This window comes from Cryptomeria japonica, chromosome 5, assembly GCF_030272615.1.
Source record: "Cryptomeria japonica chromosome 5, Sugi_1.0, whole genome shotgun sequence".
NCBI lineage: Eukaryota > Viridiplantae > Streptophyta > Pinopsida > Cupressales > Cupressaceae > Cryptomeria > Cryptomeria japonica.
In genome coordinates, this window is record NC_081409.1 from 813733009 (window position 1) to 813805097 (window position 72089).

Genomic DNA, 72089 nt, shown 5'->3' on the forward strand with positions numbered 1-72089 from the left:
AGTGACCCAATATGGTGTCATTAGGGGTCATTTGGTGTCCTAAGAGGTCGTAAGGGTTCATGGGATACCATATTACACCTTAGGACATGATATGACCCCTAACGAAATGATTTGGTGTATTAAGGGGTCCTATGGTGTCCATAGGTGTCATATGGTGTCGTAAGGGGTCATATGGTGTCCTACGACCCCTTAGGACACCATATGACCCCTTAAGACACCATATTTGGTTGTTATGGGTCATATTGTGTCCTAGTGGGTCATATTATGTCATATGACCCCTTTAAGGCATCATATGACCCCTTAGGACACCATTAAACCCCTAACGACACCATATTGGGTCACTTTGGGTCATATGGTGTCTTACGACCCCTTAGGACAACATATGACCCATAACACACAATTTGGTGTCTTAAGGGGTCATATGGTGTCCTAGGACACCATATGACGCCTATGGACACCATATGACCCCTAACTACACCATAGGACCCCTTAAGATACCAAATCATATCGCTAGAGGTCATATGGTGTCCTAAGGGGTCATAGGCCACAATACGACCCCTTAGGACATAATATGTCCCAAAGCAACCCAATATGGTGTCATTAGGGGTCATATGGTGTCCTAAGAGGTCATAAGGGTTCATGATGTCTTATGATGTCTTAATCTCTCTCTCTCCCCCTCTCCCCTAATCTCTCTCTCACCCCTAATCTCTCTCTCCCTCTCCTTCTCTCTCTTTCTCTCCCCTAATCTCTCTCTATCCCTCTCCCATAATCTCTCCATCTATCTCTCTCTCCCCTAATCTCTCTCTATCTTTCTCTCCCTTCCCCATCCCCATCTCTCTCCCTCTGTCTCTCTGTCTCTGTCTCTCTCTCCCCTAATCTCTCCACTAATCTCTGTCTGTCTCTCTCTCTCTCTCCCTCTCCGCTAATCTCTTTATCTCTCTCTACCTTCCCTCCCCTCCCTCCCTCCCTCTCTCTCTCCCTTCCCCCTCCACCTCCCCATCTCTCTCTCTCTCTCTCTCTCTCTCTCTCTCTCTCTCTCTCTCTCTTTCTCTCTCTCTCTCCCCCTGCTACGCATCTCTAAGGGGTCATATTGTGTCTTATGACCTCTTAGGACAACATATGACCCATAACGACACAATTTCTCTCTCTCTCTCTCTCTCTCTCTCTCTCTCACACACACACACACACACACACACACACACACACACACACACACACACACCCTCTCCTCCTCTCTCTCTCTCTCTCTAAAATATGACTAATTAAATTCGATATCGGATTTCTGGCATTGCCATTAATGTGGCAGTTCAGTAAATAAAAGGCGGCAACGGAAATTTTTTTGGGGACCACTGTTGGTGTAAATAAATATTCATTTTGGATATTATTACACTTAAGTTAACTTAGGATAATGCATCTCTTCGTAGTTTGGATTTGAGACACTTAGGGATAGAGCTTGCAGGAGAAATTCCACCTTTTGTGGTTTTATTTTGCTGTTACACTCCACATTCGGTGGGTCATCCACCTCTTGTGGAATATTATATTATTTCTCCTACCTACCCTTCTTTGTCATTGAGCCACATGTCATATTTGTGTGCTCATACATCCATATGGCCTTGCCTATATAAGCAGGCCTCTATTCATTGTATTGGTTAATCCAGTTGATCATTTGTATAATGATGAGAATACAGTTTGTTCTTGTCATTCAATTGTCTCTTTTATGCTTTTCATTGTGCCCTTGATCTTGGAAAAATCCTACATGGTATCAGAGCTATTGGGGCTTCATTGATCGGTTTTTGGAGACATCGTGGAAGGCTTCTATTTTCGGATTTGGGGATCTACATTTTTTGGGGCCATCATACAGCTATTTGGACATCACCATTGAATCCGGGAGGCCGTTTCCATAAATTTGGACTATAAAGTCGACCTATTTTGGTGAGAAATTTTTTTTGCCCATTTTGGCTAATGTCGTACGGATTTTGAAATTCTTTTTTTAAAAGAAAAAAATTATTTAAAAAAAAAAAAAGATTTCGAAAAATTTCAAAAAAAAAATAAAAAATAAAAAATAAAAAAAAAGGGTTTTTGAGGGGTCCGCAGACCCCCCGTACTCGGCCGTACCCACTATGCGCAGGTTGCAGGTACCTGCCGCTGCAGCACCGCTCCGATCGCCCCGCCACCGCCGTGCAGGTTCTCTCGCCGTCGCTTGCACCGAGATCTGCCACCGCTGGCCCTCGCAAGTTCCCGGTGCCTCCCTCGCCCATCGGCTGGCAGCTCCCGTCCTCCCAGCTCCCGGCCGCCGCCGGTCCACGGCTCCGGCCATCTCCATCACCGGCGACCACCTAACCGAGGCGGCAACCACACCCGCCACGTGGCAGGTGGCCACTGGCCTGCGAATAAACAACTCTTCGTACGCCACGTCATTGCGCCACGTAGACCTTACAGTCTGCACAGTCACAGAGTCACGCAGTCATATGTACAGTACCACGTCATCCGTATGGACTGCACAGTCACAGAGCCACGTGGTCATCCGTACAGTGCCACATCATCCGTACGGCCTGCACAGTCACCTGCCCAGTCAGCAGTCCGTACAGTACAGAGGCCCAGTCAGCAGGGAGGCAAAGTTTTTGTGATGGTCATACGGTCGTCAAATTTAATGTAGTGAATTTCTGATGTCAGCACCACATCAGCACTTTTTGAAATTTTTTTGACCCCTCTCCATTGTGCTTTTTAGTTTTGCAGTCCAACTTTGGAAGGCCATATCTTGCTCATTTTTGCTCCTTTTTTGGTGCAATTTTTTTTGAAATGGGCTAAAATTTCGTGATCTTCATAGTGGTGTGGTTATTTTTTGATTTTGGTGCATAGTTTGTTCGGAATTTTCAGATTCTCTCAGTTGTACCTATCCAATCCTCAATTCCGCAACTTCACAGGCCTCGTTTGAGCTCATACGACCTCCTTTTCAGGTGGTTTTTTTTTTTAAAGTGCTTATTTTTTTGTCTACTTTCAGAATATATGATCAGATTTCAAATATTTTGAGGGAAAATTGTACTTTCAGATATTGGTCTTATTTGGCCTATTAGGTACTTGTAAATTGCTTGGATCTTAGTTAGATCTCTTGCATTATCAGTTTGAGACTCTTTTGGCCTTATTGAGGTAGTTGTAAAATTGTAAATCAGAAATCTACTTTGCCATTTTTTGCAAGTGGCCCATTGTATACGCACTACTTATAAAGTGCCAAATCCTCACATTTGGGGGGGTGTCTTGTGTGATTGTGCCTCTCTTTATGCTCTTTCCATTCTTGTTGCAATGAGTCCTAATAAGTTTCCACCATTAACTCCACATAATTATGCATCATGGAAAATTAAAGTATGGAGTAAACTAATGGAAAAGGGTCTCACACACTACATAGATGGAACAATAACAACACCACCTGATCCTAAGGCTGATCCAATTTCTCAATTAGAATGGCTCACAAAGAATTGCATGGCTCTTGGAACCTTATGCAAGTATGTATCAGATGACCTCATTTTTCACATTAAGAAGTGTAAAACAATTAAAGAGGCTTGGGATATGTTTCAGAAATTGTATGGACAAGTTGATGAAATCAGAGGCTATCAGATTGACAATGAGCTCACCAACTTAGATCCCAAGAGTTGTCATACAATCCAAGATTATGTAACCAAAGCAAATGAGCTAAGAGCAAAGCTTAAGGATTGTGGAATTGACAAAAAGGATGCTCAGTTGATCTTCAACTTGTTGGATAAGCTTGCACCAGAATATGCAGCATTTGTGTCTAGCTTCCAAACTCATCGTTTGACAGTGGGGAGTTCTTATGTTATGCCTTCATTTGATGCTTTCACAGAAATGTTAATATTGGAACAAACTAAGTTGTTGAACATGGGGTTTCTCTAGTCTTCAAAGTCTAAGGCTTTGGTAGCAAATCAAGGAAGTCAAGGTAGAGATTCCAACAAGAAGAAGAAGCAATCCAAGTCTAAGCCACACCAGGAAAAAGGACAATCATCCTCTCCATCACAAGGCGATTTTTCATCCTCTTCCAAGAAGGGGACACCACATAAGAAGGATAAACCAACTTGTGCATATTGCAAAAAGTATGGTCATGATGAGCATCGATGCCACGCAAAGCAAGTTGATGAGTTAACCAATCTTCTCAAGAAAAACAACATCAACTTGCCATCCGCCTACACAAAGAAGGATTCAACTCCTTCCTCTTCCTCACAGTCTAAGTGAAAAGGGCAAGCATTTGTGGCTACAACAGGTTCTTCACAGCAATGGATACTTGACTCGGGTGCCTCATATCACATGGGTTCTACAAAGGAGTAGTTTTCTTCATTAGAGCCATCTAAGGTACCTCACATTTACATAGGTGATGACACACAAGTAGAGGTTGAAGGGAAAGGTTCAATTGACATGGATGATGGAACATTTGAGAATGTTCTCTATGTTCCTAACTTGTTTACCAACCTTCTCTCCATCTACCAAATCACTCACTATGGGAATGGAAAAAAGGTTGAGTTTACACCAGATTCAGTTGTGGTAAAGGAACTTGATGATGATGCCTTGGTAGTAGTGGGACAGGTCAATGACAACTCAAGACTTTATTCATTTTCCCACTTTGTGCCAAGTTCACCTTCTAGGGCCTTGCTTACTCATTCAAATTTAGAAAGTAAGCTATGGCATGAGCGGTTTGGTCACCTCAACTACCGCTATCTTCAGCAGCTAAGCACTAAAGACATGGTCATAGGTCTACCTCAAATCAGTTTTTCAAAGGGTGTATGTTCAGGTTGTTCCATGGGCAAGCATCCCGAAGAGAAGTTTGATAAAGGAAAACTTGGAGAGCTTTGGAAGTTCTTCAACTTGTTCACAGTGATGTAGTAGGTCCATTTCCAACACCTTCATTCAGTAAGGCCTCGTATGTTCTTACCTTCATTGATGACTACTCCCGCTTCACTTGGGTCTACTTTCTCATTCATAAGAGTGAAGTATTTGAAAAATTTCAGGACTTCAAGACTCGTGTGGAGAAGCAATCAGGGAAAGTGGTCAAGATTCTTCGCACAGATAATGGTAGGGAATATGTGAACAAGAGACTTGAGGATTTTTGTACATTAGAGGGGATTGATCTTCAGCATTCTGTAGCATACACTCCACAACAGAACGGGGTTGCTGAACGCAAGAATAGAACTCTCAAAGAAATGGCTAGCTGTATGATACATGCACGTTCTCTTGATCCCGCCTTTTGGGCAAAAGCTATCAGTTGTGCCACACACATCCAAAATCGGGTTCCTCACAAAGCTTTGCAAGGTATTACTCCTTTTGAAGCTTGGGCTAGTAGGAAACTGATTGTGAGACATTTCAGAGTCTTTGGGTGTCTAGCATGGGCTCGCATACCTCCATAGAAACGCAAGGCATTGGAACCTCAGAGTCGACTTTGCATATTTGTTGGATATCCCGAGGGTGTTAAGGCATACAGATTGATGGATCCGGAGACACATGAGGTATTCATTGAGAGGAGTGTTCACTTTGAGGAAAGCTCTCCTAGCTTAGCCTCTCTACCTCCTCCACCTTCCTCCATTGTGGATAGTGATGTTAGTGATTCAGATGATGAGACTCCCTCAACTTTGACTCGTAGGGTTACACCTCCACAGGGTCCACTTGCAGTTGAGGAGCCTCATTCTCCACCTCCACCTAGGCCTCGTTGGGCTCAACATACACTTGAGTCCGCGGGTTCTCTTGTTGGGGATCCTTTAGATACATGGAGAACTCGATCACAATGTTAGGATCTTCCACATGCATTTATTGCTACCGCTTCCGATCCACAGACATTTAGGGAAGCATCAGGGGTTCCTGAATGGGACCAAGCTATGGAGGAAGAGTATAGTTCCTTGATGAGGAACAACACATGGGATTTAGTACATCTCCCTAAGGGGAGAAAGATGGTTCGATGTAAATGGATCTATCGGACCAAGTTTGTAGCGGATGGTAGTGTGGATAAGTATAAGGCTCGGCTTGTTGCAAAAGGTTTTTCTCAGGTTGCAGGTGTTGACTATACTGAGACCTTTGCCCCTGTAGCCAAGATGAACTCCATTCGTTTGACACTTGCTATTACTACAGCTCATGGTTGGGCTATACATCAGATGGATGTGAAGAGTGCTTTTCTTCATGGTGATCTTGATGAGGAGATTTATATGGAGCAGCCACAGGGTTTCATCCAGGATACTTCCTTGGTTTGCAGGCTAAGGAAATCTCTTTATGGCCTTAAGTAGGCCCCCAAGGCTTGGTACGCCAAGATGGATTCCTTTCTTCTCTCTGCAGGCTTCACCAGATGTCATTCTGATCCGAATGTCTACATTTTGCGATAGTATGACTCTCACTTGATACTTGTGCTCTATGTTGATGACTTGATCATTATAGGGAGTACTTCATCCATCATTAGTAGGGTCAAATCTACTTTGCATGACAGATTTGCTATGACTGATTTGGGTCTTTTGCACTACTTTCTTGGGATAGAGATTTCACAGTCACCTTCTGGGATCACACTCTCGCAGCCCAAGTATGCTTTTGATCTACTTGCACGCTTTCATATGGCTAATTGTAAGCCTTCCCCGACTCCCTTTCTTTCAGGAGTCAAGCTTGAGGCTCAGTGTTCTTCTCCACTAGTTGATGCCACTTTGTATCGTCAGCTTGTGGGTAGTCTCATCTACTTGACTCATACAAGCCCTGATATTTCATTTGCAGTTGGCATGGTTTCCCGCTTCATGCAGGATCCACATGAGCTTCATTGGAAAGCTGCCAAACGCATCCTTCATTACATCCAGGGTACACATCACTATGGGATTCACTATGCAGCAGGCACAGGACTTCAGTTGGTTGGTTACATAGACTCTGATTGGGCTGGCGATCTAGTTGATTGTAAGTCTACTTCTAGTTATAGTTTTCACCTTGGTTCAGGCCCCATTTGTTGGCAGAACAAGAAGAAACATGCTATTGCTCTCTCTTCGACTGAGGTTGAGTATCGAGGCACTCTTAACGCAGCGACTGAGACCATTTGGCTCAGATTCTCACAGAGTTTGGATTCACCACTCTATGGCCGACAGTTCTACATTATGACAATCAGAGTGCCATTGCGATCTCGAAGAACCCAGTCCAGCACCAGCGGACCAAACACATCGAGATTCATATGCACTATATCCGAGAGCTCATCTAGGAGCAAGTCATTGATTTGCAGTATTGTCCTATACCAGAGCAGGTTGCTAACATATTCACCAAACCTTTCACCGAGAGTAAGTTCCAGCAGTTGTGAGCTCTCTTGGGGGTACGGGATGTGTCATTAGGGGGGGTCAGCTGACTTCTCCTTCCTCTCTTATGGGGGGGACTTTTTCCTCTTTGAGGTTTTGTCCTTCTTCTTTGAGAGTCTTTTGTACATTCATCTCTCTTTTAGGGGGGAGTTTTTTCCCACTGGGTTTTCTCCCTTTCTCCGTTTGTGAGAGATTGCATTGCATATTTTTGCTTGCATTTGCATATTGTACATGGGTAACTATCATGGCCTAGTGGCCGGGACCCATCTTGCATTGTTGACTTGAGTCTTCATTCCCCTAAGTTGCACTTAAGGAGGGGTGTTGGTGTAAATAAATATTCATTTTGGATATTATTACACTTACTTAAGTTAACTTAGGATAATGCATCTCTTCGTAGTTTGGATTTGAGACACTTAGGGAAGTGTGCACTTAGGGATACAGCTTGTAGGAGAAATTCCACCTTTTGTGGTTTTATTTTGCTGTTACACTCCACATTTGGTGGGTCATCCACCTCTTGTGGAATATTATATTATTTCTCCTACCTACCCTTAGTATTTCTTACCTGCCCTTATTTCTCATTGAGCCACATGTCATATTTGTGTGCTCATACATCCATATGGCCTTGCCTATATAAGCAGGCCTCTATTCATTGTATTGGTTAATCCAGTTGATCATTTGTATATTGATGAGAATACAGTTTGTTCTTGTCATTCTATTGTCTCTTTTATGCTTTTCATTGTGCCCTTGATCTTGGCAAAATCCTACAACCACAAATTTATATATTAAAATCGGATATCCGATATTATCGAATATCCGATTTTTGTAGTCAAATTTTCAAATTTCAAATTTCGGCTCGGGAATGCTTTGGTATTTGGCTTGGAAGTGACAAGCCTAGAAAGTCTACAGAAAAAATGTGTTTTTCAGTATTCCTTGATTTTCCAGACTTTACACTGGTGGCTGACGACTTTTTTGGTAGCCAAAATTGATAAAACGAAAAGGGTTTTTTAAGGACGTTCTCAACTTTTCAACAATATAAGGCTTGTCTTATTTCAACTTTAATAAATTATTATTATTTATTTTCTAATTTAATTCTGACAATAGTCCTGATTGGTATACTGATTGAAAAAAACTCATAACTTTCAAAGGGTATAACATTTTTTGAATCCGAAACATGTGTCACATCCTATGCTTCGTCTAATATAGAGAAAATTAAAAAAAAAAAAAAAAAATTCATAAGGTTTTGACCAAGTTAAGGTGGTCAGATGTAGGAGTTTCTAAATTTCTAAAAAGCTGTAGTAAAAAAATCATAAATAATTATTTACTTTATAAAAAATTTAAAAAAATATGTGTCACATCTGGACATGATTCTAATACTTATATTATAAATATTATAAAAAAATATTATGATTTGATTTTGATTAGGTTGGTCAGACATACATCTACTTCTTATTTTTTTCCGGAAAATTTAGTACCACTGCATTGAAATTTGAAATTTTCATCAAATAGGATTTTTTTTTTCTAAAAAACAACTAGTAGCTTAGAAACTACATTCAATTTTCTATATATTCTCTTCTTACATATTTTAAAAATAATGTTCATAGCTTATTCAAATTTTCATGTCAAGTTGCATAACTTTAATTTTCTGAAATTTCATTGCCACTTAAGGGCCTGTTTTGGCACACCATGATCCTGCACTTACCCAACACTTTGAATCAGTCACTACTTTGTCATAGTCACCAATCTTCCTCCCTCCTTGGCTAAAACTTCGCTTGCATCAGGCCTGTAATTTTGAGATATAGCTGCAACCAAATAAACATTCACATTGTCATTTAGAACTACCAACCTTGAAAATTATAATTCCATATATTTGATACTGGCACCCTCTATTTCATCATATTTTAGCCCCTCTTCTAGTGACTAAATTCTCATGGCTGAATCAAGGGATCCTTACATCCACTAACATGGTCAATTATGAGTTCATCTAGTCTAGGACCTACCTTAGACCTTTGTTGTGTCTCAGTTGAACCTAGAAGCTATGCAATTATCTCCTTGGAAAATGTCCTCTTGCCTAGGTTGGAAGATTCAACCATTTCTCAAAATTAGGGTTTGTATAAACAGTTACAAACATTGGTTAGGGTATCAAAATAGAATTTGGAATGAACCTCTCTATAGCTATTGATGACTCAATAACTTATGAAACTAGAGCCTTTACAGAGAGAAAAATAAATGATACAATAAATCTCACTGTAACTTATGTAGAAAACCTTGAGCAAAAACCCTAAAAATGATAGGATTGAATTACGAATCATGCATAGAGAATTACATAACATAGAAAATACAAAATCAGATCAGAGTAAAGCAAATATATATAAAAAATGAAGTTATAATAGGAAATTGGGCACATTAACTGCAGGCATGTATGCAGGTTTGATGGTGTGAGCTAGTCGTTGAATTTTGTACTTGAAAATTGTGGCCCCAATAACAAAATCCTTGTTAGGCAGCGACGAATAGGGAGTGAGAACATAACCATCTTAATCATTTTTTAATCACCACTATTTAGTAAGCCTAATCAAAGTTGCAGAATTAGGTGTCACGAGAATCTTCATTTAACTACACAATCAGACAAAGATCTGGGTTGTAGATCTTATGAAAGGCAATTTCCCATTATCATGACTAGGAGGCGAGGAAGTTGGACTCATGTTTTCATTTTTCTACATGGCCTCCTTTATGTCACGCATTTAATGATCTAGGTGTGCACTGTCATCCTTGGTGGGGCCAATATGCCATGTTTGTGGACGGGGTTACAAAGTTAGGATAGAAAAGTACTTTGGGTTAACTGCACAATTGTGTGATAATCACAAGTGTTGATCTCAAGGAGGATGCATGACAAGAGAAAAAAGGCTCACAACCACAAAAATTGGTAGGCTAACGTGTGGGGTTGGTCACAACAATGACTTAAATGACATGTCATAACTTAAATAATTGAGAACTAGTTGAAGCAAGTCAACGGGTGATTATAACAAAAGGGAAAAGAATTCATAATGAGCCCTAGGGTTTAAGGTTCAAGGATTTGGGTTTAAGCCTTGAAACTATAAAGGCATAAGAACTAGACATTTTTAGTACATAGGATAAATTGTTTGGCACATCCCAATAGGATCCTTGGGCCACTACTAAACTATTTAGGGTTACAAAGATTCTAACTACCCTTCTCAACTTTTTCTCTATTCAATCATCCTTCCAATTCATATGAACATGTTTCCTTTATTGTCCTTGTAATGTTCCTAGCTTTTAGAGCTCTTAAGCTACAACATACTCCAAAAAAGACATGATTAGAGGAGTAGAGTGTGGAAATTCATATTAATTCTAAAAATACTTAAACTAATACACAATAAAATATGACCATAATTCATGGGCATCCATCCTCCATGAATTGCACATAAAAGTATTTAGGATATCTTATAAACCCACAAATTATGGAGTATTTCTCCTCTATGATCTTTAAATATCTTCCACATTGATGATGAATTGGCTTGTGGTGTGCTTGTGCATAGGGAAATCCCTTATAAAATGTAGAGTTATACCTAGAGGTATCATTCACTCTAATAGATGGATCATTTTGGAGTGGGAAAAAGCTAGGTGAAATGGTGCTTTGAGGAAGTCTTTATAATTGACATGATCCTTTGCTAGGATTTTAGATCTAAGAGAGACCAAGGAATAAGGGGCATGCTAATCGTTAGTGACATTTTGTAAGTTTGTTAAGATGTGAGGATAAAATGGGAATGAAAATCAAGATCGAAGAGGATGGGTGAAGAGAGTTAGGAAAAGGAAGTTAGGGGTTACAAGGAGAAGGGAGAGTGATATGATTAGGCACCTTAGGACCTACTTCCTATGTCCCAAGTCTTTCTAACATTCTACAATCTAGGGAGGGACATGGAGAATTAGAGACAAGGGAGAGTGGAAAGGGAGAAGTAAAGTCCTTAAGAATTAGGGTAGCGAGAGAAATAAGGACATTGAGACATCATCCCAAGGGTCTACAACCTACCACTACAACATATGAAACTAATCCATACCTTCTTCTTGAAGATCTATGAAAAACATAAATTTGTTAGAGGTTTAGTAGGTTTAAGAAATTTTTTAACGTCATAGCATTTTCAATTCCTTCCTTTCTACATTATCACTTTACACGCCAGTTAAACAATGAAATATGTAAAATTTATTGAACACATTGACATTGTGGACTCTCCTCTTCTTGTTTTATAATTTCAAGAAGTTTGAGAATATTTTAATTCCCCTAAAAAAATATACTTGTTCAAATTTCTTAATTCGGTAAAATAAGTTGGCCTCTTTATAATTCTATTGGACCTTTATCAAGCTCATAAACATGAAACTCACCTACATTTCAAATTTTCTTACTATACCTCACCTCATGCTGATTTTTCAAAGATTTTTATAAATTTGAACCTTATTGAGGTTTTGTGGGGTTCAAGAAATTAAAAACCCCTTAACAACATATCACCTTTATATTTGTTAGAGATTTTGATCCCTACTTGCAATCTATTTTGAAGGTTTTGGGAGCTTAGGAAAATTTGAGCTTTTTGAAACCTCATCCAAGTTTCTTCCTTCTTTCCTCAACTCCTCAACATTTTAGCCACCTTTTCTTGTCAAGGACTTGGAGAGTTATTGAGCCATTGAACTCTCGTACACCATATTTCCACTTCCTTATCTACCAGGATTTTCCAAACTTCAAGAATTAAACAAAGATCTTAAGCTTAGACATTTCCTTACCTTTTTTGAGAGGAATGAAAAACTTAGGAAATTTGTTACATGTTCCTAAATTTCACAAGCCATGAAAATTGCCAAATTGTTTACATAGACAATTTGAAACCCCTTTATTTTTTATCGTTTCAACAAGGAAGTATATGTGGAGAAAGTAATGTAGATGAGACATAGGAGAAGGAAGGAAAAAGTGAACACATGAAGTAAAGAGACATGTGAAATAGGGAGCTTGGGACTATGTTCCAATGTCTCAATTCCACTTAAGTGGTTGCACCAAATTAGAAAAGATATCTAGCTTATAGTGAAGAGAGGATGTGAGGGATAAAGTGTCAAGTGGAGTTGATACTAAGAGACTAGGTGATAAGGTACAAGGTACATTCATGGGCTCAAGGCCTAGTGAGGAAAATGGGGAAGAATGAGTGTGACATCTTGATAGGGAACAAGAAATATAATATATTCAAGAAATGAACAAGATGTATATTCTTGTGAAGAATAGTTTATTAAAAAAGAATATCAAAAAATATTGCAATAAGTATAACAAGTGGGAAAAGGACATTTGGTTAATGACAAAGTCCATGTTGTAGGCATCTAGATTGTGTTGAGTTCAAATCTTTATCAGTCCATTAAAAAAATGTTTATAAAGAGTATGGTTGAAGATAAGTGCACAAAGATGGAGATAGAAAGGAGGTCAAACAATGAAGCTTTAACTTTAACAAATTATTGAAAATAACTACACTTATAATTTAAAAAATTTTAAGAACAAGAATTATAACAATTTGATTCTAATTTCAAATGAAATTTAAAAAATAAAAAAAAGGAACAAACTAAGATAATTTTACTTAAACTAACACAATGTAAACATACTAATACATTTTATAATTTCTATTAACGTCTTTTAATAAAGAACTAAATACAATTATATTAATCAACATATTTTTTATAATTTTTAATCATATTTAGATGAAAGATAATTATTTAAATTGACACATCGTTAAATATTAATACTTAACAAATGTGCTTCCTTAATTTCAAAATGCAAATTGAAAATTGAATAACATAAAATAATTAAATTTTTCACCATCCATGAATATGTGTAAATCTATGCCATTCCAATTCTTTAAAACAATAAAGGTAGTAATATGTTTAAAGAACTCTTATTCTATAATAAAGGTCTTATAGATGATATAATATCCTCCATGAAAATAAATAACTTATTTAAGTTGAAGAGAACTTAGCAATAAAAATCTAATGATTAAGAATATAACATAGTCTTGTTTACAATGAAAAGAACACAACTTAGAAAACCTTTTTTTTTATTATCTTTATAAATATTATATATTCAAGAAATGAACAAGATGTATCATCTTATGAAGAATAGTTTATAAAAAAGAATATTAAAAAACATTGCAACAAGTATAACAAGTGGGAAAAGGTCATTTGGTTAATGACAAAATTCATGTTGTAGGCATCTAAATGATGTTGAGTTCAAATCTTAACCACTATATAAAAAAAGTGTATAACAAGTGGGGTTGAAGATAAGTGGACAAAGTTGGAGATAGAAGGGAGGTCAAACAATGAAGTTTTAACTTTAACAAATTGTTGAAAATAACTATGTTCATAATTTTAAAATGTTATGAGAACAAGAATTATAACATTTTGACTCTTACTTCAAATGAAAGTTAAAAAGTTAAAAAAGAACAAATTAAGATAATTTTACTTATATTAACAAAATAACACAATAACAAAATAATAAACAAAGAAAAAATTCACAAATATAATGGATGAAAGAGCAAGTGAATAATAACAAGTTAATGCAACAGATTACAATAGTACTAACCTAATAAACTCTTAATATAAAAAAAGGAAAAAGAACTTTTCAACCATGGCAAAAGGCCATGAAAATAAACAAATTGTAACAAACTATATAACTTAATAAAAACCTGGCTTCTAAACCTCCAAATTCAGATTTTCCATGGATATGAGCAAAGGGGAGCTTGATTCCCAATCTGGGTATTGTAGTTGGAACTGTCTGTATTTGTTCCACCATATCATGAAGCTGCTCTGTTCCAAGAAAACCTCCTTGCAAATACTTTTCTCTTCGATCATCTTCGACACATAAACTTCAAAATTTTCCAGGCTTTCCTTGAGATGGGCATTGATAACTTGATGTCGCTCTTGCTCTTGCTGCAGATTTGTCAAGTCTTTAGCAGCTTCTTCTACGTGAGCCCAAAAACAAGAGTCCTCAGTTAACGATGCAAACTTTGTGCGAGGTCTCCTATCTCTACCTGTGCGAGTTTGGTTTTTATCATCCAGCCACTTTTCCAGAACCATATGACTGACGGGCCTCTTCCCACTTGAGAGATAACTTCCACGGTTGCTCTGCCATCGATAGTAGTCTGCAATGTCAAGAGGCTCTACAAGTTTTCTGTATGCAGTGCCGGCATTGATCCATTTGTTTTGGAATAGGAAGTCATTGGGCAATTGATGATTCTTCACCATATAAATAATGTCATCCCAGAAAATTCTTAGAGATATCCTAATAAAATTGACATGAGAGTCTCTCTTTTCGGCCAGGTCTCTGAAAACATTGTAGAAGCTACGGTTGTTGCCCTCACAGACCGTTTTAATGTACCATTCTAACTCTGCCATCTCACTTTGTTTCCCGCTCAACTTCTTATTTAGGTTGTCAATGTCTATGTCAAGCTTGTTTTTCAAATCTTCAGGTTCTTTCAGGGCTTGAAATGCATAGTTATTCTGTTGAACAATAAAACTCATGAGTCTTGATTTCTAAACACAGTAAACAACAATGAGAAAAAAAAACCAGTATAAACGGAATATCCTTAGAAGCTACAGCGTAAAGGGAAATAAACGGTATGCAAGAAAGTCATATCAATTTCCCCTCCCCTTCCCTCCGTGGCCTAAAAGAGGCTTGAATTCAATTTGTTTAGGTGGTTTATCTGAAATTATAGTGATAGGTGGGTCTTGTTAATGGAGAATTTGTTTTCTTGAAAGAATGCTTATAAATTTAAATCTATTTGAAGCATAGTTAGATACCTACAACATATTGGGAGTATGGAATAGTCTCATATATTATATGAGAATCCAAAAGATAAATTACCTGATTGAAATAGATGAACCACCTAACAAATCAAAACTTAAGAATATACTATCTAAATGAATACCATAATAAACTACCAGTTTTACCCTATCTTTATGTGGGCTAAGAAATTTCAATTTAGAATTTTTTACTTGTGAAAGATTGGTACTGTGCAATAATTTACCTGACTAAGTTAATCTCTCACAAAACGAAAGAAAACTCGAAAGAGGTGTAATTAAAGTTCCAAATATTGTATGTAGGTTTTCAATACTAAGAGTAATTTGAGTGTCTTCCAACATGTAGTGTCGCGGTTAAAGCATTTCGTTGGTGAAGTGGCCACCAAGTTTCAAACCCCTGTTGGGCCATTGCGCTCGTAGGCCTTGTGTCTTCGCTGGATCATTGTGCTCACAGATTTGAACAAGTTTAGTGTGAGGATGAGGTCCCCTATTGCTGGAAAGAGAGGTAGAGGACAAAAACAAACAAATAATAATAGAGATTAACCCAAAGAAGAGCAAAAACTAATCTTTGTATTCATATATGTATATATATTTCAGAATCATTTAAAAACTCATACAGTCTGATTTCCATATATTTTTTGCAGAGATATCATAGATAGATTACAATCACATTTTTTAATTCAAAATCTGTCCTATTTTGAGTAAGGAAGAAGGCACAGGCACAATAAGATTGAGTAGATGGGATGGACAGCAGTCTACGGAGGAGTAGGTGGGCAGTTGGAGATTAATTTCAACACTCCCCCTTAATTGCAACTGCCATCTATAATACCCAAGTTGTTTCATTGATGCACAAAACTTTCTTTTCCCAGTGGTTTAGTGAAGATATCAGCAAATTGGTCTTCTGACTTGCAATGTTACCAAATTATTTCTCCATTGTTGATCAGCTCCCTGATGAAGTGATACCTTGTGTCTATATGCTTGCTACTTTTGTGAAATACTGGATTTTTTGATAATGCTATAGCTGAGTTGTTGTCACAATATGTCTTTGTTGCACTTTCTTGTTCATACCTCAATTCTTTCAGCATTCTTCTCATCCAAACGGCTTGACACGCTGCCCCTGTAGCTGCTACATACTCTGCTTCAACTGATGAAAGAGTTACAATTGGTTGTTTCTTTGAAGCCCATGATACTACACCTGATCCAAAATGAAAAGCATAACCAGAAGTGCTCTTCCTATCATCTATGCTGCCAGCACAATCACTATCTGTGTATCCTATCAGCTTGAAATCATTTGACCTTGAGTAAAATATTCCATAATTCTTTGTTCCACTAACATATTTCAAAATTATTTTCCCAGCATTCCAATGTGTAACTTTTGGAGACTCCATGAACCTTGAAATGAGACTAACTCCAAACTTTATATCCGGCCTTGTGGCTATTAGATACATGAGACTACCAACAAGTTTCTTATACAAAGTTGGATTTACCTTAGCTCCTTTGTTATCTTTACTCAACTTCAAACCTGTCACTATTGGTGTTGGTGCTGATTTGCAATTCATCATATTAAACCTCTTCAAAATATCATTTGCATACTTAGATTGTGAAATGAAAATACCTTTATCATTTTGGCTTACTTCAATGCCAAGAAAATATCTCATTAAACCCAAATCAGTCATCTCAAATTCTTTCTTCATAGCTGATTTGAACATGCCAATTGAAAGATCACCTGTGAATATCAAGTCATCAACATATAAACAAACAATTATGATCTCACCGTGCTCATTCATCTTGGTATACAATGTAGGCTCACTGCTACACCTATTGAATCCATTTTGTAAAAGATAACTATCAATTCTGCTATACCATGCTCTTGGGGCTTGTTTGAGTCCATAAAGTGCCTTCTTGAGCTTGTAAACCTTGTTTTCATGACCCAAAATCTCATATCCGGGTGGCTGCTCCACATAGACTTCTTCTTAAATACCATTTAAGAAAGCTGATTTCACATCCATTTGATATACTGCCACTTGTTTTGAGCTGCTATGGCTAGTATTGTTCTCACGGTGTCTAAGCGGGCAACCGGTGCAAATGTCTCATTGTAGTCTACCTCGGGTTGTTGTGAATAACCTTTTGCCACCAACCTTGCCTTGTTTTTTTGTACATCTCCATTTGCATTCAATTTCATTTTATAAATCCACTTCACTCCTATCACCTCTTTTCCTTATGGAAGACTAATTAACTTCCATGTTTCATTCTTTTCAATTGCTTCAATTTCTTCATCCATTGCTTGCACCCATTTTTCTTCCTTAATAGCTTCTTCAAAATGAATTGGATCATCTACATGCAAGTATAAAGAAAAAAGAGAAGTCTGACCTGCATTATTTTCGCCTTCATTTTGTTCATAAATCTCCCTTAAACTTCTGATTTTTTGTCTCCTCGAGCTTGCTAATATAGGATTGGACATGTCACTTGAATTTTTTGAATGTGGGCTTGATGGTCCATCACCAAGACTGCCAATTGAAGATGGTGTTAATTGCACATTTGATGGAGTATTTGCTTGAGTGTGTGGAGCTGTCCTTACACTTGATGGTGTCATTTGTTGTCCACTTTGTTGACCTTGAACAGCTATAGGAGGAGTCACATTTGAAGGAGTACTTGCTGATATAAAATCTTCATTTTCTTCTTGTGGTATGTTGGCTGCAATATTGATTGTTTTGTCCAAAGTTCCATCCCATGATTCATCTTCTATGAATTGCACATCTCTGCTAATTATAACCTTTTTGCTGATTGGATTGTATAACTTGTATGCCTTTGACTCATCACTATATCCCACAAATATACATTTTTCCCCTTTGTTGTCCAACTTTCTTCTCAACTCATTTGGCACATGTGCATATGCCACACATCCAAATACTCTCATATGAGAAATATTATGTTTTCTTCCACTCCATGCTTCTTCCGAAATCATATTGATAACACTTTTAGTAGGAGATCTATTAATTATATATGCTGCACATGCTACTGATTCAGCCCAATACTCATTTGACAAATGTTTTGCCTTCAACATGCTTCTTGCCATTTCCATTATTGTTCTATTTTTCCTTTCAACGACACCATTTTGTTGTGGGGTATACCTTGCAGTAAATTGTTTGTGGATTCCATCGTCTTTGCAAAATCTTATGAAGTCATTTGAGATATATTCACCTCCTCTATCTGTTCTCGATGCTTTGATGTAGTGCCCACTTTGTTTCTCAACAAGAATGTTGAATTGACGGAAATAATGAAACACCTCATGCTTATGTTTTAGAAAGTAGACCCATATTTTTCTTGTGAAGTCATCAATGAATGTCAAGAAGTAGTAGCTCCCACCAATGGAAGGTGTTTGCATTGGTCCATACAAATCTAAATGAATAATCTATAATGGTTTGTTTGCACGAATTGACTTTCTAGCTGGAAATGATTCTCTATGTTGTTTACCCAAAATACATCCTTCACATATTCTATCCAGTTTTTCTATTAGTGGCAACCCCATCACCATTTACTTCTTATGCAATAAGTTTAAGTTTCCAAAGTTTAGATGCCCAAATCTTAGGTGCCATAACCAATTTTCATCTTTAATTTCAGCTTGATAAACTACTTGGGGGACTGCTGCAACTTTTCCTTCATGCACTCGTGGATTCATTGTGTTATGTTCTTGAGAAAACTCTACTTTCAAATCTGGTTTTATCCTTAGGGGAAACATTCTATTGCTTGTCATTTGGACTTTTTCTATGAGCTGATTGCTTGAAAATTTGTCTAAAATTGTGCATTCTTTGTTCTTGAAATAGACTCTATACCCTTTTTGAATGAGCTGCCCTATACTCATTAAGTTATGTTTCAGTCCAGGAAGAAAATAGACATCTAAAATATACTTTTTCTCTCCCATTTTGGTTAGAATGTTGACACTACCTTTACCCATAACTGAAACTTTGTTGTCATTCCCCAATGTTACATCTAATTTTACACTCTCATCCAAACTAGAAAACATTTCCAAATTTCCAGTCATATGATTGCTACAACCCGAGTCTAAAAACCATATATCTTTCTCACATTCTTGTGCAACATTACAAGCTATAAACATGCTATCCTGAGTTTGATTTTCCTTGGTAAAATTTGCACTTTGTTGTCTAGAATCATATTGCTTCTTTCTACATTCATTTATGTAATGCCCAAATTTCTTGCAATAATGACATTGAACTGAGGATTTGTCATATCTTTGGCTTTGGGGCTGATTTTGAGTTGATTCTTGATAGTTGCCTCTTCCACTTGAGTTTGATGGGCTTCTACCTCTTCCACTTGAGTTTGATGGGCTGCCTCTTCCACTTCTATATGAATTTCTTCCTCTACCTCTGAAATTTGTTCTTCCCCTGCCTCTACCATGGCTGATTAAAACTTGTGTCTTGAATGCATGCTCGAAATTTGAATTTGTTGACCTGCTTAGTCTATGCTCATGAGAAATGAGTGAAGCATGAAACTCATCCACTAAAAATTGTGAGAGATTCTTTGTCTCTTCTATGGCCACCACAATAGATTCAAATCTTGTAGGCAAACTTCTCAAAAAAATTTCATCCACTCTTCTTTCTTCAAGGTTTTCACCATGAGATCTGATTTGGTTTACCAATCCAATGATTTGAGTGAAAAATGAGTCTATTGTATCTGATTCTTTCATGTAGATGGTCTCAAAATCCCTTCTTAACATTTGCAACTTAGCTATTTTTACCTTTTCCATTCCTTGATAGACTATTTGAAGAATGTCCCATGCTTGCTTGGACTTTGTTGCTGCTTGAATCCTTGGAAAAATGCTTTCATTCTCTCCTTGAAAGATGAGGAAGAGGGCTTTTGAATCTTTCTTTTTATTTTCTTTCAATAAGTCTTTCTCTGCTTGAGTTAATGCATTATATGTTGTTGCATCTACTGGTTCTTGGTAGCCATTTTCAACAAACTCCCATAAATCCTGTGCACACAATAATGTCTTCATTGTGATTGCCCAATAATCATAATTTTTCCCATTAAACTATGGGATCTATGGATTTGTCAAACTTGTGCTTGGAGCTGCCATTATAGACTATGAAAAACCCTTCTATCTCTTTGGAAAAATTCTTCAGTCACTTCACCCAATAACCTTTAACCTTCAGCTCTGATACCACTGCTAGAAAGAGAGGCAGAGGACAAAAACAAACAAATAATAACATAGATTAACCCAAACAAGAGAAAACACTAATCTTTGTATTCATATATGTATATATATTTCAGAATCATTTAAAAACTCATATAGTCTAATTTTTATAACAAGGCTGCAACATTTGAATTCAAAAACAGACAATAAGCTTCCCCTGTTTCTTGCTTAGTTTTCTGGGTGCTGCTACAACTCCATATATTTTTCCCTGCTTTTCATACATCTTCCAATAACTGCCATACTCAGTCTATTAAGAGTTACAAAAAGAATTCTAGACTCTTCCATACATAAGCATCAGCGAAACAAGAAATAAAACTCCTAAATTATTCAATGCATTTACTTCTATGTGGTACATCTAGTGCAGAGATATCATAGATAGATTACAATCACATTTTTTAATTCAAAATCTGTCCTGTTTTGAGTAAGGAAGAAGGCACAGGCACAGTAAGATTGAGTAGATGGGATGGACAGCAGTCTACGGAGGAGTAGGTGGGCAGTTGGAGATTAATTTCAACACCTATTGTGTTAAAAAGTTTACCAAGCATTTAAAAAAAAAAAAGGTGTAATTTGAGTGATATATTAAGGAAATTTATTAAAAGAAATATGAGATTACCTGAGTCTGAAAACCCATTGCTTCTAATTGCAGTGCTATTCCCATCTCAAAGGAGGATTCTGAAGAGATGTTTGAAGTTCTTGTTGAGTATCCACTTTCAATAACATGTCTCAACTTATCACCATAACTTATGTGCTCTGAAATTAAAGCAGCTGAGTTACCATTTTCTTCTGTGTTTCGCAATGTTAAAATTAGCATCTTCAAGACAGCTTGAGGGTCCTGAATACAAGCTGCGCCATAGACCGTGCAGAACATGTAAGTACCAATGGGTTTATACAGGCTAGATTCTCCAAGGCAATTGATATTGTCAAGAAGTTTCCTGCAAGCCTGTGGAGAAGAAGGATGCATTAATGTAAGAGAATCATTTCCCATTATGCTCCCTCTCTGAGGAAAAATTGAATTCAAATGCTATCCAATTGATTCAAAAGGTGCAAGGAGCATCCGCGGAACAATATCTTGTTTGGAAACAACATGACAAAAATTTCCGGACCACCCTTGGCAATCAATTGATTGCATAAGAACAGTATCTCCGACCAAAGGAGAACCAAATGTAATGCAGATAGGAGAAATTTGTCTCAGCCTTTTTTCCAGAACCCAGATCGTAGCAAGAGTTGCAATGGCACCTCCTATAGAATGACCCACAAATATAATGGTTTGTTCCTTTCTTTGCTTCGAAAACTTGTCCATCTATTGCAACAAACAAGTAAAAGAGCAATAGTTTTAAATCTCAAAACTTTAAATCTGTAGTAAATGAAATGTGTTCTTTCAACACTAACTTTGACAAATCCAATAAGTAACTGTTGGTCAATATTACTTTATATTCGCACGGTAGAAACCCTGTCCAAATTTTAACCTGACTGAAACAGATAATGTTTTTTTCTCTCATTAACGTTTGGGATCATGATTCAGAATGGATAGCATGAATACAATGGATAGAAACAATATATTGAAGTATACACATCCTGATTTAATAAATCTTAAAATATGGTAAAGAGCATTGATAGGAAAAAATATACAGAGTGAAGTCCCAAAATTAGCACATGAAACGTAGATAGCGATTAATAAAACATGATACAGAAACTAAAAAAGACGGAGTAAAGGATCATAATACCTGGGTTTCCAAGTCTGTATTTCTCAGAATGTTCAAGAACATAGTGAGAGCTCCTTTGTGAACAAGAGCCGGTTGATCATCATCACCCTTGAGACGGTCAGAGAAATCTTTATTCTGATTCTGGATTCCGCACTGTCCATATGGGCTATCACTGGTAGTGAAATCTCCAATATTAAAGGAAGGGAATGTTATAAATACTACACCTTCGTACTCACTCCGACGAAAACAAGTAATGTCATTGTTATTTGAAATACTGCGTGTCTCGTCCCAAGCTCGTTCTAGGATTTCACAAGAACAAAGAAAGATCGCCTACTCTTCCCCAACAGTGCACCTATAGCGAAAATTCTAACAATTACTACCAACTGGGCACTTCAAAATTCAAACATATTCCGACAAGTTTCAAAATAAAAATTGGAATTCTATAAAAATGAATATATTTCTGGTTAAACCCACTTACATTTTTGAAAGAAGATTCAAATTTCTATACTCCTGTTGACCACCCAACAAGAAACGGCATCACGATCGTGTTTAATATGTAATACAAACTAATTTTATTAGGTCTACCAATCCCTCGTTAAGTAGCAGAAGCAATTTTTTCTGCCAAAAAATTATGTCAAAATTGTAACCCAAAATGATAATTAGCAAGCTTATACTTACCGTGGGCGAGTGGATTCCAGGGCTTTATCATCGGTTTCCAGGCTTGCATTCGCTGCTTGCTTCGATCATTTCGATTGTCAAGAGAGTGGGTTTTATAGGGTAATGGATTTGAGAGGCTGTAGAGGTACGCAGGAACAAAGAGAAGTCGGAGAAACTGCGCTTGCTTAAACAGGAACTTATCAAGAAACAGCGTAAACAAGAACAAACAAAAGTCTGCGAGACTGGGATTGCGTGTACACCAAGTTAACTTATACTCCACTCGTGATAAAATTCCATAATTTGGGTATTAGACACTAAAATAATGGTATGATAATTTTGATTCGGGGTTGTACCTCTACATGAGGTCAATTGAGCATGATGTAGAGTACATCAGTCTCGGAGCTACTTGCAGAATTTTACAGCAGGATTGGTGTAGAGTGGAGTTATTCCACAGGGGAGCATCAAGTTGCAGATTGATGATACTTAACAGTGAAGTTTGACATTGCATGTTTTACTTTCACTTTGGCATTGTTGTCAAAGGGGGAGAAGAACTATGTGATTATGGGGGAGAAGAATTGTATGATTGATCTATAGCCAGTTAACAGCTGAAGACATGTAAACTCAGTTGAAGGAGAGTACATGGTAAAATGTAAACCGGGATTCCTATTCACAATCATAGCAATCAAGGGTATAGATACTTGTATTGCCATCAATACCAAAAGGGGAGATTGTTGGCATTTGCATGAAGATTGCATTGATAAAATGGTATGTTGTCATTGATGTCAATTAACTGGTAATAATGTTGTTATAATATTGTTTTGTAACTGGTAGGAAGAGCTAGTGAAGGGAACTGCAATTGGTAGGTGAATTTGTGGAAGAAACTGGTATTGCTATGAAATGGAAAGTTGAACCGGTAAACCCTACCTATTGATATGATAAACCCTAACCGATAAAGTTTGGTGAATCGGCTGTATTGGTTTATGATCAAATGATGACCAGTAATGATTATGACACGTATGCATGTTGTATGAGAAGAGTTTCAAATGGTTTTTTGGCGCGTAGAGAATGATTTTTGTCTTGGGAATGAGCAAGTTGATTGCATGTAATGTAAACCGCATGATGAGTTACAATGTTTGATGAAGCAGTGATTAAGGAGTTGTCGAGGATATCTTGAATGATGTGCAGTGATTATTATGTAATCCAACGGTCATACTTGAACCGATTTGTTTGTAATCTCTATGAGATAATTAGGTTTGTGATGTGTTACCGACCTGATGATTTGTTTATAAGGTCGATGAGTTGTTTTGTTATAGTGTTGGCAATTTATAGTTGAGAGTAAGAGTGTGGTTGAGGAACCAGATGATGTATCTCCAGTTTGTGTAAAGGCAAATAGGAGCATGAAAAAGATCTGAACAAGCAAGTGTAGAGCTATTCAAACAGATCAGCAAACCTCTGTTGTTTTCTAACAATTACAACAACCAAATCCCCTAACCGAGTAAGCTCTAACAAGCTTAGTGTTATTCAAATCCTCTAACCAGGTGGTCCATTAACTTGGATTTCAAATCCTCTACCGAGGTTACTCCTAACAAAGTATTGCTTCTAATAGGGCATTATAGTCAATCTCTTAACCAGGTGGTCCCTAACAAGATCTGTTCTTAACAGGACTTTTTGTAAAGCTTTAATAGGCTAGGCTTCTAACAGGGTGAACTTCAAAAGAGTTCAGAATACTTGTGGGTATTCATCCCCACCGTGGTTTTCCCATTTGGGTTTCCACATCAAAAATATTGTGTCAAGTGGTGAATGTTTTTGTGGTTATATTTATGGTTGAATTGCTTAACTGCTAAATCCACTTTGATATGATATGTTAACCGACAACAATCTGAAATATGTTTTACTTATGTGAGTTTCAATTTGTTTTACTGTTAATCTATTATAATAGTCAACTGGTTTAATTTGTCAGTAATATTGCATTTGAAGTTTAGTGTTGAAACCAGTCAGTTCTGAGTTTGCTTTGAGATGTTGATTTTGAGATTGGTGAAAGTTTATATTAGTTTTCTATCTACTGATTCACCCCCCCCACTCTCAGTAGTTGACCGGATCCTTATTCTTTCATCATACCACCAAAAATATCCATCATACAACAATATTATAAATCCAAGCAAGAGAGGGAATACTCTTCAAGAAAGGATAAGATAGTTGAAAAGAGATATCTTACTATATAAGTGTAAAGGGGATCCTTGGAGGAGAAAAGATCTTTGTTCAAAATATATCTACCTTCAAGAATAATTGTCTTAGACAAATATAACATCTTCTAGAATGAATGAATGCAATAGTTTTGAAAATAGTAGAGGATTGAAATGATATCAAAGAGAGATTATTTATAACATCACTCTTCTAAAAGAAGGAAAGAGATCCTCATCAGGGATATGCATGTGCACAAAATAGAAGGGTTTATTATAAAAGATACTTCTCAATGAAGAAAAGAAATTGATGAATGATCAAAGACTTCCAACACCAAGGAGGTGGTCCCAATTAAGGATATGTACTTAAGATCCCCATTAGGGATGCTTGTTCCAATATGAGGGAAGGAATTCAAATATGAATACACTTCTACCATCAATAATAAATCCTTATAGAAGACACTACTTCACGAAGGGGAAATTTTAATCTTAAGAAGGAGTGATGTTTGAAATCGCTCTTGCCTCCTATATATATAGGGAGAAGAGATGAGATAGAAATAGGCTATTATGTTCCTTCCAAAAGTATGATTGCACATGAAATTGCACCATAATGAATGACAATGAGCCCCCAGTAAGTGAGCTACCAATGTCACATAATGATGAGCAACATAATAGCCACTAATATTATTCAAAGACATGATAGATTAAATGAGGTATTTGAATATGACATGTTAAATTCTCTACTATAACTGATATTAAAAACATGTATAAGATGATGAATGTTAAAAAGCCTTTGGAAAGAGATAAGTTTATACGAGAAGAATAGGCCACTAAGTCATATTTCCCTTACACACAAGAAATCTTAGGAGAGGGATAAGTATAATACATTAGAGCCTTATTCCTAGAAGAAGGGATTTTAGAATGAGTAGAAGATCAAGTCTCATAAGTGGGATTAGAAATCTCTTGAGGAGATTCATAAAGAGTTTTGTTTATCACCAATATTTCCTTACGAGGGGGATGAGTGTTGAAAGAAGAAGAAGATTTAATTGAGGCAAAGTTATCATCACTACTAAATATAGTATTCACATTGAGAGATGGTATTTTAGATGCTTTGGTGGGATTAGAAGGATTATATCCAAATCCAAATGAATCTTCAGGCGTGTTATGTTCTAAAGGAACTTTAATTTCTTGTTCATTTGCGCCACAACAATTGCCATCATAGACACTTTTAGCTAAAATGTGAAAACCAAGACCATAAAGGGATGCCAAATCAGAAAGAGATGGCTACACCTCATAGGTCTTAGTGCTATAGGAATTAGAGGAAGGATTTGAAGAATTATTTGAATTAGAAGCATCCACAAAGTGGTTACTTAGTTGTTTAGACAAAGTGGGTTTCTCTTTAGGTTCCTCTTTAGATTTCTCCTTCTCAGTCTTATATCCTTTCCAAGATACTCTATAATCTCCTACGAAAGTAGGGTTAAAGTCTAGAGATCCCCAATCATCATCTAAGAGCACTCCTTTAGGAGAAAATATATCATTGGCAGGAGATTCTGATTGAGTGGAAGAATCATGAGTACTAGAAGGAACAAGATCATTAAAGTAAGTAGATGTATTTGAAGAAGTAGAAAGAGAAGAGTGAGAAGTAGTTGAACAAGAAGATACATATTTTAATGGTTCTTAAGGTTTGGCAACTAACAAGGTGTATCTCGTAATGTTATAAATGAACTTGACTTGCCTATGCAAAGTTGAGGGGACAACTTGCATGCTATGAATCCAAGGTCTCCCTAATAGAAGGTTATATGTCAAAGTACCAGGCGTAACATGAATAGACATAGGTAACACAATAGGACCTACCCTAATAGGCAAGGTTATGACACCTAGACATTGTTTAGCAACATTATCAAAGCCTCAAATAGAAAGAGAAGTAGGTTCGATGAGAGAATGATCCACATTAATCTTATCCAATAAGTCCACACCACAAACATTAAGGCCAGACCCATTGTCCACAAGGGTTCGTCTTATAGCACTATCATTGATAATAACCACAATCATAAGAGGATCATATTGATGTTGGATTTCAAGAGAAGGTAACTCATCTTGTTTGAATATAATTTGATATTTGGGTTTGTTTGTAGTATCAATCAAAGAAGCCATGTTATCAGGTGTCACTGCAGGTGGGACATCTAATTTTTTTAAATCATCTTGTAGCATCCCATGATAAGCAAGTGAAGTTTGAACTAAATCCCAAATAGAAATCTTAGCAGGAGTGGCCTTAACTTGTTTAGTGAGATCATACTCCTTACTAAGGGTTGATATACGAGGTTCTTGTGGAAGAATAGGTTGAGAGGGAGGAAGTGAATTTGAGATAATTAGAGGAGGACTAGGTTGCCTATTGTTTCTTGTGTTGTAGGTATGAGCAACCATATTATAACTCTCTCTAGTAATTTTCTTAGCATACTCATAAGGGCTCTTAGTAGGATAACCTCCTTGCATAGTAATAATAGGTTTCTTAGGAGTGCAAAAAGAATCATCAACATAACCACCTTGAATCACTAAGATAGGCTTACAATGGGAATTTTGAGAAGGAAAAGCACCTTGAACTGTGAAGAGGGGTTTATTAGGCGTTTCATTCACATGTATCAAATTGATTGGAGATGGTTTAGGAATATCAAAGGTGTCTTTAGAAGAAGAATGAACAAGATTGTTGGAAGAATTAAAAATGTTATCATGGATAGGATTAGTTTTAGGAGATATACTAGAGGTAGGCATTGATGTTTTAGGAGAATAAGTATTAGTAGGAAAGGTCATATCATTCTCTATCACTAAAGGATCTACACGGGGAATAGAATCTCTAGGAGAAGGATCAACATTACTCTTTAAAGTCTCACCTTTGAGAGGGAAATATTTGAAAGAGATGCCAACAATATTACCTTGAACTAGGGAACCAAGTTGAGGAGAGGGATATGCTTTATTTTTTAGAGGGAAAATGATTGAGATTTAGGGAAGGTGAAATTGCATCAAGGGAGTTATCAGTCATGATTTAATCCCCTTTGGCTAGGGTTCTCTCATGGGGGAGAGAATAATCAACACCTTCTTCTAATGGTTCATCCCAAATAGTGAGGTCATTAGGAAAATTATTAGAAATATCTTGCACAAAGATGTCCTTATTGTTATTGCCAATTTTCGGAGAAGGGATAACATAGTTCATTAATTCTTCATCCTTAGGAGGGGGAGCATCATTACATGTGTCTAAACCTTCCTCCTTCCTCAAAATGTGTTCCATAGGATCTTTAGGGGAGAGAGAATTAAGGAAATTGATTATGATTTCATCTTCTTTTTCTAAGGAATCTTTAGGGGTAAGACAAACTTTAGGAGAAGGGCAAGCATTTTTGATTAATGCATCATCTCTACTGGGAATTTTGTTGAAATCAAAAGATGAAATACCATCACTAGGAAAATTAGGGACAATACCATCTTCTAGCATAAAATTAACCTCATGAGGGAAGTATTCTTTAGGAGGGAGATGGACATCCTTCTCCAAAGATTCATGCTTAGGAAGGAGATCTTTGGAAGAAGTGCTCATAACCTCTTGTTGCACTAACATGCCCCCATTGGTAAGACCAAATTTAGGAGAAGATAAGTCAATGTCCATAAATACCTTTTCACTTAGAGAGGCATCATGTAGGGAAGGTAAAGTAACATTAAGAAAGGTGTTTATGATATCATCCTCTTCCTCTAAGATAGCTAGATGGGAAGGGCACATTTTAGGAGAATTGTCAAGATCATTCTCCAAATATTCATCCTTAGAGCATGGGAGAGATTTGGAGGGGTTGGTAACAACTCTTTTAGGCACTAAAATTTTGTCATAGATAGGAGAAGGTTCTTTAGGAGATGGAAAAATTGAAACTAGGGAAGCTAATCCATTATCACATCTATGAAATGAATACATCATGACATAAATTTTCCTCTTTCAAATGATAACATTTACAAAATAGAAGGAAATATACAATTTTAACCAATGAAAGAACTTTAAATGTTGATTTAGAAAAAAATAAATTTATGAGTGAAATGTGTTCCCAAATCAAATCCAAATTAAGCAACCTCCTAGGAAATTGAAATTTAAAATTTGGATTATGTAAACATAACCTCTTAATTTAAAATTTAAAATTATCCAAAAGAGATTGGCTTTTTTTTTTTTAAATTAGGGCCTTGTGGAAATAACCTCTTCATTTTAAAATTTGAAATATTGAAGAATTAAATTTAAATTTAAAAATTAGGGTTTGTTTGATTAACTACTTAATTTTAAAATTCAAATTGGAAATTGTAATGGTAAAATTTGAGAATTAATTTGAATTTAAAAATTAGGGCTATCTTGATTAACCACTTAATTTTCAAATTGGAAATTAAAATTTTCCCCAAGAAAATTAAATTTAAAATTACGGACTTGTAGAAAGGACCTCTTAAAATTAAATTTGAAAATAGATCTAAGATTGGAATTTGGAAATTGAAAAATTGGGAAATGCACAAAATTAATTTAAATTTAAAAATTAGGGTCTTTTTTAATTAACCAATTAATTTGGAAATTTAAATGTGAAAATAGATCCAAAATTGGAATTTGGAAATTGAAAAATTGGGAAATGCACAAAATTAATTTAAATTTAAAAATTAGGGTCTTTTTTAATTAACCAATTAATTTGGAAATTTAAATGTGAAAATAGATCCAAAATTGGAATTTGGAAATTGAAAAATTGAGAAATGCACCAAATTAATTTAAATTTAAAAATTAGGGTCTTTTTTAATTAACCATTTAATTTGAAAATTTAAATTGGAAATTGAAATTTGTTTTAAGATTGCAATTTTGAATTTGAATTGAAACTAGAAATCCAATTTGAAGAGGGAAATTCAAAATTTACACAACTCACAAGCTCAATTTTTTAAAATTTAAAAAATTAGGGTTTTTGAAGTTAACTACTTAATTTTAGAAATTAATTGTGAAATTTGTCTTGTACATGAAATCTTGAATTATGAAATTGAAAAAGTTCTCAGATCTCAAATAATTGATCTGAATTAAGCTATCCACAAGTTCAATTTTGAGTTGAAAAATTAGGGTTTTTAGCAAAATTAACCTCTAAATTTTGAAATTAGCAAGGAATTAAAACTTGTAAATGTAAATTTGAATTTGAAATAGAAAAAAAACTCAGATCTAAGAACATAAATTATAATTAAAGAAGGTTGGATTCACGTTGGGTTCACCAAAATGTGGGGGCGAGAAAGCGAGATCGGGTGACTAGGACCTAATCCCACTTTTGCCAACATATTAGGAATACGAAAGATCCTAGGGAGATAGATCACTTTGGCTACTTCTTGTGAGAAAGAGAGAGCCAAGGTATATCTCTTAGGTTTTCTATTCCTCTTGTTGTGAATCATGAGAAAAACTAGGGTTTGAATGATCAACTAGAATAGGAGATAAATAATGAAGCACAAATGAACTTGAAATTACACAAACTTGCAGATCTAAAACTGAGATACTGAAATAATGAAAGGGGGAGGATTTTGGATGTTTACTTTCTATTGCAAATTGATCCAAACTGGCTAGGACCAGGGTGCCATGCCACTGTCCTATTTCTGCAGACAAGAGGCTACAACTGGAAGACTGCAAATCTGATGACTTGAAGTTGCAACCTCTTAAATTTCACTACAACATGGAGGGACCATGGCACCACACCACTGTCCTGAGTAGCACAAGGGTTCCATGCCCCTGTCTCATGCAGATTAGGGCAGATTTGATGATTCTGCATGGTTTGGATGCCTTTTACTGATCCAAAACTACTTCTGGGTACCTGTTCCTATACCTACAACTAAAAAGGGAAGGTTTGGGTGGCTATATAGGGTTTTTCCTTAGTCAAACCCCTATTTTAGTGATTTCCACCTCCACAAATAGCCAATTTTTATAGTAAAATAGTGTGTGTAGGAATCTTGTGTGTATGCAAGACCCTAGGATGAATGCAAACAATCTAGAGCAACTCTAAAGAGTAAACCCTAAATGCTTGTAATTGACAAATTAAATGCTCTAAATCAATGATGAAAAGTATCTAAATCATGAATTTAAATATCCAAGTTGATGTAAATAAGCTCATATAAAGACATGAAAACAACATGAAATCATACCAATCCCCAAGGGAGAGATATTGCCACTAGATCTCCTATTACTCTTCAATGTCTTCAAGGCTCCTAATTGATGATGAATGCTTGATGAAATATTGTTGAATATTGTTGAAGACTCCACATAGGCTTCTGTTTCACTACATAGAAGGCTCCATGTGCTCCAAAAACCCACTCTTAGATTCTTAGAAAGATCCCCTTTCAAATGAAGAAAGAGAACTCTTATCTATGAAACCTTAGATCTTAATTTCATTTTAATTATGTCTTTAGGCTGACCTAGGAATTGAATTTTTTGCCAATCTTTTGGGGTTAAGCATTATAATATCATAGAATTATGCTCCCAAATTTTTGGGAAAAAAATCGAGGACCATGTGCACTCCCGCCACGGTCTGACCAATGTTTCACCAAATTTTCAGGGCCGTTAGATATGATGATATTAGAGTGAATCCCAAAGTTACAGCTAATTTTGAGTTATTTTGATATGTGAAATCGGGCCTTAAAGTTCTAAATAGGACATAATTAGGGTTTATGATTAAATGATTTACTGGAGGAATAAAATAAAATGGGGCACACTTAGGGTAAAGGGCCCAGTTTTATGATGTGGGGAGTGATGAAATATGACTTTAGATTTAATTAAATTAATTAATTAAATCCTTAAAGGGAAATAATAATGCAAGATGCAAACACACTAAGGTGGGTACTAATCAAAGTGTGAAATTGTACCACCCTAGCAAGGGTTTACAATTTATGACACTACACCATTGATAAAGGAAAGGACCCAAACACAATTATGTGATGGTTCCTGTCCTTTGTCAATGAAAAGTTTAAAAACCAAGAATAGCTACACCACAACCCTCATTATGAGAAGTATGAAGAAAAACTACTTCTTTGAAATATTGAAAAGAGTTATGTCCAAGCATTCAGTATTATAGTAAATTCTCCAACCATGCTACTAATTGGTTTACTTGGTCAAATTGTAAATTACTTAGATTAATTTTATATATCACACAACCTTCATCTATAAGTCTCTTCTTATGGCTCCTATGTGGAAGCTGGTTATTCTACCACTCTATCTGATCATTTTCCTATCATCTACTCTTTTTCTTTGACTCAAGATGATACTCTGTTATAAATGATGAATGTGTTTCTGCCTTGGTGGGAATTTGGAATTACATTCCAAAACCTCAAGAGGGTTTGTCATGTATTGACTGGTGGTGTTCTTCTCTGACACATTCCGTTAAATTTCTTTGCTCCTTTGGTAAGAAAATGGCATGGAGATGTAAACGTAGAGAAAAAACCCTTCAAGGGCAGTTATAACATGCTATAAAACAATCAAATGTTGACCCTCATAATGAAAACATTTCAAATTCTATTGCTATTATTGAAGCACGAATACAAAAAATTAACCATTATAAGGCACATAAAGAAAAAATTAGAGCCAAAACTCATTGGATAAGAGAAGGGAACAAATCCTCCAAATTTTTCTTCAACTACCTAAATTATAAACATTAGAAGGAGAGAATTGGGGCATTATGGATGAAAGCAAACTATATTATGACCCTGTTGAAAATACTAATTTATATTTTAGAAGTTTTATGAAAAATTATTTAGAGAAGAGAACAATTGGAAAGACATCCAACAATCCTTGGAAGATAATATCAGGAATTTTATTCCCAATATGATTGACCTAGGTTATAGTAGATTTTTGGATCAAACCCTCTCTAAGGAAGAGCTTGAATGTGCTCTTTTCTCTATGAAAACTAATAAGAGTCCTAGTTTTGATGGTTTTCCAACTGAATTTTATCAAATCATGTGGTATCATATCAAAGATGACTTATATATGCTTCATTTGGAAGGCCTGCAAAAGGGCTCATTAGGTCCAAGTATCAACAAAGGCTTAATCAAACTCATTCGTCAAGGGAAAAATGAAGACTCTATTGTTGGTTGGCAACCAATTAATTTGTTAAACACTTGATATAAAACTATTGCTAAGGCTCTATCTATTATAATTAAACCTATTCTACAGTATATACTGAGAGTTGAGAAAACATGTTTATAAAAGGCAGATTTATACTTGAAAATATTATGTTGATTTGTGAGACTATGGAGTGGGCCCAACAATCATGTCAAAATTCCTTAATAGTCAAGCTTGACTTTAAGAAATCTTTTTACTAGATTTGTTTGTGATTCATTCTTAAAATACTGTAGTAGTTGTGATTTGGTCCAAAGATCCAAAATCATGTACAAATTCTATTTAAAGATACAAATGCACAAATTATTGTCAACAAATCTATATAAGTTTCCCTTGAATTACAACATTCTCTAAGATAGGGGTGTCCTCTATCTCCTTTCATATATGTTCTTACTATCAATGTGTTGTGTTACATTCTTTAATAGGCTAATTAGATGAAGCATATTAAAGGCATATGCATTCCTCAAGATAGGGTAAATATCTCTTCTCACTTTTCTAATGATAGCATGTTGTTTATTCAAAAATTTGAAGAGGAACTAAACAATACCTTGGACATCGTAAATATTTACTATGTTGTTTCTAGTTCCTAATTGGCTCATAACAAGATTGAATTTTTAATCTCCCAAAATTGTTCTATTACACAATGGATTTCGAAGGAGTGGAGACTTATCAAACACAAGGAGATAACAAGATATCTAGGGATTCATTTCGGTTTAGGGGTATCTCTTTTAGAAATGTGTGGATGGTTTTAAAATAGGCTAAAAAGTAAGTTGTTCAGTTGGGGTAACAAATGTTTATCTTTAGCAAGCAAGATTCAAGTGGCTAATAGGATCCTCATTGCCTCTCATGTTTACTATTCATCTTGTTGGATATCTTGCAAGAAAGGATATGAATATTTGAATAAAATAATTCATGTACAAATATTTGGTCTAAATGGGATGGTAATGCTAGTTTCATTGCATCTTCTTGGTCCCATTTCTTTCAACCAAGAGCTAAAGGTGGTCTTAGACTCATTGACTCCAAAACTTAAGGACTATGCCTTGTGGAAAAATGGATTATTTGGGTTGCTAGTGGAGATGAACCATGAAAACATTTAGTCCATCATCAAATCATGGAAGCTTCAATTAAAAAGAAGTGGAACATAATTAATTGGTTAGTTAAAATGTTATTGGCTCCCTTCTTTAAAATTAGAGCATCCTTTCCTCTTCAATCTATTTGGAAAGCTTGGCAACAAGTTTATTTTTATTTGGAATGAAATAACTCTTCCTTACAGCATGGTTTCAATTTTGCCTCAACCTCAATTTGGTGGAATAGACTAATTCTCTATCTTAAGAAGCCATTTACTATTAATTTCCCAAGACATGCTTACTATCTTTTAAAAAAGGAGTTCACAAATTCAAAGATATTTGAGATTTTGACACATTTAATTGGGCTTCTTAAAAATTTATCAAATAGAAGTATGGGTTGAGTGAGAAAATTAAACTTTTTCTAATTTTTGTGCATTTATTAGTCTCTCTTGATCTCTCTATGAAGTTATGTGCTTGTAGAGATTGTAAATTTTTTAATTATTGGAAATGGTTGTCATATAGTTCATTTAGCTATTTTCCTTTGAAAAAGGTTTATTTTCAGATCTTTCCTTGTTTGCCTCTTACTCCTCATCTTAATCATAAGTGGGAATGCATATTTAGCTTCAAAATTTGGATCAAAATGATTGGTCAAATATGAAAGTCAAAAATTGATTTTGATATTCAAGTGCTAGCCTGGAAAATTTTATATTGCATGCTACCTATTGGGGATAGATAGAAATATTTAATGGTTCGACTAGTCAATTTCCCTTTTTGCCTATGTGTTAAGAATATGGGACATCTTTTAGGATTGCATATTTGTTGTGAAGTAATGGAAAACTATGTTTAAAATTTTTCCTTCCATCTCCTATCACATGTTTAATTGGAAAGATGGTATCTTTTGTTTTGGTATGCATAACAATGTTATTTCTGACTCTATTAGGCAAGTTATTTTAAAGCATATTTGGAAGGCTAGATGTTCTATAGTGTTTTATAAAATATTTCATGAGACAAATGTCACTTTAAGGCTTTACTCTGACATTTTTCTACAAGTGGCTTTTTTGTTTATGCAGCCTCAATGTAAGAAGAATATGAAAGCCATGGATTAACATCCTCAAATTAAAGACTAGGTGCTACAATTTCAGTCAAATAATAATAGTTGTCAGTCTAAAGTTTTTCAATATATGAAATGAATGTATCTCTGAATCATTTAGTGGCTACTTTGTATTCTTGATTAGACAATGTTTTATTTCTTTCAGCTACCTGTAGGTAGCTTTCATTCTTTGTAATTTGCATGAAAAAATTGTTGCATTTGCTTGTTTCTATCAAAGAGAAACCTAGTAAACAACTTGATCTCCCTCAAAGCAATACCATAAATCTTTCCTAGCTACATAAAATGAGGCCATACATATGCGTACACCAACTCACCAGTTCTTCCCACATAGAAGAAAGTTTGCATTTTTAGCATCACCATTGCAGAGAAACCATATGTAATAGGTGTTCGACGTATTCCAAAATATACTACATATGTATATAGTAATAGGGGGTAAGTGCACCAAGGTGATGAATAAAAAATTAGACACCGACTTGAAAAAAATGTCTAAAATGAACAAAATGTGATCGTGTTTTCAATAAATGAAAAACTGTGTACAAGTTAAGGCTCGAAAAATCCAAGCCAGAACATGTATGCTTTTTTGAAAAATAAAAAACGTGTTCACATTATGTTTACTAAGGATAACATGTATGTGTTATGGTTATTAAGAAAAATAGGTATGCATTTTTCTTACATAAAGTTAGATTAGCAACATGGACTTATATGCATTTCATTTAGTATTCCCTTAGTTTTTTCAGAAGGATATATACATAAAATAACATTTATAATTTAAGCTATATTTTATGTGTATATTGTTAGGATGTTTGAGAGTGGTTTCAGATCTCCAGAAGTCATAATGCAAATTCTATATTTTAGGAGATCTTATAATTTTTCAGACAATCAAATTTCAATAATCAATGGGCTTATATCATCATTCACTTTCTATCTCTCTATCTCATGCTCCTTGTCTCCCCTAAGCTCTTAACCTATCTTTTTTCCTATCTCTCTACTCCTCTCTTGACCTCTCTCTATCTTGTTCTTTACTCTCTTCCCAAGATCTAAATCTTATAATCTTAAACAATCAAATTTTAGTAATCGCTAAGCTCTCTCTCTCTCTCTCTCTCTCTCTCTCTCTCTCTCTCTCTCTCTCTCTCTCTCTCTCTCTCTCTATCTATCTATCTATATAGATACATATATATAAACACATATATATAGATACATATATATAAACACACATATATATATATACATATATACACATATATATATACATATACATATATACATATACATATATATATGTATGTATACATACATACATACATACATACATACATACATATATATATATACATATGTATACATGTATATATACATGTATGTGTATATATATATATTTGTATATATATATTTATATATATGTATATATATGTATATATACATGTATATGTATATAGATGTATATATACATATATACATATATATACATGTATATGTATATATTTATATATATATATATATATATACATTTATATGCATATACATGTATATATACATATATATACATATATATATAATATATATATATGTGTGTGTGTGTGTGTGTGTGTGTGTGTGTGTCTTTTCTTTGTCTCCCTCCCTGCATCCTCTCTCCCTCTCTCCCTCTCTCTCTCTCTCTCTCTCTCTCTCTCTCTCTCTCTCTCTCTCTCTCTCTCTCTCTCTCTCTCTCCCCCTTTATCTTTGTCTCATTCTCCCATGCCATGTCTTTGCTTCCCTATCTCCCCTCTCCATATATCCACATTCCTCTACCTCCCTACCTCTATTCATATTAATAAATCTTTCTCTCTCGCTTCCTCCCTCTCTCATTCCCTCTCTATTTTTCTTTATCTCACACTCTTTCTCTCCTCTACTTCTCTCCTCCTACCTCTCTTTTCATCCCTCTTTACTTTTAACTGCCCTAACTCTCTACATTATTCCCTTCATACTTCTCTCTCTCTCTCTCTCTCTCTCTCTCTCTCTCTCTCTCTCTCTCTCTCTCTCTCTCTCTCTCTCTCTCTCTCTCTCTCTCTCTCTCTCTCTCTCCCTCCCTTTCTTTAAATATCCACTTCTATCTATCTCACCTCTATATATCTCTCTCTTTCTGTTTGCACCTCTCTCTCTATCTATCTAGATATTTAGATAAATAGTTTATAGGGGTAGTGAAAATAGGTAGGTAGACATAGATGAATAGAGATAAATGGAAAGAGAGAGAGGTAGATATATAGGTATGGATGGAGAGACATGTAGGTTCAGAAAAAGGTCATAGAGAGAGAGTGTGGAGAAAGTGAAATTGATAGAAGTGGTAAGGGAAGGTTTGGGAGATAGAAGAAAAGATAGAACCATAGGTTTTGTAGGGAGGGATATATATAGAGAAAGAGGGAGGGTAAGAGGGGAGATAGTGATAAGTTGAGAGGGGGTAAATAGATAGAGAGAGGTGGAAAGGTAAGGAGAGAGATAGAGATAGGTCAGACATACAAAAGTGAAAGGGAGACTTGGAGTGAGGAAGAGAAGGATAGTTATTCAAAGAGTGGTCAAGTAGATAGAGATAAGTAGCTAGAGAGAGAGTAGGAAGATGAAAGGAGGGAGGGAAAGATATAAGGGGAGAGTGTGTGTGAGAGAGAGAGGTGAGATAAATTGTAGAATCCAAGGAAGGAGGTAGAGAGTTAGGGGAGATAATAGTAGAGAGGGATGGAAAGTTGGGTAGGTAGAGAGAGGGAGAGGGGAGATAAAGAGAGGAGGGTAGATAGATATCCATAGAGAGAGAGGAGATAAATACATAAAGAGAGAGAGGAGATAGAGAGTATGGATAGATGGGTAATATAGAGAGGTGGAGTAAAGAATACTTCTCCTTCTCTCCCTCACTCCAACTCTCCCCTCCACTTTTGTATATCTCACTTTTCTCTATCTCCTTCCCTCTCCACTTCTCTTTATCTATTTTCACCCTCTCAATTTACCACTATCTCCCCTCTTCCTCTCTCTCTTCCTCTCTCTCTCTTCATACATCCCCCCTCCTTACCTCCACCTCTCTACTTACCCATCTATCTATACTCTCTATCTCCCCTCTCCCTCCTCTCTTTATTTCCCCTCTCCCTCTCTCTACCTACCTCTCTTTCCATATCTCTCTACTTTTATCTCCCCTAACTCTCCACCTCCTTCCCTCCATACTCTCTCTCTCTCTCTCTCTCTCTCTCTCTCTCTCTCTCTCTCTCTCTCTCTCTCTCTCTCTCTCTCTAACTACTTACCTTTAGCTACCCAACCTCTCTTTGAATTTACCTTTCCTTCCCTCCCTCTCCTTCTCTCCCTCACTCCAACTCTCCCCTCCACTTTTGTACATCTCACCTATCTCTATCTCTATCCTTTCCTCTCTATTACCTTTTTCTCAACCTACATCTCTCTATATCCCTACCTATATCTCTACCTCTCTCTCTTTCTACTTCTCTCTAGTTATCTATGTCTACCTACCTTTTTGCACTCCCCCTATACACTATTTATCTAAATACCTAGATAGATAGAGAGAGAGGTGCAGAGAGGAGAGGTGAGATATATAGAAGTGGAGGGGAGGTATTCAAAGGGAAGGATAAAGACATAGAGAGGGAAGGAGAAAGACATAGAGAGGAGAAAGACATAGAGAGGCAAGGAGAGATGCAAGGAGAGAGGGAGGCATAGAAAGGGATGGAGAGAGAGAGAGAGAGAGAGAGAGAGAGAGAGAGAGAGAGAGAGAGAGAGTAGTATGAAGAAATGGAGGTAGAGAGTTAGGAAATTTAAAAGTAGAGAGGGGTGAAAAGAGATGTAGGTAGAGAGAAGGAGAGGGGAGATAAATATTGTGAGATAAATAAAAATGGATTGGGAAGGAAGGAGGAAGGAAGCAATAGAGAGAGATAGGTAGAGAGAAATATTTATGAAGATGAATAGAGGTGGGGAGGAAGGGAGGTAGAGGTATTTGGAGAGAGGGAGAGGGGAGATAGGAAGTAGAGACAAAGCATGAGAGTGTGGGACAAGGAGAAAGGGAGAGAGAGAGAGAGAGAGGGAGAGGTATGTAGAGATGTAGGGGTAGAGAGGGAGACGGGATTTATGTAGCAAGATAGAGGGATGATATGTGTGTGTGTGTGTGTGTGTGTGTGTGTGTGTGTGTGTGTGTGTGTATGCATATATATATATATATATGTATATATATATATATATATAGAGAGAGAGAGAGAGAGAGAGAAGATCTAGAACTTGGGGAGAGAGGAGAGAGTGAAATAGAGAGAGGTGAAGGGAGGAAGAGAGAGATAGGAAAATAGATAGGTCTAGAGCTTAGGGGAGACAAAGAGCATGAGATGGAGAGATAGAAAAAGAATGATGATATACACCCATCGATTACTGAAATTAAACTAAGTCTGAAAAATTATAAGATCTCCTAAAATATAGAATCCACATTATGACTCCTAGAGATATGAAACCACTCTAAAACATCGTGACTATATATGCATAAAATTTAACTTAAATTATAAGATGTATATATCCTACTAAAAAAATTAAGGGAATGCTAAATGAATTGCATATAAGACCATGTTACTAATCTAATTTTATGTAAGCAAAATGCACATACGTTTTTGTTACTAAACATAATGTGTACTAAACATAATGTGTTTTTGTTACTAAAAATAACACGTACATATTTCTCTTATTAAACATAATGCGTATGTGTTTTCCTTACTAAATAGAATGTGAACACATTTTTTAATTTAAAATAAAATGTTCACATTTTTTATTTTAAAAATACATGCACGTTTTTTATTTTATAAAAATGTGTATGTGTTTTACCTTGTATTTAGCCTTGAATAGAAATACTAAGGTTTGGGAGCGTTATTTCCCTCCATTTTACGTGTTTTCTTCTTCCAATTTGGTTTCTCAACTTCATTGTCATCAAAATTACATGTTATCAAGTGGGTATTTGTAAAATTGCCAGCATAATTTCACCCATCTTGTGAGCTTTCTAGGCATATAATTTTTAAAAAATTTGAACAACATTTACATATTAATCTTGAATTTATTTTACCAATGTCTCCAAAGTTCTTAGAGATAGACATGTACCATTTTTTTAATAACTTTTGAACTACTTGTCCAAATTTGGAAAAAAAATATTATTGGTCTACACTTCATTCTTTACACTTTAAAACAAAAAAAATTCAATTTTTGATTATTTTGGTGCAAGTTATGTGACACACATAAACAGGTATCTAATTTTCAAGATGCATCCACTTTGAAAAATCATTAAAAAAAGAATACTCAACAAAAAATTACATAAAATACACAACTTCTAGTGGTCTCTCTTATCTATCTTTCTACTAAAGGGTTTTTCAAAATACTAAATGCAACTATCATGTTTTTTATGTGCACGTTAAACACTATGTTATGTTCTGCAAAAAAAAATAGGAACACTTTTGTGTGCACAAAATATTTGACCCACTTAATCTAATCCAATTTAAAAAAGTCTTGAGTTTTTGGAAACTAGATTCAAAGTACTACAACATTTGTTCTTTGGGTATCTTCAAATTTTGAGTGGATGAGTCTCAAATTGCTCCTCAAAGTTCAGGTTTAGCTGATTTTAGAAAAAAAAGAGTGCCCCCTTATACCCCCTTTTTGTTCACCATCATGCAACACTTACTCTTGAGAAATTTTTTTGTGAAATTGGGTCCATAAAAAGAGAAAGGACAATAATGGGATGAAGTGAATTCCCCTGACACATAAGCATATTGTTACCGTATTTACTAACCACCATAGGTAAATTTAGACAAAAAGAGAATATCTCCAATTCACATGAAAAATAAAATTGTGCTTAGTTACATTGTTGATCTGAATAAAGAAAAAATTTCGCTACCAAATCAAACTCAAATTTTAAGAACTCTAGCACACCATCAAGCTAATAATCATGTGGTTTTTCCACATGAAACATGTGTTGTTGCATGTCAGTACATAAAATATATGCTGAAACAAAGTGAAATATTCAAACTTAGGCACAATATCATCCCCACCATGAGAAACTACATCTTCATGACAAAGAAAAGCCTCATATTCAACTTAACTTACCTCGGGGACAACACAAAACCAACATGAATTGGAGTAAGTCATGTTGATGCAACCTTTATCAACATAATCATTTGAACAATGAGGCTCTCATATGCATCCATACGATTGCCCAAATCACAATCATCAAGTGCAAAATCCTCATAATAAATATCATTAGCTATACCTATACTTATTTCTATATTTTTATTTTCATGTGTAGTTCCACCTACACTATTTTTATGCAAACAACCAGCAAGTTTCTTTTATATGAGAGTTTAGATAGAATGAAATTATTCTGCTTTACATGAAAAAATATCTAAAAAAATACTTTCTTTAAAAAAAATAAAATTCTAAGATAATATGTTGGTTGAACTTAACTAGTTAATGTGATCTTTTTGGTTAATGGGTTTTTGTTAGTTGCACCATTTGAATAATGAAGAAAATAAATTGTTAGTTCTATTGAAATATAATTTTTAATTATTTTATGATTTTTTTAATTAAATTTCAAAGTTATAGATTTCAATCTATTATAATAAAATTTAAGAAATTTATTAAACCATATACCTTGATAGATTTAACTCAATATATGAAAAATTCAAAAGAATTAATATATTTAATAAGAATAAACTTATAAGTCAATAAATATTTGAATAAAAAGGTAGAACAATTTTTTTTAATTTATTTATTCAAGAAGGAATGGTTTTGTTAAATTTTATATTTATTGCACTCTATCTATATTTTTAGTGAAATCTATATTTTATATTTCAGATTTAAAATTGTGATTCATGTTTTCTATTTTATACTAAAATTGTGCATTTTATATTGTACATCAAAACTTTTATTTTATATTTTATATTTAATATTATATATTTAATTATTTTAAATTTATCTTTTTTATTAAAATAATCATTATTTGTAAAAAAATATTAAAAATATATTACTATCATTTATATTTGACATTAAATTTTAAATTTTATATTTTATATTACATAAGTGGAATTGATACTAAGGGAGTAAGTGATAAGGTACAAGGTCCATCCATGGGCTCAAGGCCTAATGGGGAAAAGGGTGAAGAATGGGAGTGAGATCTTGATATGGAACAAGAAGAAAGTCTCGTGCACACCATAGAAGGGTAGGGGAAGAGGTTTTGAGGGCACTAGAACCTTTAGACCTAATGTATAGGTTTTCAAATCCTACAAAGATTTGAGAACCTATGGAGGAAGAATAGATGCACCACCACTTTAGAACCTACATAAATTTGACAAACATGAACATCTCCTAGTAAAATTCACTAATTTATTTTTACAAGAACATATTAATTGAGAATTGTTAGACAAATCGTCACGTGGGGAACCTAATGAAATATTTCTTGGATTGATTATTATTAGTAAGGTCAAGTATATAAATGAGAATAGCCCCTAGAACAATGAAACAAATTAAAGTGGGGTGTCAAAATTAGGATATGATTTCAAATGTGCATTTATGGAATATGTGTAAAGTGATGTAAAAGTGTAAGGTATGCACTTATATCTCGTACACTGATTAAATAGTAGGTTGCAATCACATTTACTATTTAATATATTTATTTTTACTAAACATGTGATTTGTAGGCCATTCTTTGCACATGTTTATGCTTATCTATATAGAGGGGAACTTGAGGGGAACTTGAATATCATTAATAAACAATGAAAATATTATTCTTCATTTTTATTTTTAGTTTTGTAATGTAATTTATTTAATTTGATTAGAAATAAATCACCACATTCTTTACTAACTTTAGAGATATTATGTATTCAATAAATGAACAAGATGTATAGTCTTATGAAGAATGGTTTATAAAAAAGAATATTAAGAAACATTGCAACAAGTATGACAAGTGGGAAAAGGCCATTTCATTAATGACAAAGTCCACATTGTAGAAATTTAGATGGTGCTGAGTTCAAATATTAATCACTACATTAAAAAAAGTGTGTAACAAGTAGAGTTGAATTTAAGTGTACAACAATGAAGATAGATGATGCTGAGTTCAAATATTAATCACTACATTAAAAAAAGTGTGTAACAAATAGGGTTGAATTTAAGTGCACAAAGATGAAGATATAATATTGAAAATAACTATGCTCATAATTTTAAAATGTTTTAAGAACAAAAATTATAACATTTTGATTGTAAGAACTTTCCTTAACTAGGCTAATCTCTCACAAAACGCAAGGAAACTCGAACGAAGTATAATTAAAGTTCCAAATGTTGTATGTAGGTTTTGAATACCAAGAGTCATGTAAGAACAATTATTAGAAGAAATAGGAGATTACCTGAGTCTGAAAACCCATTGCTTCTAATTGCAGTGCTATTCCCATCTCAAAGGAGGATTCTGAAGAGATGTTTGAAGTTCTTGTTGAGTATCCACTTTCAATAACATGTCTCAATTTATCACCATAACTTATGTGCTCTGAAATTAAAGCATCTGCAATACCGTTTACTTCTGTGCTTTGCAAAGTTAAAATCAGTATCTTCAAGACAGCTTGAGAATCCTCAATACAAGCTGCGCCATGGACTGAGCAGAACATGTAAGCACCAATGGGTTCATACGGGCTAGATTCTCCAAGGTACTTGATGATGCTCCCTCGCTGTGGGAAAATTGAATTCAAATGCTGTCCAATTGATTCAAAAGGTGCAAGGAGCATCCGCGGAACAATATCATGTTTGGACACCACATGACAAAAATTTCCGGACCAACCTTGGCAATCAATTGATTGCATAAGAACAGTATCTCCAACCAAAGGAGAACCAAATGTAATGCAAATAGAAGAAATTTGTCTCATCCTTTTTTCCAGAAGCCAGATCGTAGCAAGAGTTGCAACGGCACCTCCTATAGAATGACCTACAAATATAATGGTTTGTTCCTTTCTGTGATTCGAAAACTTGTCCATCTATTGCAACAAACAAGTAAAAAAGCAATACTTTTAGATGTCAAAACTTTAGATATGTACTAAATGAAATCTTTTCTTTCAATAGTGACTTTGACAAATCCAATGAGTAACTCTGTTCCATATTGCTTCATACTTGCACAATAAAGACAATCCAAATTTTATCCTGAATGGTAATTTTTTTGGGTTTGATTGGATATATATTTTTCTTATTGATGTTCCGTATCATATTTTATAATCTACTATCAGAATGAGATAGCTAAAACATATGAAATATAAGCATCTTGATCATGAATCATACAATATTATTTTTTTTTAAGAAACATTTAAAAAATTTATACAAATCAACTCCAAAATAACAAAACTTAAAACATAGATAGCCACTAATTGAACATGATAGAGAAACTACAAAAGATGGAGTAAAGGGTCATTATACCTGGGTTTCCAAGTCTGAATTTCTCAGAATGTTCAAGAACATATTGAGAGCTCCTCTGTGAACAAGAGCCGGTTGATCATCGTCACCCTTAAGGCTGGCAGAGAAGACTTCGTTCTCATTCCTTATATCACACTGTTCATATGGGCTATCACCGGCAGTGAAATCCCCAATATAAAAACATAGGAATATGATATATACTACACCTTCGTACTCACTCCGACGAAAATAAGTATTGTCATTTTTATTTGAAATACTGCGTGTCTCGTCCCAAGCTCGTTCAAGGATTTCACAAGAAGAAAGAAAAACCGCCTGCTCTTCCCCAACAGTGAACCTATACCGAAAATTCTAGCAATTAGTACCAACTGGGCACTTCAAAATTTAAATCTATTCCTAAAGTTTCAAAAGAAAAATTGAAATTCTAAAAAATGAATTCATTTCTGGTTAAACCCACGTACATTTGTGAAAGAAGATTAAATTTTTTATACTCCTGTTGACCACCCAACGAGAAACGTCATCACTATCGTGTTTAATATGCAATACAAACTAATTTTATTAAGTAATACCAATCTCTTGTCAACTAGCGAACAAAGCAAATTTTGTTCGGCAAAACACTATGTCGAAATCCATTCTAAAATCGCCATAATCACCACTTCTTTGAAGATTCGGTGAAAGTAAGATAACTACCAACATTTATTATTACTTGCATAGACATCCAAAACGAAATGACTAATATGTTGCAAAGGTGTGGATTATCCATTTTAGAAATAATAGTTGATATAATATAAATTATGTTTTTAAATTCCTTCTAAACTAATATTATAATTATTTTCATAAATATATTTATATATTATATTTAATAATAAAAATTATTATATATGAATATATTAGAATATATTATTATTGTATACTATATTTTTTATATGTATATATTATATATAATATTTGATATATAAGTTATATTATTAGTTTCTGGAGGCACAACTTATTTATTCATTCCTTTGGATGTAATTTATTTTATAAGCTGGCCAATCACATTTCACGGTTTGAGTATATTTTTTTGTTTTGTTATAGTTACATTTTATAAACATATTTTAATAATATAAATATTTTTTTATATTAAGATCGAGAGTAAAATCAAAACATTACAATATAACACAGGGAGGTGAGACCTCAACCTGCAAGAACCAGAGTAGCAACTAGAGTATCATATAGACATAAAAAAGCAGAATAGGCAGATGTATAACAAAATATCTGCAAAGTAGCCTATAGACAAATATTTATAAACAACAATACAAGATATCAAAGTATCCACAAGTTACTCCAAGATGAAGTTCTGGTCCTCCACCCACGTAGTCCACCCAGTCGGGCCTTCCATCCAAACAACATTTTTCCGCTCTTGAATTTGGGCCAACATCTCCACCTACTCATAGGGAGGATCCCTGTTGTCTTTGATTTCTTTAGTGAGTTTCTTGAGAGCTTCCTCAAAGGAAGAAAGGTTTTCAGCACACCTCATCCACTCATAACCGCTCCTCATCTCATAAACAAACATAGTAGTAGATCCATCTTTTAGGAACCTCAGAAGCTTGTCTCTCTCAATGTCTAGGACTCTAGACACCTGAACAACAATGTTGTAAAAAGTGAGTCTTCTAAAAGACTCAGTAAGGGTCCTAGTTCGATCCTGAAATCTGTCCTCATTCCTAATCTTCCAAATATACCAAAGAATGTTAGCAGAAAGAATAGACCAAAGAAGGTTGGCATCCTTTTTAATTCCTTGAATAGAACCAGTAATGATCTCCATAATAGTAACACAGTGAGGAATTAAGAATCCAAACATCAACGAGATTTTTTTTAGCAATAATACAATCAAAGAAGATATACCTACTAGTCAGGAACTTTACAAAGGGAGCAAACATCCATAGCATCTCTATCTTTTCTTAAAGGGATCCTATCAATTAATAACAACCATTTAAAGAATTTAATTTTAGGAGCAATGGGAGATTTCCAAAGACTGTTAAGAGTAGATTGCCAAAAGGAGACATCCAACTTATAATACCAAAGGTTATTAAGATGGTCCATAATAGAGTCATCAAAAGTAAGAACAAATTAGATATCATGAGCTTTAATTTTGTGAAGAGGAGTCCCCCCATGCCAGCTGAAAGTAAGGAAACTATGAGAGTCAACCATACAAATTTTAGGAAGATCATGAACGGCAAAAGCCATCTGGAGAAATTTATAAGTTCTTTCCTGGGATTGGGGGAGGTTAAACTTGCTACTAATATCTTCCTAGGGGATAAGCATGTCTTCCTCCAAGATATCCATGAAGCACGTGATGCCCTTTTGGGCCCAAACTCTAGCCAAGCAACCCCTAGTTTGAGCAAGAGGTTTAGAAGAGTGAAGAAGGTTCCACCAGATGGACCTTTCACCATAAATTAGATCGTTGGTGAAAAAATCAGTGTTAATCAAAGACCCCCCAACAAATTCCTAGGCTTTCCATATAGTTTTGAAAACAAAGGTGCCTTGGACAGAGACAGGGAATTTGCTAGCCACAATGTCAATGAAGGGCAGCGCTTTCCAGGATTTAGCATGCTTTAGAACAACATTCTCAATATTGTTCCTAACTAGGATCTTCCAGGGCTCCTGATCATCAAGGGCATGGAAAATCCATTTAGCAGCAAGGGATATCCCTTGCATTATAAGGTCTTTAAGCCCAAGACCACCAACTTTCTTCTCCATAGAGCACCATTTCCATTTAATAGCGTGCTTCTTTTTCCCCCCTTGCCATCAGACCACAAAAAACATCTGATGACCTTTTGAATTTCAAAGACCTGATAGTTGCTGAACATCCAAGCCAAAGAGTAGTAGATGCTATAAGAGGAGAGGATCTTTTGGAAAACTTACACCCAACTAGAAAGGGAGAGGAATTTGTTGTTCCACTTGTTCAACTTTTTGTCAACCTTTTCCTAACCCAAAGCCACATGTCTTTAAGAGAGGGAGAAATGTAGAAGGGTATACCTAGCTACCTAACGATTTTGTTAGGGCCACCCCATTGTTACCCAAGCTGAAGGATCCTGTTAGGCGGCTCTTCTTGCCACCCAAGAAGGACATACTTAGTTTGAGAAATCTAGGCACCAGAGATATCACCAAAGAGTTTTAATTTTTGACCAAGAGGCTCAAAATTATACTTCGTGAGTTCAAGGAAAAGAGAGGTATCGTCGGAAAACTAGATATTTAAGAGCCGAGACTCATCAAGAAGCCTCAAACCTTTAACACTGGGGGAGATCAAATCATCCCTAAGAAGATAAAAAAGGGCATCAGAAGCAATCACAAAAAGTACAGGGGCTAGGGGCAGCCCTGCTTGATAGACTGAGTAAGATTGATAGGAGAGGAGAGGGAGCCATTAACTTCAATAAAAGAAGAGGCATCTTTAAAGAGAACTTTAGCAATGTCACAAAATTCCTTAGGGAAACCAAAGGCATCTAGCATCATGAGGATAAAGTCCCATTCAACCCTATCATAGGCCTTCTCATAGTCAAGGAGGAACATGGCAGATTCTTGCCTAGAGGTTTTAGCCCACTCCATGGCCTCCCAGCTACTAATCAAGTTTTTGAGAATATACCTACCCTTAATGAACCCAGTTTGAGTCGAGAAAACAAATTTGGGGAGGATTTTCTCAAGTCTAAAGGCAAGGACCTTGGGAAGAATCTTGTACAACACATTGAGTAGAGTAATGGGTCTCCAATTCTTGATGAGAGATTTATCCCCATCTTTAGGTATGGGCTTAATGATACCTAGATTGATGTCACCACTCAAAGTCCCATTAACAATAGCTTCATTATAGAGTTCATGAAGATCTTTACTGATCCAACCAATGTTGGCTATATAAAACTTAATGGGGTGGTCATCCAGCCTAGGGGCTTTACCATTGGTAAGAGAGCCGATAGCTCTCTCAATCTGACCAATGGAGATCCTCTACTTTAGGAGGAGAGAATATTCATTAGAAATACTAGAGGGGACTATGGCTTTGTATTTCTGCCTCAAACTCTTGGCATCAACAAAGTCTTCAGAGGTGAAAAGATTCTGATAAAACAAGGAGAAATCCTCAGTGATGTCATGGATATCCACAAGTTCTTTATTGTCAAAAACCAGTCTATCAACTCTCTCCCTAATGTTTTTATGTTTCAGGAGATTGAAGAAAAATTTTGATCCCTTATATCCAAATTTAAGCTAATGATGTCGGGCTCTTATCATAGCCCCTCTAATCTTAACATGTTGATGTTGCCTAAGAGCATCTCTTGCCTTAGCCAGCTGAGTAACCAACTCTATGTTATCAGGAGATTGTTGCAACTTTTCTTCTAGTTTAAGAAGATTGCAGGTAAGGGCATTCTCGAGGAACCTGTAGTCCATGGCCTTTTTCTAGCCAAAGGTTTGGAGAAATTTTTGCCACATCAAAATGTTGTAGCTCCATCTAGCAGTGGGCGAGAGGAGGTTCTGATCTTTAGAGTTAAAGAATTTGATCATATTGATAGTAGAGAGGACCATTAGAAGGAGAAGTAATTCTTATTAACACAGAAACGGTCAAGTCTTGAGTAAATTCTATTGACCCCCTTCTGATAATTACACCAGGTGTACAAAACACCAACATGGTCTCTTTTATTTCTAGCAAGAGGATCAAGCAGGTCCTTATGTTGTTTGAATCTATCCCAATGAGGTTTTTCAGAGACTTTCCACTCAAAAGGGTTTCCTCCGCACTTATCCTTATGGTGCTCGATCATGTTGAAATCCCCACCAATTATCAAGGGGATGTCATTAAGAGAGGCTAGATAATTCCATAGGTCATTTCTATCCTTATAGTCATTGGGGGCATACACAACGCATACCCCAAAGCAGAAGTTATTGATACTAAAGGTAGCCCAGACAACCCTATTATAGGGGGAGAGACCACTGTGGGTGAGCTGTTTTTACCACTTAATATTGATAAGAAGTCCAACACCACCCCTACCTTTAGGGTGGTCTGAGTTGATTTTAAGTGAGCATTTCCAAATGAAATCCAAACAAACTTCAAGATTAAATTTAGTGGTTTTAAGTTCTTGCAGCATGAGAAAATCAATACTTTTAATCGAATTAAGACAATCTTTGATGACATGCTTCCTGTCTGGAGCTTCAAGACCTCTAACATTCCAAGAAACACACTTCATCATCATAAAAGAGATTGGGATTTCTTATTGGTAGAAGGACCCTTATTTTTGGATCCCAATGGGCGTCCAACTTTCTTAGCCAGAGCCTCAAGGATCTCATCACCATCCTCTCTGGAATCAAGTTCTATCTGTGCTTCTGTGTGAGAAGGAGGGAGGTCTCTATTCAGGGTGCAGGGAACTTGCAAACAGAGAGAAGAATCCTCCTCTAAGGCAGGTATGATATGAATGGTTGATTCATTGTCAATTTCATTAAGCCTGTTAAGAGTAGGGTTCATATCTTGATTAGTATTGGTTACATTATGGGGGAAGGGACCAATGAGATCACCAAGCATTGTTCCACAGCCATTGGGAGTGCCAATAATGATGGGGGGTCTAACAAATTCTTCTCCAGTAATGGACTCAGTATTAATCAGCTCAGGATTTTCAAAGGCTTGAATAATGGTTTTGACCACAAAACTAGAGCCAGATTTGTTCGCTGAGGATCGAGTGATCATTGCATGGTCAACAATAGCCTCATCCTTACTATTCTTATTTACCTCAGGTGTTTTGACTACATTAATCTTTTCAAGCACAAGCTCTTGTGTATTCTTCCTCCTTCATTTTTTAGACTTGAGGGTAACCAATTAGAATTCATCATTCTACTCATTTTCGATTTGCTCCAAAGCTTTCTCAATCGGGGAATGAGGTGGAGGGTCAACATTAAATTTGCCAAAATTAGGGTTGGGATCAACATTCTCAGTAATAGGGTTTTTTTTATTGTGGGAAGTATTGAGATTATTGGTGGCATTACTAGGGATAGGTTCCACAGGGGAGGCATTTTCTGGTGAGTTCAACAGCATAGAAGGCATCGAGGTATTGGCAGGAGTGGTATTATTCATCTTATAATTGTTGTTTATTATAATGATAGGAGAGTTATTTCTCAAGTTCCCTTCCTTTTTGTAGAGAAAACATGTGTTCAAACCCCCAAGAATCTCGATGGGGCATGAACAACCTTCTCCCTCAATGTTACGGTTGAGAGCCTTAGGGATGTCAATTCCAGGTTTTAGAGAGATCACAATTCTGGCATCTAAGTGTGGGATGAGTCTAGAGGACTCATCGATTCGGATGACCTTGCCTATTGGTTCCATGATCTGTGGTATAAAATTCCAGAGAAATGGTGGGATAGTTATAAGAAAAACCCACCTAGGGCACGAAAGTGCTAAGAGTTATTCACTTATAGCTTTAGGACTCCATCCAAGGGCATGAAAGGAAGTCTTTCTGACCACCCAATATTGTTTTTTAAGGACCTTCGATTGCATCTTATGGTTATTCAAAAAGATCACAAACAAACCCTTCTGAATTTGACGACAAAAAGAGATTTTAAAACCTAACCTCAAATTCCAATAATTATGAAACCAATCATCCATAAATTTTCTTGGGGGACATTTTTCAATATCAATAGAAGCAAAAAATATCGCAATATCCTCAAGCCTATTCCTCTCTAACAATATTTCATTAACCATGGAGCTATTAGGAGATATGAGGATAGCCTCAGGGTCTAAATCAGGATCCTTAACTTCACAATGGCCTCCATTGTTGCCGCAGGAAGCCACAAATTTGGCATAGTCTGCAATAGTATCTCTATATGATGGTTTACTTTCAATTCTCGAGCTGGGGTTTACGTTATCATTTTTAGGTGAAGAGTAGTTAGGTCTGGGTGGTGCAATAAATGCACCGTCCGATCCAGGCTCCATTAAGAGCCGAGGGGAGTACACACACTTGCAATAAATGAAAGAACAAGGATATTGAAATCAACAAAATGAAGACACAGGGAGGGCTCGAAATTCAAACCACATGGAGGAGGGAGACCTCCTCCACAACACTACTTGTAGTCCTTCACCGCATCAGGAGGTGAGTCACAGACACCAACTGTCCACGCAGGATCATCAAGCTCAAAACTATGATCACCGGGGAAGTGCAAGCATGTTCACCAAAAAACCCTATATTGATATCAACTATTTGATATTGAAAGTGTGCTATATCAAATTTATAATATAAATATTACTATTTATATGCTCTTTTATTGGCTTATTGTGCAAACAATCATGATATAATTTAATTTTATTATTTTTTTAAATGAATTGAATTATTTCAAGCTATTCACAAATCTTTGGTTGAACACACATTAAATGTAAAGTATCATGCACAACGGGAAATAAGTTTAGTTCAACCAGCAAAGATACTATTAACATTGTTAATGTAACTAGGTATTTCATTGCTTTTTGTTTAGTCTTAGAAAATTTAAAAGAAAACATCTTAGTTAGATAACAAATAATTTTTTTTTATTGTGTATTTGTCTAGTTTTTGGAGGTATAATGTGCAAATAATCACCAAGTGCTAGTCTTAGTGTGAAATAAGATGCAGATAAGGGGTAAATCCCCTTGAGACATGTACAAGCTACTCAACAAAACCAATAAAATTGTTAAAATTTGGCCAAAACAATAAAACTATTATAATTCTTAGGAAATGAATCTCGAGATCAAAGGAAAATATTGAATTTATTTTTTTTATTTATTTTCTAAATTCCTTCAAAATATTTATTTTAAATCTTATTTTTCTTTAATTGTTTGTCCTCTTGAGACTAGTATTTGAAAAATTTATCACTTATTTTATGGGTTATAATTCTAATGTCTTATTTATCACTTATTTGGTGTGGACACTCCGATGTCATTATAGAGCCCACTTAGACAAGATAATTTGAAGGAGATTACGGACCAGAGGTTAAAAATAATCCTTCAAACAATAGATGAAGCCCCTCCTAAATCTCAATCTGCATTTAAAGCTATTGTATCTGGGAAGCATAAATATGATCTGAGAGAAAGTTCTACAAGGGTATCCAGAAATGAGAAGGAGATAAGCGAGCTTGAAGATCTTGAAGCCCTGATTGCTAGAAGATTGATTAAAGGTGCTGGTAAGTATGAAGGAAAGTTACCTCTTAAATGTTTTTCATGCAATAAGATAGGACATTTTTCCTCAAGATGTTTGAAAAGAGTTTCTAAGAAGCCATTGGAGCCATATAAGTCTAAATATCAGAAGAAGTGTTATTTTGCTACTGATGAAGGTGTAACTGATGATGAGTCTAAGAAGGGAAATTCAGGGGATGAGTGGGTGTTCATTGCTAATAAGGAAGATGATCCGATGACCGCTAATTCTATTAGTTGCATTATTAAAGAGAAAGCTTTAGTTGCTAAAGTTGAAGAGAAAGATGAATGATTTATTGACAATGGTTGCTCTCATCATATGACACTTGATAAGAGTAAGTTTGTGAGTATGGAAAAGTATGATGGTGGTGTAGTAAGATTTGGTGATGACAAAGATGGTATAATCCATGGTGGAGGTCCTATTTCTATTGATAGTAAGCATAACACTAATGATGTCTTATATGTTGAATGTTTAAAGCATAATATTTTGAGTATTGGATTGATGGTTGATAAGGGATATGACTTGCAATTGAAGAATGAAAAATGTAAGATCTTGAGTAGCTCTAGAATTTAGATTGCATTAGGTACACAGACTAAAGGTAATATCTTTCACTTGAATGCTAGTGGTAAATGTTGTTTGATTGCTTAGGTTTGTGAAAGTTGGTTATGGCATAGAAGGATGTGTCATGTGAATTTTGACTGCATGGTTAAGATAAGTTCTACTCAACTAGTGAGAGATCTGCCTAAGATTTTAAAGCCTTCTATTCTGGTATGTAAGGAATGTAAGTTAGGGAAGCAGACAAGAGTTTCTTTCAAAAGAAAATAGTTACTTCTAATGGATTATTGCATTTTGTGCATACTAATCTATGTGGTCCTTCTAGAGTGATAAGTTTGCAAGGTGACAGGTATTTCATGTTTCTGATTGATAACTATTCAAAGATGATGTGGGTTAATTTCTTAAAGAAGAAGTCAAAAGCATTGGATAAGTTCAAGATTTTCAAAGCTATGGTTGAGACAGAGACTGGTTTGAAGGTGAATTGTTTGAGATTTGACAGAGGTAGTGAATTTACCTCTAGTGAGTTCAATTCTTTTTGTGAAGAGTATGGGGTGAAGAGACAGTTATTTGCTATGTGGACCCCTTAGCAGAATGGTGTTATGGAGAGGAAGAACATGACAATTTAGGAAGCTGCTAGAACTATGATGATTGAAGGAAATGTTTCGCATATCTATTGGAGAGAAGCTCTGAGTACTATAATATATACATTTAACTGGGTTAATATCAAAGGTGATACCAATAAGACTCCTCATGAGTTATGGTTTGGTCATTCTCCTATACCTAGATATTTTAGAATTTTGGGTAGTAGATGCTATATCAGAAGAGATGAAGATCTAGGGAAGTTTGATGCTATAAGTGATGAAGGAATCTTTCTTGGTTATTCAACTAAGAGTAAGGCCAACCTATGTTATAATAAGATATTGAGGAAGATAGTTGAAAGTACTAATGTGAAGGTTGATGAAGATAATGAGAAGCAAATCAAATCTTGTAGATATGATTTAGATGATCATGATGTCAGTATAGATAAAAGAAAGAAAGTCCAAACCCAGAATCCAAGTTAGATTGCTTTGAAAAAGCTTGAGAATGAAGAAGGTACAAGTGCTAATGCAGAAGAAAAAGGTCAAGGGTCTGAAAATCATGAAAATAATAAGACTCCGGCTATGTAAGGTTGAATCATTCAAAGAATCAAATCATAGGTGATGAGAATAGAGGTGTGATGAATAGGAGAATAATTGTTGAAGAGTATTACTTTATTTCTAAGGATGTTAGTGAAGCATGTAAAGATGAAAATTGGGTTAAAGCAATGGAATAATAATAGAATCAGATTGAAAAGAATAAAACATGGATTCTTGTTCCCAGACCTAAGGATAAGAATGTAATTGAAACTAAATGGGTGTTTTGGAATAAATTGAATGAGCAAGGTGAAGTTGTTAGGAATAAAGCAAGACTTATTTGTAAGGGTTATTCTTAGATGGAAGGTATTAGTTTTGAGGACACTTTTTCTCCGGTAGCTAGAATTGAAGACTATTTATTGCTTATGACACTTACAAAGATTTCAATGTTTATTAGATGGATGGCAAGTCAGTTTTTCTTAATGGTGATTTTGGAGAAGAGGTCTATATTGAGAAATCAGATGGATTTTAGTTGACAGATCAGAAAGATATGGTTTGCGGACTGAAGAAAGCACTGTATGGATTGAAGAAAGATCCAAGAGCTTGGTATGCTAGATTAGATAAATATTTGATGAAGCTTGAATTGATTTGAAGTTTTTATTGATGACATTATTTTTGGTGGAAATGATGGTTTGTGCAAGAAGTTTGTTGATGATATGCAGAATGATTTTTAGATGTCTATGATTCATGAGATAAAATTATTTTTGGGATTACAAATTACTCATTTTGATAAAGGTATTTTAATATCTTAGTCTAAGTATGTGAAGGAATTGTTGAATAAGTTTGGTTTGGATGATGCAAATCTTGTTGGTACACCTATGGTGACCGGATGTAAGTTGACAAAGGATTATGATTCTTGAAATGAAAACCAGACTAGATATAGATCTAGGATTGGTGGATTATTGTATTGGACTAAAACTAGACCAAATATTATGAATATTGTTTGACTTGTTGCTAGATTTCAAGCTGATCCAAAGGAATCCCATGTTGCTACTGTGAAAAGAATTTTTAGATATTTAAAAGAGAGTTGATTTTTGTTTACAAGTGGTATCTTAGAGATGATGATTTTACTTTGAGTGCTTTTACTAATGCTGATTAGGTAGGTGGTGTTGATGATAGAAAGAGTACTAGTGGTGGTGCATGTTTCTTGGGTAAGAGATTGGTTTCATGGATGAGTAAGAACCAAAATGCTATATCTTTGTCCATTGCAGAAGCTCAATACATTGTTGCTGCTAGCAATTGTACTGAGGTGATTTGGATGAAGAAAATGTTGAAGGATATTAGAGTTGATTATGATGTGCCTATTTCTATATATTGTGATAATTTAAGTGTTATAAATATTTCTAAGAATCTGGTGTTGCATTTAAAGACTAAGCATATATCAATCAAGTTTCATTTCTTGAGAGAGAAGGTGAATGGGAAGGAGGTCAGATTGGAGTATGTATCTACAATGAAATAGATTGCAGATACCTTCATGAAGTCTTTGCCTAAAGATACATTTGAGTATCTCAGAAAGAAGCTAGGGCTGATTTCCCCTCCCGATGAGAACTAAGATGCAGGGACTTGCATCAATTCGATGGACTTCATAGAGATCTTGTGATCCGAATTGATGAGTGAGGATGCTACTCAAGGGGAGTAGTTAGTGTGTGGTTTAGATGTTCAGATTTGTGAGTTTGTCCTAAGGGGGAGAGACTATCTTGTAGGGTGAGAGAGTAATGATTTGTATATTCCTTTTGTATTGATGTCAAAGGAGGAGAGAAGAATTTGAAAAACTACTATATCTTGTGCTAATCTCAAGAGGACATTACTAAGAATTATTGGAGATTGTTGCTTATTGATTTCTTTCTTTGCATTGATTATTTTTCATATTCATATGTTGCCATCAATGCCGAAGGGAGAGATTACTGGATATTGTTGAGAAGTTTGCTGGAATGATGTGTTGTCATTGATGTCAACATATTCTTCTGTCTATTCTAGTGTTGTAGTTAGATTGGATGAGTTGGTTTGGTTAGTGTGATGCAGTTGAGATGTAATGGTTTAATGGGTTTAGAGATACTTATCTCTAGTTGATTCAATAGAATTTTTAGAGGTTTACATGATTATGCGATTGAGTTGTGAGATCTGGTATTATGGTTGATATTTAGTTGCTCTTGTTATTTGATATTCTAGATTGTGATTCACATTTCTCTATAATTGCGACATCTTGGTTTGTAGATTTCATAGTGTTTTTAGGATATTCATATGTGTCATCAATTTAGATGGTTCATGATTTTGAGGTCAGCAAGTGAATCTTTCATTTTGACAATCAAATTAGTGTATGTTCTTAAGGTTTGATATAATGATGATGAAGATTCTAGTAAGAGGTGATGTTGTGATTGTTTTTGTTGTGGTTCATGTTGCTTATGGATGTTTCTAGATTGTTTTCTATCCATGTTGATGATGGTCCAAATTGATCGCGGTGTGTTTTATTAATCATTTTCTTGATTCGGTGGTGTTCTTCATGTTATGCGACATTCATGATAATTGTAGCGTGTTGTAGATGTTCGAGGCATAATTCTTGGAAAAGTTTGTTGCATGCAATGTTGGTTTAGGTCCAAAACATGTCTTAGTCGATATTGGTTTGGTCCGCATGTATTTATGTAGCATGTGAGGTTATTATTTTATAATTTTTATTGAGGGTTTAGCCGACCTTGAAATATAGGTTGATGATTTCAATAAATATATGTAAAATTCATGTGAGAGTTGTATCTACATGTGCAAAAATTGATTTGATCTTTTAGTAGTAGAGAAGTATGAAAGAGTGTGAAGAAATGTGAAAGAGAAGAGTTTGAGTATATGTGCTTAACCAAAATTGTAACTGTTAGTCCCAACCGGTGCTGAGAGGGGAGGGGTGAATCAACACTTGATAAAATTTTCACAATTAAACTTTTAACTTAAATCTGCATTCATCTAATATCCAATAATATACTTAATCACTGAAGTAAAATGTGCAAGCACGAAGAGTTGACAATGAAACCAAGAATTTATCTCGTGGAAACCCAAATGGGAGAAAACCACAGTGTGAGTAGGAACTCACAAAATTTGTACTCTTCTGAAGTACACCTGGTGAGGAGCCATCCCCGTTAGGAGATTGCAAAGACACTATTAGGTGCCACCCGGTTAAGGAATTTTGTTCAAGGCCGGTTAGTGCCTTTACCCTGTTAAAGGTAGCCTGGTTAAAGGACTTAAGAACATCAATTAAGATGTCACCCGATTAAGGGATTTTACAAAAGGGACCTGTTAAAGTCCACCTGGTTAAGGGATTGAAGTTGCTGTGGTTAGAAAGTAACAGATGGATGATCTATTGTATTAGCTACTGATAGATTGATCAGATCTCAATATGCATTACACTCAATCCACACTGGTTGTGTCTTCTCTACACAACACCGGTTTTCTTCTTACACCTTCATCTCTTCACTCAGTCGGTCACCTGTCCATCGACACTACACTCTGTCGATCCTTTGACCTTCGGCTCTCTAATCTGTCAGTTCTTTGTCCTTCGGCTCTGTACTTTGTCGATCTACCTCAAACTCACTCTACTATGCTAAAACCTCTTTTCTCTCTGCTCTTCTTTTCTCTCTGCTCTTCACTTTGGATTGCCTCCAACAAGATCTTCATGTTGCAAATTTCACAATCAAAATCTTCTGAATGAACTCAAGAACACTATACATTTTCTGTAGACACTTTCAGGTGTTCTGTCAATCAAAGCAATTATGGATTTTGGAAGATTTCAAATTCAAAAATCTCCCACTCTTTCTTTGCATGCCTTACAACAATTCCACCAAGTGTTCAACAAATTCTCTCACCATATGTCCCAAAGATAGTAACTTCAGGGTCGTGTTCAGTCAATTAAGTGCAAACCAAAAAATCCACTGGTAATCATGCTTGACTGCATGATAACTGAAGTCGACCTTACCAACAAGTGATTTGGCATAGACACAAGCTCACCAACTCATCTTTTTCCACCACAACTGAATAACCAATCATCACTCTAAACTTTATGGTGATCAGCTGTCTTCCTTCTGTCATACCGGTATACCGGTATGCCACTGCACTTCTATATAACCGGTTCATCCTTTGATTGCTGATTTGTTGTGCTAGCATCAAGTTTCTTCCCCTATGTGATTCCGGTTTGCATACAACTTCAAGTTTTCTTGCCTGAGTCACCTTTTGTGACTTCCTCATCATCAGAGTCACCAATCTTTCTGAATGATAGACTGGTTGGCTTAGTCTATCTTTCCTTGAGCTGATTGAACCTTTGATCATTCGTTACCAATGTTATTTCCATCTGTTTGTAAGTCATCACTTTTTCTTACTGAAAGAACACCACTTTACTTATACCACTTCATCGGTTAGTGTCTTCACTGGTAAGTGTTGGACATCAATGAAAAATCTTAGCACATATACTAGTTCTCTGGATTAACTAGTGTTGTCAATGCCAACAATCCAACAGTAACCAGGCATGAGAAGATGCTATTTCATCAGTTCATGATCCTTTGAAAGTAATCTGAATATTTTTGTAAGGCAGTGAGCCTTCCCTAAGGTTTTAGCTCTTCTTGTTTTGTGATTTGAGCAGTGAGCTCTAGGTAGTGTGCCTAAATGCATGTGCATTCCCCATTGTAATATTTATATTTACTCATAATAGGGTATTACCTCATTGCGGGTAAGTTCCCATCATGGTTTTTCCCTTAACTGGGTTTTCCACGTCAAAAATCTTGGTGTTATGTGTGTTATTGATGTGGTGCTATTTTATGCTTTCATTGTTTATTATAAGATTTGAATTTGTGCTTGAGTTGTGTAGAGTTTGAGAGCAAACTGATTCACCCCCTCCTCTCAGCTTGTTGGATTGTTGCGAACATATCTTACTGTTTCTATTGGAGTACTTAAATTATCACCTATTTTTCCCTAATTTCAATCGATCCAATTCAACCCTTAGGAAAGAGGAATTGAAACTATAACCTAGGTGAATCTAATCATAATTTTCAAACCTTCCTTAGTAGGATTGAGGCTAGATCTATTAGTTTCACCCCTCTTTCCCCTTTGTAATGGTCAATTTAAGATTGCTTGTTGTTCTATCATTGAAACCCTAATTTCCAAATTTATAGCATTACACTGCATACCTCCCTTGGATCTGTTGGTGTTTCTAACTAATTGGTCAAATTCCTCCATGAGAAGCCAAACTCAATATTCAATGGTTTGGATCAGTAGACCAATTGATAGGATAATAACTAAGGATAAGAAGCTATTTATATCCTATTTACTTTAGGTTCTGTTGGACCTATGTGGGTATCCCTTTAACAATACTCTTATAATTCTATTTTTTAATTTTTAATATTGCAATAGATATACTTTGAACATGTAAAGTAAATTAGAAAATTCCTTGAACTTATTGGATATGGATTCTACCCTTAACATATATATTTTGAGTCACTATGAGAGTTGATTCATCCTACTACTTAAAACTTAAATTCATAAAAAAAAATGAATATAAAAATTAATAAATTTTCTTGATTTCAAGTTCCATAGATTAGAAGTATAATACTATGACTAGTGCCTATCCATTGGGATAAATGAACTATTATTACAATATAAAATATGGAAGCTCTACAACATCCTCTACCTTATACAACTAACATCTCATTTTAGTCATAACATGAATAAATTCCCAAATTGTTACTCGAAAATATTTATTCTCTACAAAATCCCTTTGAATGAATAAAGCAATTTAATCTTCTACTTTAGAAGAAGCTAATATTCATACAAATTCAACAACACAGTGCATAAGTAAAATAAAAAATCCTTGATATATTGATTTAAACAAGATTTTGGAGCACAAATGAAGAAAACAACCTGGAAATTATTTTATTTGATTTGAAGATGATTTTATAACTGTAAAGTACTTTCACATATCCATTTGCAAAGAGACTGCAAAATAGGACATGAAATTGATAGCAATACTATATTGCAAAACCTAGGCACTTTCTAAGTGCGTATTAACTCTTAGTGAAAAGGCTTATACAATGCTAGAATAAATCTTCTAATCTGAACCTAGAGACTTGACAAAACGTCTTGAATATCCTTTTATAGAAAAATAAGGATGCAACAAGCTTTGGGCCTTTTATAATTCCAAAAAGTGCTAGGTAACCACCTCACAGAATAAGACAAATTACTATTTTGATCTTCTGATAGAGACAAACATTCTTCTTCTATGAGTCATAGGTGTTAGCTATTGTAGATGATTTGGAACTCCTTTTTTCTCCACATGATCTCTCTTATCAAGCTGGAAGATCAAATAATCATGTAGACCTATTAAATGCACATGTATAGAGAGAAGCTTAATACCATATGTTTACAAAAGATATGTACTAAATAGAGAAGATGAAAGTCAATATTCTATGAAAATATCATGAATAAGTCACATAATCAAAATATAATATTGTTTTCAACTTTATATGTCGAAGAAGCAATAAATTACAAAATTTCAAAAAAGATGAGAAATTCAACAATTCATAAATTCAAAATTGCAGAGAGAGAGAGAGAGAGAGAGAGAGAGAGAGAGAGAGAGAGAGAGAAGAAAATCAGAAGGCTCCCAATCCATCTTTGCATGTATCCCTGAAGTTTTTTGATGTGTTGTTAGTATTCTTTACCATCTATTTAAATTTTGGCCACCTCCATCTTTGTCATTCCACTATCAAACTTTGATAGTGCATCCATGTAAGATTCCAACTTCTTCAACATTTGTATCTCATCGGTCAAAATATCAACCACTATAGGATCTAATGTAGTCCTAATGTCTGCCTTCCAATCTCACATTGGTTTCAATATCCTTCTCCATTCAATGTTGCTCCTTTCTCCATCAAAGAAGGCAGGAATGTGACATGTGAACAGGCATTGAAATCTCCTAATATCAAACATAATCTTCTATGTGTACATCTTGTGGACGATGAAAATTTGTTTTATCACCTCAAACATTGATCTAAACTACTTCATGATGTCATGCAAATGGGGGGGAAAGGGTTTAATCAAAGCAATTTTTAATATTGTAATTGTCTTACTCATATGTGACAGAGAGAAGGGAATGAATCTTTGCCATCTTAGATGGTCTTGAAAAAATCCTAATAGTTCTCTATGTGCATCCCATGCAGCATCAACATGATCCAAAATTGTATTAAAATTAGACTCAAGCAAAGATGAGTCATCTATGTAATTGTCTTCTTCTCCATCCTTGAAGCATCCATTTTCAACATATCAATCTCATATTCATTCTTGAAATATCCAACCTAGCTTGAGATAGGTCTCTTCCTAGTACTATTCCTTCCTTAAAGGAATACTCTTGTGTACAATCAATCCTTCAATCACTATTTATCGTTTAACTTAAATTTGATAATTATTCACATATCAAAATATTAATATTAATTATATTTTAATATTTTTGAAATAAATAATATTTAAAACAAAAAGTGACATCACAGAAAGATACATTATTATTTATCTGAATTGAGTAGGTTAATTGCAGGTAAATTGAATTGATTTTTACAACTTTTATGCCCACACTTAACATTATGATGTGGATATCTGATCACATTACAAGTTGCTTATACCATCTATTAGTACCTGTACGCGATTGTGAAGTGCACTATACAACAAAATAAAGTAGTCAAATGTATGAAAATGTGGAGGATAATGATCGATTTGGAATCGATAAACAACTTTCATGGTACCCAAATGCAAGGTTTTTGTTCAGCAATTCAAGCGTGAGGATTTTTAAATCTGGTGTGTACACCCGAACATAAAGAGCCTATCGATTAATTATAGTTAGATTTATAATTATATTTATATATTATTTCATAAAAGAAATCATTAAATATAAAATAATATATAATTAATGTATAATGTATTTTTAACATGTAGATATTAAATTATATATAATAATATGGGTAAAAACACAAAATTGTGTCACATAAAGGAAGTAGTGGACACAATTAAAACTGTTTAACTTCGAGTGTATAAAAGTGACATTTCTAAATTGCATTTCTAAATTGAATTTCAAAATGATGTAAACAGATAAAATGTAAAAATATCAATGTACTTTATGTCTATTATTTTTAAAAGACTTAAAAAAAAATTGATATTTTTTTACATATTCAAAGACAGATTTTTTGTTGCTAAAAAAACAAGGGTTCTACTAGACCTCACCAATAAAAATATGACACATAGATAGTCTCAATCGAACTAGGTTCGATTGAAAAAAGTTTGGTCAAACCAACTTTGGTTGAAATAAGTTCGGCCGCATGTAGTCCATCTCAACCATGTTCAGCCGAAAATTCTCCCATCAACTGTGGTCCCCTAGTTGACCAAGTGACTATTTCATGTTTTGTTTGGTTTTTATTTTTTTCTTATTTGCAAAGTCGACTCAAGGTAAATTTGAAGGTCGCTTTGAACATAAAGGTGATCTTAAAAGGTATTTTCTGACTCGATTTTTTATTTTTTAATGCTAATTTTAATTTATTAACATAGATAATAGTTTAATATTTATATAATGTGTGTAATTTGATATATTGTTTTTGAAATAATACCAAAAAAATTGAAAATTTGCCTGGACATTATTTATTATATATCAAAATTAGATTAGATAATATTTCGATTTGGTGCATTAAAAGAACCCTTGTTTGAAAGGTTTGGTGTGCTTACACACTTTATAGTGTAGAACCCTTGCATTATGGTTTTTTTGTTGTAGAGAGGTTTTCCTTTGGAGAAGTGATCACTACTTAGGGGACGAGCTCAAAGTAGTTTTTCCTTTGGGTCGCTATATAAAAAGACTGTGGCGAAAACCCAATTCTTAACTTATCTTTCTTAGGCTAGAGGTGTCAATAACAGTCAAGGTTGAGTGAACATGCCTAAGGCTCCTTGCATACTTGACTATAGAATTAAGTGTCTCACGTTAGAATCCCATAAGATGAGTCTCTCGAATAATGATTAGAAATCATATTTAGTGACCCACCCTATTGATTGAGATGTTGGCATCATTCTCAGTGCAAGGACATAGCTGGTTTTGCCCCCAAGATACTCATCAAATGGTTCCCTTGAGATGAGGCAAAAATCCCTCGACTTAGCATAAGCTACTCGTAGCTTTCTGGGGAGAGGGTGATTGCATCATCCTTCTAGTCCTGGAGGCCCCTACCTATCCTCTCTCGATAAGAAAAAAATGTGTACAAGCACATTTAGGTGTGATGACACTTGAGTCAATGGAGATTACAAGATGTGGGTTGTTAATGTTGCCATGAGACCTTGACTTTTTTCAGCCAAACTTTTTTGTGCCATTTAGGGCCCACATGTGCACCATTGGGAACCACGCAACTACCAAATGGGTTTAGTCAAACCTATTTCACCCAAACTTATTCCGACCGAACTTATTTTGGATGAACTTATTCAGTTGGACTCAAGTGTGAGACAACATTGTTCTTTTTCCCATATAAGAGTTTTTAAATAATCTGACTATCATTCATTTCATTGAAAACATATATTTATACAATGACATAGGAATCAACCCATGTAACTTGAACAATAATGGCGGGTTCAACAAATAATTAAGAAATTCCTAATAAGCTATCAAATAGCAATAGACTTAAAACAAACTAACCATATGATAACAAAGTAATAATATAGAGAGAATGATGGAATATGACAACATTCCCCCCTTATTTCATCATTGTTTTAAAGTAATAATGAGAGAATATTGAAATGTTTCAAACTTCACGCATGCAATAGGTTTGACCTAAAGATATCAACATGTTGGTCATGTGTAGTGCAGTATAGAAGTTGAATGTTATTTTGCTGAACATTTTCTCAAATGAAGTGACAATCAAGTTCAATATGCTTGGCTTGTTCAAGGAGGACTATATCACAAACAAGATTGAGAACACTTTGACTATCACAATAGAGGACTTTGACACGCCATTTTTCCTCTATTGAAGAACGACCAACTATGGCTTTCTTCTTTCTTCCCCATAAAAAATTCCTAATAAGCTATCAAATAACAATAGACTTAAAACAAACTAACCATACAATAACAAACTAACAATATAGAGAGAATGATGGAATGTGACAACATTCCCCCCTTATTTCATCATTGTTTTAAACTAATAATGAGAGAACCTTGAAATATTCCAAACTTCACGCATGCAATAGGCTTGACCTGAAGATATCAACATGTTGATCTTGTGTAGTGTAGTATAGAATCTAAATGTTATTTTGCTGAACATTTTCTCGAATGAAGTGACAATCAAGATCAATATCCTTGGTCTGTTCATGAAGTACTATTCACAACCAGTTCTTTGTTGAATTGATAGAAGAGGGTATGAATTTCTTTGTTCAAAATATTTCTTTATCAATCGATCACTTTCTTTGAAGGCTCAGTGTAAGTAATTTCCATATATATGGAAGAGGGTACGACTATCTTTGAAATAGTGTATGATATAATACAAATTATGATTTTAAATTCATTTCAAACTAGGGAAGTGTTGGCATATGATGAAGCAGTGAAAATGTATGTTGTCATTGATGTCAATAGGTGAATCGATATGAACTGGTATGAAGATTGGAAGCGGTTATGGTCAACTGGGATGGAGTGGACCGGTGTCAGGGCTCACTAAGTGTGACTACCGATTGGTAGTCTCTGTTTAGCTCTAGGGCTTCCGGTTTGGCTTATGTGGTGCAACCGATGACATTCTATGATAAGTTAGTTAAGAGATAAGGATGAGATCGTGGTGCCATGTCAGTTATGTGCATGTGAAGGATTTTCTTGAGGATCTTGTGCGTGAAGATCGAATGCATTGAGGATCTTGTGCATGAAGAGTGCGTGATGTGTTACTAATTTCCAGATGCGGTGAAAATTGGATGATGTAGAATGACTTGAGATCTATTTTAGATCGCTTCATTCTATGCAATGGATCTAACAGTCAGGATTACACCGCTTGTAATTGTAAACATAAAATGTTTAGGGTTTAGGGTTTATGCTACCGACCTAATTATTGTCTATAAGGCTGATGATGTTTGTTATTATTTGTGTTGGAAAATGATGTGTTTGTGTGTTGAGATACTTGTCAAACTAGAGTGTGGAATCTGTAGAGTGTGATTGCAGAGGAGAGGAGCTGAAAAGGATCTGCCTTAGCAAGTAGTATTGTTATTAGATCAAAGCTTTACATGTTGACTTCAAACCATTTAACAGAAGGAAAATCCCTTGACCAAGTAGCTTTAATAGGCTTGTTGCAAATCCTCTAACCAGGTGACTCAAGTTCATTGAGTTCTTTAAATCCTCTAGCGAGGTAACCTTTAACAGGGTTTCAACCTTTAACAAGGTTTATAGCCATCCCTTAACTAGGTGATCTCTAAGAGGATTGGTTCCTAACAGAACGTTATTGTAAATTCTTTAACTGGACTAGGATCCTAATAGAGCGGACTTCAAAAGAGTTCAAAACAAGCTTGTGGGTATTCATCCCCACCGTAGTTTTTCCCATTTGATTTTCCACGTGAAAAAATTTGTGTGTTATGCATTGTGAGTTTTCATGTGATGATTGAGGAGTCTTTGATTAAATTTGAATATGCATGCAGTGCTAAATGATTGTGGTATTGTTGATACAATTCATGCTTGATTATATCAGGAAGTAGTCATCAAGATTTAAGATCTATCAAATGTTGTCTGAAGTATCTGTGTTTAACCGATATACCCATGGTTAAGTTCAGTGGTGAAGACAACTGGTCAACATTTTTTTAATATGATAAAGTGTTGAGAAAGTTTTTTTCTGTACAAATTTACCCCCCCCTCTCAGTACCGATTAGGGTATTATTTATTCATCATTATTCATCAATTGGTATCAGAGCAACTCCAGGTCCTCGGTGATATAAGCTTAACTGCTTGAGGCAAAAGATCCTGCTTTAATGATGAAGAGGGAAGATGCTACGTTAAATAGGGATAACTTCAAAATATGGAAGGATAGAATGAAGATTTATATCAAGATTTTGGGTGCTCAACATTGGAGCTATGTTGAGAATACCTATGTAATCCCCACTGGCACTTTAACCGATGATCAGAAAAGAGAGATTCAAGAAAATGGGCAAGTCATGGAAGCCCTTATTAGCAGCATGTCCGATATTGAGTTCATTGATGTACAAGATAAGGACAATCCTAAGGATGTATGGGAGACACTAGAAACCATTTATGGCGGTGATGAGCATGTCAAGTAGGCTAAGGAAGAAAGCCTTAGAGGATGGTTGAAGGTGATACCATTAAACAATATGGCATAAGGATCAAGACTGTGGTTTGAGATATCAAGAGCACTGGTGGAACAATTGATGATGCCACCATTGTCAGTAAAGTTCTGAGATCATTTTTACCGGTCTATTCAATTAGGGTTGTCTCTATTCAGGAGTTAAGGTCTATCGACAAGACAAAGGTATCTCTAGACTCTATCATTGCAAATTTGACTGCATATGAATTGCATAGCTATGATGGTAGTGTTCAAAAGACAAAGTCAACCTTTAGAGCATCTGTTTCCTCCGCACCAACTAGAAAAGGAAAAGACGTCAGCACCAATTATGAATCTAGGCCAAGTAGAGACATGGATGATGAGGAGATTCTGATGGAGTTTGAAGCTCTTATTGCCAAGAGACTTCCAAAAGGCACCGGAAAATATAGAGGTAAGCTTCCTCTAAATTTTTTTTCCTGCAATAAGATAGGACATATAGCTATTAACTGTCCTAACAATGACAATAAAGATAAACCAGAAAGGTTTAGAAAGTATAAAGGAGGAGGTAGGAGAAATTGTCTTGTTGCAGTAGATGAAGGTGTTACCGATGAAGAATCTGAGGATGAAGAGAATGAGGACATAATGTTTATAGCTGTAAAAGGAGAGGTGTCCAATCAAAAAGGCCTTGTCTCTCGCATTGACAACTCTAATGAGTGGATGATTGAGAGCGGGTGTTCTCACCACATGACCGGTGACTGGAGAAAATTTCTATCTCTGGAAGAATATTATGGAGGTGTTGTCCGGTTTGGCAACGATGCACCTTGCATGGTGAAAGGAAAAGGGTCCATCTCACTAAATTGAAAAAGAAGTGTGGATGATGTCTACTGGGTGGAAGGCCTTAAGCACAACCTTTTGAGTGTTGCTCAGTTGAATGACAAAGGACTCATTCTAGAGTTCAAAGGTGGAGTCTGTAGAATAATTGGAAAGAGTGGTGAACTTATTGCCACCGGTAAGCAGACCAAAGGAAACCTGTTTCAGCTGAATGCCAAGATTAGTCAGTTCCTGATGGCAAAGTTTGATGATAGTTGGATATGGCATAGGAGACTTTGTCATATGAATTTTGATAATATTGTAAAGGCGAGTAAAATCAAGGCCATTAGAGGATTGCCTTTGCTAAACAAACCGAATAATGCTTTATGTAGAGAATGTCAACTTGGGAAGATGTCTTCCTCAACATTCAAAGGTAAGTCTTTTTCAATAGAGAACTTACTTGATCTTGTGCACACCGATCTATGTGGTCCGATGAAAACTAGAAGTATTTAGGGAGATTGGTATTTCATGAATCTTATTGATGACTGCTCAAGAATGATGTGGGTCACATTCTTGAAAGACAAGTATGAGGTGTTTGGAAAGTTCAAAGCCTTCAGAGCATTGGTGGAAAAGGAGAGTGGTAGAAGAATAAAATGCCTTAGAAATGATCAAGGAAGTGAATTTACTTATGATGAACTCAACAAGTACTATGAAGAGAATGACATCAAGAGGCAATTGTCTGCTCCAAGGACACCACAATAGAATGGCATAACAGAAAGGAATAACAGGACTATAGTTGAAGTGACCATAACTATGCTGATCCAAGGAAAGGTTGCTCACACTTTTTGGAGAGAAGCGGTGAGCACTGCAGTCTATACCATGAACCGGGTACTCATCAAGAAACGTAAAGACAAAACCCCCTATGAGTACCAGAACGGGAGAACTCCTAATGTGAGTTATTTCAAAGTGTTTGGTAGTAAATACTATATCAGGAGAGGTGAGCATCTGAGTAAGTTTGATGCTAAATGTGATGAAGGAATATTTCTGGGATATTCCACTAAAAGCAAAGCTCCCAAATGCTACAACAATAGGACTTAGAAAATTGTTGAGAGTATCAATGTCAAGGTTGATGAATCCCCTGAGGAGCCTGAGGAAACCTGCAGCAAGCAAGCGGAAGATGAACCGGGTGTAGCCTTTTGGGAACTGGTTAAGAAGGAAACAAGTTGCAAACACTATAAAGACCTCAGTGTTCCTATATCGATAGAAGCTATAGTGGGTGAAGAAGAAGAGGAAAAACAAGCAAAACTAGCTAGGGTCATTCCTAGATATGTGAAACTACATCATGATTCGAAGCAGATCATAGGAGATAAAGATGCAGGGATACTCACAAGGAGAAAGGTGAAAGAAAACTGTTGCATGATTTCATAATTTGAGCCTAAGACTAGTAGAGAGACACTTACCGATGAAGACTGGATAAAGGCAATGGAAGAGGAGCTGGACCAGATAGAAAATAATGTAACATGGTCCTTGGTACCCAAACTGGAATAGAAGAATGTAATAGGCACCAAATGCTTCTTCAAGAATAAGTTGAATGAAGAAGGCACAGTGGTAAGGAACAAGGCAAGACTTGTATGCAAGGGATATGCTTAGGAAGAGGGAGAAGACTATGGAGAAACCTTTGCCCCAATGGCTAGAATGGAAGGTGTTTGAATGCTACTTGCATTTGAAACATTCAAGGGATTTAAGGTATACTAGATGGATGTGAAGTCTGAATTCCCGAATGGAATCCTAGAAGAAGAAGTTTATATTGAGCAACCAGATGGATTTTCTTTGTCAAAAGATAGTAACATGGTGTGTAGATTACACAAGGCCCTGTATGAATTGAAACAAGCACTAAGGGCATGGTAGGAATGGTTACACTCTCATTTTGTGAAGATAGGATTTCAAAGAACAAGTGAGGACAACAACATCTACTTGAAATCTAAAGGTGATCAAATTTTGATCTGTGAAGTATTTGTAGATGACATAATCTTCAAAGGAGATTATGAAATGAGCAATGCATTCACAGATGAAATAAAGAAAGAGTTTGAGATGTCTCTGATTGGAGAGATAAATTTCTTCATTGGTCTACAGATTCAACAGATGAAGGAAGGTATCTTCATTACCTAGCCCAAGTATATCAAAGAGGTATCGAAGACCTTTGGCATGGAGGAAAGCAAACCGGTTGGAACACCGATGGTGACCACCTGCAAACTGACAAAGTAGGATGATACAGTGTTGGTGGATGAGAAGCAGTACTGGTTGATGATTGGTAAGATGCACTATGTGGTGCATAATAGATCAGATATTGCTGATGTAGTGGGCATAGTAGCCCATTTTCAGAAGAGTCTAAGAGAATCCCACTTGGTAGCGGTAAAGAGGATTCTTAGATACCTAAAAGGGATAGTTGATTATGGATTGTGGTATCAATACAATGGCAACTTTGGTCTCAAAGTGTTTGCCGATGCAGATTGGGCAGGTAATGTGGACGACCGGAAGAGCACAACTGGTGGAGCATTCTTCCTTGGTGGAAGACTAGTCTCATGGACGAGCAAGAAGCAGAGCTATATTTCCCAGTCTATAGTTGAAGTAGAGTATGTGGTGGCTTTTATGAACTGCACTCAGGCAATATGGATGAAGCATGTACTGAATGGCTTCAAAGTGCCTATATTTGAATTGGTGAGTATTTTCTGTGATAATACTAGTGCATGCAATATTTCTAAAAATCCAGTATTGCATGCTAGGAAAAAACACTTTGAACTCAAGTAGCATTTCTTGAGAGAAAAGGTTTAGAATAAAGAGGTTGTATTAGAACATGTTTCCAGTAAGGAGCAACTAGCAGACATATTCACTAAGCCCTTACCGAAGACTACATTTACCTATTTGAGAGGTGAATTAGGGGTTCTCCCTCTTCATAAAATAAACTAAAGTTGTGTGCTCCACATCAGTCAGGTACTACCATCTCAGATCTTATAGGGTTTATGTGTTGAAGGATGCTAGTCCACAGGGGGAGCAGCATAGTGGAGCTTGGAAGCTTGTGCCTACACTTTGGCATTGCTATCAAAGGGGGAGAAGATATTTGATGAAGAAGATATATTGTTTGAGGAGAAGATATTGAGCATGTACACACGGACCAGTCCAAGTGGTGGTTGAAGTGATCGTTTGACATTGAAACAATATATGTTACTGAGCAATGATACACTGAGTATTGCCATCAATGCCAAAGGGGGAGATTGTTTGCATATAATGAAGCGGTGACAATGTATGTTGTCATTGATGTCAATAGGTGAACCAGTATGAGCTGGTATGACGATTGGAAGCGGTTATAGTCAACCGAGATGGAGTGGGCCAGTGTCGGGGTTCAATAAGTGTGACTACCGGTTGGTAGTCTCTATTCAGCTCTAGGGCTTTCGGTGTGGCTTATACGGTGCAACCGATGACATTCTATGATGAGTTAGTTAAGAGATAAGGATGAGATCGTGATGCCATGTCAGTTATGTGCATATGAATGATTTCCTTGAGGATCTTGCATGTAAAGATTGAATGCATTGAATGTCTACCTCGGGAATGCGTGATGTTTTGAGCGGTGTATGAAGAGCATGTGATGGGTTACTGATTTCCAAATGCGGTGAAAATTGGACGATGCAAAAAGACTTGAGATCTATTTTAGATCGCTTCATCCTATGCAATGGATCTAATGGTCAAGATTAGACCGCTTGTAATTGTAAACCTAAAATGTTTAGGGTTTAGGGTTTATGCTACCAACCTAATTGTTGTCTATAAGGTCGATGATGTTTGTTATTGTTTGTGTTGACAAATGATGTGTTTATGTGCTGAGATACTTGCAAAACCAAAGTGTGGAATCTGCAAAGTGTGATTGCAGAGGAGAGGAGATGAAAAGGATCTGCTTTAGCAAGTAGTGCTCCTATTAGATCAAAGCTTTACCTATTGACTTCTAACCATTTCAACAGAAGGAAAATCCCTTGACTGGGTAGCTTTAAGAAGCTTATTAAAAATCCTCTAACTAGGTGACTCAAGTTCATTGAGTTCTTTAAATCCTCTAGCGAGGTAACCTTTAACAAGGTTTATAGCCATCCCTTAACCGGGTGATCTCTAATAGGATCAGTTCCTAACATAACCTTATTGTAAAGTCTTTAACCGGACAAGGCTCCTAACAGAGTAGAATTCAAAAGAGTTCAAAACAAGCTTGTGGGTATTCATCCCCACCATGGTTTTTCCCATTTGGGTTTCCACATGAAAAAATCTTTGTGTTATGGGTTGTGAGTTTTCATGTGATGATTGAGTAGTCTTTGATTAAAGTTGAATATGCATGCAATGCTAAATGATTGTGGTATTGTTAATACAACTCATGCTTGATTATATCAGGAAGTAGTCATCAAGATTTAAGATTTGTCAAATGTTGTCTAAAGTATCTATGTT

General features: G+C 35.5%; 1 protein-coding gene across 1 annotated transcript; it reads right to left on the reverse strand.

The window, feature by feature from the left end:
* Positions 1-21370: 21370 nt before the first annotated feature.
* On the reverse strand, positions 21371-49037 carry LOC131876202 (protein EDS1-like). The gene is made up of 3 exons (XM_059221039.1): positions 48913-49037; positions 44634-44964; positions 21371-21649 (listed from the first exon to the last, which is right to left on the reverse strand). The coding sequence occupies exons 1-3, from the start codon at positions 49035-49037 to the stop codon at positions 21371-21373; spliced, it is 735 nt and encodes a 244-aa protein (XP_059077022.1).
* Between the last annotated feature and the right edge of the window lie 23052 nt (positions 49038-72089).

Bases quoted from the DNA above. Each gene is read 5' to 3' on its own strand.
- LOC131876202 (XM_059221039.1), bottom strand. From the start codon at position 49,037: ATGGACTACAGGTTCCTCGAGAATGCCCTTACCTGCAATCTTCTTAAA. The intron at 44,965-48,912 runs GCAACATCAACA...TTTTCGGTATAG, and splicing joins AAGGCAAGAGATGCTCTTAG to GTTCACTGTTGGGGAAGAGC. The intron at 21,650-44,633 runs GTATAATGACCC...TTGTTGCAATAG, and splicing joins ATTCAGACTTGGAAACCCAG to ATGGACAAGTTTTCGAAGCA.